The sequence below is a fragment of the Hylobates moloch genome, unplaced genomic scaffold (assembly GCF_009828535.3).
Source record: "Hylobates moloch isolate HMO894 unplaced genomic scaffold, HMol_V3 SCAFFOLD_10, whole genome shotgun sequence".
NCBI classification, from domain to species: domain Eukaryota; kingdom Metazoa; phylum Chordata; class Mammalia; order Primates; family Hylobatidae; genus Hylobates; species Hylobates moloch.
In genome coordinates, this window is record NW_026652285.1 from 106204913 (window position 1) to 106259209 (window position 54297).

General features: G+C 55.5%; 2 protein-coding genes and 1 long non-coding RNA gene across 8 annotated transcripts; 2 read left to right on the plus strand and 1 right to left on the minus strand.

Annotated features, from left to right (window-relative positions):
* The first annotated feature begins 12488 nt into the window (after positions 1-12488).
* On the plus strand, positions 12489-15175 carry BRD3OS (BRD3 opposite strand). The gene is made up of 2 exons (XM_032165584.2): positions 12489-13018; positions 13136-15175. Exon 2 carries the CDS (start codon positions 13694-13696, stop codon positions 13946-13948), a length of 255 nt encoding a protein of 84 aa, XP_032021475.1. The 5' UTR covers positions 12489-13018; positions 13136-13693; the 3' UTR covers positions 13949-15175.
* A 2308-nt stretch (positions 15176-17483) lies between these two features.
* Positions 17484-41037, minus strand: BRD3 (bromodomain containing 3). Of its 4 annotated transcripts, none has more exons than XM_032165582.2 (12): positions 41002-41037; positions 39783-40108; positions 38853-38990; positions 38049-38196; positions 36861-37075; positions 34556-34927; positions 31753-31881; positions 28259-28450; positions 26526-26761; positions 23079-23371; positions 21749-21877; positions 17484-20755 (listed from the first exon to the last, which is right to left on the minus strand). In XM_032165582.2, exons 2-12 carry the CDS (start codon positions 39993-39995, stop codon positions 20640-20642), a joined length of 2181 nt encoding a protein of 726 aa, XP_032021473.1. In that variant the 5' UTR covers positions 39996-40108; positions 41002-41037; the 3' UTR covers positions 17484-20639. The 4 variants fall into 4 exon arrangements, with proteins under 4 accessions (XP_032021473.1, XP_058301404.1, XP_032021474.1 ...); XM_058445421.1 differs by lacking the exon at positions 41002-41037 and adding an exon at positions 40482-40642; XM_032165583.2 differs by lacking the exon at positions 41002-41037 and adding an exon at positions 40233-40642 and having other exon boundaries at positions 21749-21874.
* A 91-nt stretch (positions 41038-41128) lies between these two features.
* Positions 41129-44341, plus strand: LOC131384413 (uncharacterized). 3 transcript variants are annotated; one of them, XR_009215239.1, is made up of 5 exons: positions 41129-41554; positions 41948-42070; positions 42878-43128; positions 43256-43320; positions 43567-44341. It is a non-coding gene; the product is annotated as an uncharacterized LOC131384413 (long non-coding RNA). The 3 variants fall into 3 exon arrangements; XR_009215238.1 differs by having other exon boundaries at positions 41129-42070; XR_009215240.1 differs by lacking the exon at positions 42878-43128 and having other exon boundaries at positions 41129-42070.
* The last annotated feature ends 9956 nt before the right edge of the window (positions 44342-54297 follow it).

Consider the following 54297-nt stretch of genomic DNA (forward strand, 5'->3'; position numbering starts at 1 on the left):
GGCCTCTGTGTGAAATGGGCACAGCAGGTACCCAGGGCCCTGAGATGGCTGCATGCCCAGCACTTGAGTACAGCTGACCCTCCCCTGGCTCAGGGCCCATGCAGTCCCCTCCACGGTCCTAGCTCAGAGCTCCATGCTCGCCTGTCGTGACGCTAGGAAGTCCCTCCCATAGCCATCTCCACTTCCCTGAATGGTCCAAGCTCCCACAGGCTTACTCGGCAGAGAGTGGACCCGCTTCTCTCAAACACCGGTGGGGCCATCCAGGGTCCCAGCGCCCTGCCACAAAGAAGGCAAGCAGTGGGGAGGTGGATGCTCAGCCCCCGCAGGTCACGTGCAGCCTGGACAGCTGCCCTCTGTGTCTGTCACCGGGAATCTTTGGCCCAGAGTGTGGCCCAGCTGGCCTGGCTCCTCCCAGGCCCTGGCTGCCTCAGATGTGAGCTTGCAGGTGGCCACTCTGAGGCCCCTGCTCACACCCTCGCCACTGCCACCTGGACATGGGGCTATCCCACGGTGACAGGCACACGCATCAACACAGGTGTGTCCTCCTGTGGAACATTTAACTTAAGCCACACCAGGCCCTGCGTTATTTCTCCTCCCCCAGCCCACGGCCTCCCTTCTCTGTCCCTCCAGGGCCAAAACGCAGATCACGGTCCTCATGATCTGTCCGCCTTGGCAGCCCGGGGTGTCATGAACCCGGCCAGCTCTGCACCCAGGTGCTGATCACTGATGTTCTTATTGCGCTTGCGACAGGCCTTTGTCAATGGCCGCCATCCCCACATATCCACGCCCAGCTGTGTCCCCGGCCCTCCTGCTACCACGGCCCGAGAGGGTCAAGCAGTGCTGCCAGCTGCGCCCCAGGAGGGACCTGCTGACTTCCTGGCCCCGCCGCCTCTTCTCCAGGTGAAATGGACCCTGCTATACCCCAACAGCCAGTGGCGTCCTGCCCCCGCCTCTCCCCTCCCCTCCCCTCCCACCACTTGGTGCCTGGAGGAGCCCAAGGATGCTGACCCCTGTGTGCTATTATGGGCTGGCTCACCTTAAGGAACCCCATTGCTGAGGGCAGGTGGGCACGGAGAGTTCCTAGCACAAGGGAGCAATCGCTAAAACCTTCCCCAGTGGTGAGCTGGGATGAGACGCCCATGGGAGGGAACACACTGGTGGGTGCAATGCCTCAGACTTTTGAGCAGCTGGGGGTTCATCGTTAGATGGGTGGCCATGGATGGCTGTTGCAGGGAACCCTGAATGCACTGAGGAAAGTCAGCGAGCAGCTGAGGGTCATTAATCACCCTTTCCAGTGAGGCAGGAAAGCCAGAGGACCTCTTTGGCAGCCTCTATAAAGAGGCTTTCAGCTCTGGTGGCTGCCAGGGAGAAAAAGCTGAGATCTGGCCCAGCCCAAGCTGAGGAGCTCCAGAGAAGGGCAGATTCACAAGCTTAGCAAGTCTTTTCGGGCAACAGCAGGACCCTGACTGGGACCCAGTGTGGCCACAGGCTCAGGTCAGGGACACCTAGGGCAACACACCCAAAAGTCATACTCCTTGTGACCCCTCTGAAACCTCTGGGCCTGGCCCGGTGTAGTGGCTCATGCCTGTAATCCCAGCACTTTAGGAAGCCAAGGTGGGTGGATCACCTGAGGTCAGGAGTCTGAGACCAGCCTGGCCAACATGGTGAAACCCCGTCTCTACTAAAAATGCAAAAAAATTGCCGGGCGTGGTGGTGCACGCCTGTAATCCCAGCTACTCGGGGAGCTGAGGCAGGAGAATCACTTGAACCTGGAGGCAGAAGTTGCATGAGCCAAGATCACACCACTGCACTCTAGCCTAGGCAACGGAGCGAGACTCTGTCTCAAAAAAAAGAAAAGAAAAAAGAAATCTCTGGGCCTGTAAGAGGCTGGCATGGGCCCCTTGCTGGAAGCTGCCCTGAGGCCCCTTCCTGGATGTGGTGCCAAAGGTCGGCTTCAGGCAGATGGCACCTTGGGCTATTGGTCTGTTCTCTGAACTAAAATTTAGGAATTTTAGGCCAGGCACGGTGGCTCACGCCTGTAATCCCAGCACTTTGGGAGGCCAAGGCGGGTGGGTCACGAGGTCAGGAGATCGAGACCATCCTGGCCAACACAGTGAAACCCCATCTCTACTAAAAATACAAAAAAAATTAGCCGGGCGTGGTGGCGGGCGTGGTGGCGGGCGACTGTAGTCCCAGCTACTCGGGAGGCTGAGGCAGGAGAATGGCCTGAACCCGGGAGGCGGAGCTTGCAGTGAGCCGCGATCTGGCCACTGCACTCCAGCCTGGGCGACTGAGCAAGACTCCGTCTCAAAAAAAAAACTTGGCCGGGCGCGGGGGCTCACGCCTGTAATCCCAGCACTTTGGGAGGCCGAGGCAGGCGGATCATGAGGTCAGGAGATCGAGACCATCCTGGCTAAGACGGTGAAACCCCGTTTCTACTAAAAGTACAAAAAATGAGCCGGGCGTGGTGGCGGGCGCCTGTAGTCCCAGCTACTCGGGAGGCTGAGGCAGGAGAATGGCCTGAACCCGGGAGGCGGAGCTTGCAGTGAGCCGAGATCACGTCACTGTACTCCAGCCTGGGCGACAGAGCGAGACTCCATCTCAAAAAAAAAAAAAAAAAAGGAATTTTAGCTTTCTCTCAAAAAAAAAAATAATAATAATAAAATAAAGTTTTTGTGAAGCCCTGAATATTCCTAGGTTATTTTTTAATTTTTAATTTGTGTGATACATAATAGATACATATACTTATGGGGTACATGAGACGTTTTGATGCAGGCAGGCAATGTAGAATAACCACACCACGGAGAATGGGGCATCCATCCCCATTTCTAGGTATTTGATATATTTTGAAATTATTGTAAATGGCATCTTTTTTTTTTTTTTGAGACAGAATTTTGCTCTTGTTGCCCAGGTTGGAGTGCAATGGTGCAATCTCAGCTCGCTGCAACCTCCACCGTCCAGGTTCAAGCGATTCTCCTGCCTCAGCCTCCCAAGTAGCTGCGATTACAGGCATGCACCACCATGCCCAGCTAACTTTTTATATTTAGTAGAAACGGGGTTTCATCATGTTGGTCAGGCTGGTCTCGAACTGCCCACCTCAGGTGATTTGCCTGTCTTGGCCTCCCAGAGTACTGGGATTCCAGGTGTGAGCCACCATGCCTGGCCTGTAAATGGTATCTTTTAAACATTTGTTTTCTGCTTTTTGCTGTCATTTAGAACAGTAGTTAATTCTGTAGATTAATTTTCCATCAAGCAACCTTGTGTCAACTTTGTTGGTGAAAAAAAAAAAAAAAGCTGTAAAATATTTAAAGAAGTTTATTCTGAGCCAATGAGTGACCATGGTCCAGAAAACAATCTCAAGAGGTCCAGAGAAAGTGCAATCGAGGTGGTTGGGTTACAGTTTGGTTTTATACATTTTAGAGAGACAGGATATATAGGTAAAATTATAAATCAATACATGGAAGGTTACATTGGTTCAGCCTAAACAGGTGGGAGGTCTTAAAGCTGAGGGGGGCTTACAGATCATAAGTAGATTCAAAGAATTTCTGATTGACAACTGGTTCAAAGAGCTAAGCTTTGTCTAAAGACTTGAAGTCAGTAGAAAGAAATGCTTGAGTTGGCTGGGTGTGGTGGCTCAAGTCTATAATCCCAGCACTTTGAGAGGTGGAGGTGGGCAATCACCTGAGGTCAGGAGTTTGAGACCAGCCTTGCCAACATGGTGAAATCCCATCTCTACTAAAAATACAAAAATATGCTGGGTGTGGTGGCACACGCCTGTAATCCCAGCTACTTGGGAGGCTGAGGCATGATAATAGCTTGAACCCGGGAGGCAGAGGTTGCAGTGAGCCAAAATCATGCTATTGAACTCTAGCTTAAGCAACAGAGTGAAACTCTATCTCAAAAAAAAAAAGAAAGAAATTCTTGAGTTAAGATAAGGGCGTTATGGACACCGAGGTTCTTATTATGTAGATGAAGCCTCCAAGTAGCAGCCTTAGAGATAATAGAGGGTGAATGTCTCTTCTCAGACCCTAAAGGTGTTAGACCAAGCTTGTCCAACCTGTGGTGCGTGGGTCACATGAGGCCCAGCACAGCTTTGAATGTGGCCCAACACAAATTCATAAATTTTCTTAAAATATTATGAGATATTTTTGTGATTTTTTAAAGCTCATCAGCTATCGTTAGTGTCAATGTATTTTATGCATGGCCCAAGATAATTTTCCTTCTTCCAATGTGGCCTAGGGATGCCACAAGATTGGACCCCCCTGGCTAGGTGCGGTGGCTTACGCACCTAAGAAGAACTTCCCCCACAGAAGACGGCTTTGCAGGGCCATTCCAAAATATGTCAAAGAAATGTATTTGGGGGCTGGGCACAGTGGCTCGTGTCTGTAATACCAGCACTTTGGGAGGCTGAAGCCGGTGGATCACCTGAGGTCAGGAGTTCGAGATCAGCCTGACCAATACAGTGAGAGTTCGAGATCAGCCTGACCAATACGGTGAAACCCCGTCTGTACTAAAAATACAAACATTAGCTGGGCATGGTGGCGGGCACCTGTAATCCCAGCTACTCAGGAGGCTGAGGCAGGGGAATTGCTTGAACCTGGGAGGTGGAGATTGCAGTGAGCCACGATCGTGGCACTGCACTCCAGCCTGGGCAACAGAGCAAGACTCCATCTCAAAAAAAAAAAAAAAAGAAAAAAAAAAAAAAAAAAAAAGAAATATATTTTGAGGTAAAATAGTTTCCTTTTCTTCAGGGTCTGCTATCTGTCATGTGGTGCTATACAAGGGTCTGGTTGGGCCGGGCGCGGTGGCTCATGCTTGTAATCCCAGCACTTTGGGAGGCCGAGGCGGGTGGATCACGAGGTCAGGAGATCGAGACCACGGTGAAATCCCGTCTCTACTAAAAATACAAAAAAATTAGCCGGGCGTGGTGGCAGGCGCCTGTAGTCCCAGCTACTCGGAGAGGCTGAGGCGGGAGAATGGCGTGAACCCGGGAGGCAGAGCTTGCAGTGAGCCGAGATTGCGCCACTGCACTCCAGCCTAAAAAAAAAAAAAAAAAAAAAAAAAAAGGGTCTGGTTGGAATTTGGTATCTTGTTGCCATAAAGAGTCTGTTTTGGCCGGGCATGGTGTCTCATGCCTGTAATCCCAGTACTTTGGGAGGCCAAGGCAGGTGGATCACGAGGTCAAGAGATCGAGACCATCCTGGCCAACATGTTGAAACCCTGTCTCTAGTAAAAATACAAAAATTAGCTGGGCATGGTGGTGCACGCCTGCAGTCCCAGCTACTCGGGAGGCTGAGGCAGGAGAATCGCTTGAACCCAGGAGGCAGAGGTTGCAGTGAGCTGAGATCACGCCACTGCACTCCAGCCTGGCGACAGAGCATGATTCTGTCTCAAAAAAAAAAAAAAAAAGTCTGTTTTGTCAGTCTCACGACCTCTATTTTAATGATGCTGGCCAGTGGTGCCTAAACTCCAAAAGGGAGAGGGGAGAACGAGGCATGTCCAGCCTCCCTTCTCGTCATGGCCAGGAATGCTGTTTTTCAGGGTTCTCTGGGGTCCCCTTAGCCAAGAGGGGGTCTGTTCAGTCCACTGGGGGGCTTAGGATTTTATTTATTATTATTTTTTATTTTTAAAGCTTTTTTTTTTTTTTTTGAGACGGAGTTTCACTCTTGTCTCCCAGGCTAGAGTGCAATGGTGTGATCTCGGCTCATTGCAACCTCCACCTCCTGGGTTCAAGAAATTCTCCTGTCCCAGCCTCCCGAGTAGCTGGGATTACAGGTGCCCGCCACCACGCCCAGCTAATTTTTGTATTTTTAGTAGAGACAGGGTTTTATCATATTGGTCAGGCTGGTCTCAAACTCCTGACCTCAGGTGACCTGCCCGCCTTGGCCTCCCAAAGTACTGAGATTACAGGCGTGAGCCACTGTCCCTGGCCCTTAAAACTTTTTTGAGATAGGGTCTCACTCTGTCGCCAAGGCTGGAGTACAGTGCTGCAACCACAGCTCACTGCAGCCTTGACCTCCCGGGCTCAAGCATTCCTCCCACTTCAGCCTCCCAAGTAACTGGGACTTCAGGTACGCACCATCATGCCTGGCTAATTCTTTGTATTTTTATTTAAAAAGGGGTTTTACCATGTTGCCCAGGCTGATCTTGAACTCCTGGGCTCAAGTGATCCACCCGCCTTGGCGTCCCAAAATGTTGGGATTACAGGCGTGAGCCAACATGGCTGGCCGGGATTTTACTTTTGGTTTGCAACCTGAAAGGAAGAAGCTGAGGAAAAATTAATGTAAGCAGAGAGTTTATTTGGGCCAAGCTTGAGGACTGCAACCTGGAGCATGCATTCAAGTTGCCCTGAATATCCACTCCAGTTAGTAGTGGTCACTAGAGGATTTTTAAAGGAAAAGAAGGGGAGTTCCTGAATTGTTTACCAAAAATTTACATTAAAATAACAAGCTATTGATTGGCTATCCATTGTTTTTTATACACATATTCCAGGAACATGAAGACAATGGGTGGGGCAGCTAGCCAGGAACAAAAAGACTTTTTTTTTTTTTCTTTCAGACGCAGTCTGTCTCTGTCGCCCAGGCTAGAGTGCAGTGGCGCAATCTCGGCTCACTGCAACCTCCGCCTCCCGGGTTCAAGCGATTCTCCTGCCTCAGCCTCCTGAGTAGCTGGGATTACAGGCACCCACCACTACGCCTGGTTAATTTTTTGTATTTTTAGTAGAGACAGGGTTCCACTATGTTGGCCAGGCTGGTCTCCAACTCCCGACCTCGTGATCCACCCGCCTCAGCCTCCCAAAGTGCTAGGATTACAGGTGTGAGCCACCATGCCCAGCCCTATCTTATTAATTTTAATAATTTGTCTGAGATTCTCCTGAATTTGTACTGTTAATTGAAAAAAAAACCCCACAATATCCAGAAATACTCTGTTGCCCAGGCTGGAGTACAGTGATGCAATCATGACTCGCTGCAACTGCTGCCTCCTGGGCTCAAGCAACCCTCCTGCCTCAGCCTCCTGGGTAGCTGGGTCTATAGGTGCCTTTCACCATGCCCAGGTACTTTTTGTAGAAACGGGGTTTCACCATGTTGGCCAGGCTGGTCTTGAACTCCTGAGTTCAAGTGATCTGTCCCCCTCGGCCTCCCAAATTGCTGGGACTACAGGTGTGAGCCACTGCGTCTGGGTGACTTTCTTTCCCATAAAGGGTAACAGCCAGCAAGGTGGCCATCCCATAGGCTGGAGAGTGTGCCTCTGAAGGAGGACGGGTTGGGGCAGGAGCTCCATGCTGAACAGGTTGGCTAAACATACACATTCAACAGGTTATAGGAGGAGCTATGAATATTCATGAAGGTCCTGACAACATGCATACTGAACAAACATGCACGTAACATACAACTCATGTTCACCTTGGGGTGGATGGAGACTTAGCATCAAAATGTATTAAAATTAGGACTTATACGCCGGGCGCGGTGGCTCAAGCCTGTAATCCCAGCACTTTGGGAGGCCGAGGTCTGGCCAATATGGTGAAACCCAGCCTCTACTAAAAATAAAAAAAATAAAAAAACTAGCTGGGCATCGTGGCACACACCTGTAGTCTTAGCTACTTGGGAGGCTGAGGCAGGAGAATCACTTGAACCGAGGAGGCGGAGGTTGCAGTGAGCCGAGATGGCGCCACGGCATTCCAGCCTGGGCAATAGTGGGAGACTCCATCTCAAATAAATAAATACATACATACATACACACATAAAATAAAATTAGGCCTTATAGTCAAAAGGTCTTTCCAGGACACAAAGGCACACAAGCATGCAGCCTCTCTAAACCAGCCAGAACCAATCCATAGTCAGCGGTCTTACCTGGAAAAAGTTGCTGAAATCAGTCTCTTGTTCAATGAAAGCTGTAGTTGGCTGGGCATAGTGGCTCACACCGGTAGTCCCAGCACTTTGGGAGGCCACGATGGGAGGACTGTTTGAGCCCAGGAATTTGAGATCAGCCTAGGCAACATGGCAAAACCCCATCTCTACCAAAAATACAAAAAGTAGCTGGGTGCAAACTCCACCTCCCGGGTGGACCTACTGGTACACCCTACTGGTGCACACCTGTAGGCCCAGCTACTTGGGAGGCTGAGGTGGGCGGATTGCTTGAGGCTGGGAGGTTGAAGCTGCAGTCAGCCAGGATTGCACCACTGCACTCTAGCCTGGAGCACAGAGTGAGACGCTGTTTCAAAAGAAGAGAAAGCTAGTTATGGTGGGTGGATGGGGTCAGTTAGCATCTGGAGCTGGATGAGCTGCAAATTGTTTTAACGTTGTTTATCTTGAGGTCAGTACTTACTTAGCTGCTAGAGAAAAGGAACAACCTCGTGGCAGTGAGAATAGAGTATATTCTTTAAGTGTAGAGGTGTAGGACTTAACCTGTGCCTGGCATGGCCCTAAATCTTATTCATTAATTAATTTATTTATTTTTGGAATTAGAGTCTCACTTTGTCACCTAGACTGGAGTGCAGTTGTGCAATCTTGGCTCACTGCAACCTCCACCTCCTGGGTTCAAGTGGTTTTCCTGCCTCAGCCTCCCAAGTAGCTGGGATTACAGGCATGCACCACTATGTCCAGCTAATTTTTGTATTTTTTGTAGAGATGGGGTTTCACCATGTTGGCCAGATTGGTCTCGAACTCTCAGCCTCAAGTGATCTGCCTGCCTTGGCCTCTCAAAGTGCTGGGATCACAGATGTGAGCCACCGTGCCCAGCCACAGGTCTTATTTATAATTTGGTATGTTATCGCCATAAAGAGTCTGTTTTTCAGTCTTATATTTTTTCAGTCTTACATATTTTAACACAAACGCTAGTGACTTGTATCTAAGTCACAAAAAGGAGGAGTTATAATGATGCGAGTCGGCTCTCCTATCCCATCGTGGCTGGGAACTCAGTTTTAAGTTTTTTCTGAGGTCCCCTTGGCCAAGAGGGGATCCACTCAGTCAGTGAGGAGTTTAGGATTTTATTTTTAGTTTATATTCCCTTCTTTTGGCCAAGATTTGCCAGAGATGGCATTGATGACCAAACTTTAATTTTGTCCTATATAGTTGCTGGGGCTGTGTGCTACCTGCACTGGGTCCATCTTGTCCGTTGGTGGGACACCATGGCCAAGAGACTTAGAGCCAAAAGACTGAAAGACAGCGAATTAAATGTTTTAGGACAGATAGGAAAGGAGATGGGCAGGCATTCATTCACCCTTAAAAACCTTTTGTGCAGCCAGGTGCAGTGGCTCACGCCTGTAATCCTAGCACTTTGGGAGTCCAAGGCAGGTGGATCACGAGGTCAGGAGTTTGAGACCAACCTGATCAACATAGTGAAACCCTGTCTCTACTAAAAATACAAAATGAGCCAGGCATGGTGGCACACACCTGTAACCCTAGCTACTCGGGAGGCTGAGGCAGGAGAATCACTTGAACCCGGGAGGCAGAGATTGCAGTGAGCCGAGATTGCACCATTGTACTCAGGCCTGGGCAACAGAGTGAGATTCCATCTCAAAAAAATCAAAACAAAACAAACCAAAACAAACAACAACAACAAAACCAACCTTTTGTGCAACATAAGAGCCAAAAACCAAAATCCAAAACGTGAGGTTACAAAATTGACTTATCTCTAAGTTTTATGTGTTGAGCTATCAGCTACTTAGGTATTTGTGAACCATCTTTGATTCAGAGGGTCTGAACAAATTTTATCCCTCGAAACCAGCCCTTACAATCTCATGCGTTTACCTCTTCTGCAATTGTCCCTGGGCCTAGAGGGAGGGTGCTTGATATCAAATCAGATTGGGGCCAATGGGATTTTAAATCATTTTCAGATTCTGGAGATATCAGGTAGAAAAAGAGAGGTAATCTTCATTTTTTACTTAATGGTTGTAGCTATAAAATAGCTCAAAAGGAAAAACAGTTTTTTGACTCTGGAAAACAAAACATAAGTAAATGTTTCGAACAGAAATATAAGTCCTATTTGGTTTTGACAACGACAGGAAAAGGAAGCTTACAGGTAACTAAATATTCAAATTATTTAGTTCAAGGCATAGAACAAATTATACTAGCTCAGAGGCTTTTTTTTTTTTTTTTTTTTGAGATGGGGTCTCACTCCGTTACCCAAGCTGGAGTGCAATGGTGCAATCTCATCTCACTGCAACCTCCGCCTCCTGGGTTCAAGAGATTCTCCTGCCTCAGCCTCCTGAGTAGCTGGGATTATGGGCACCTGCCACCACACTGGGCTAATTTTTTATATTTTTGGTAGAGACAGGGTTTCATCATGTTGGCTAGGCTGGTCTCGAACTCCTGACCTCAAGTGATCTGACCGCCTAGGCCTCCCAAAGTGCTGGGATTACAGGTGTGAAAACCGCACCCAACCAGATAGAGGCAAAAGTGTTAAATGGGTCTTTGAATACAGGCCTGTTCTTGTGTCTCTTGAAAGCAGTATAACTTCAGTTGCTGTCTTTTCCCAGCTCGGAAGACTGGGAGATCATGTAAGATTTAAACGCTTTCAAATTTGTTGAAACTGATTTATGGTCCGGCACGTGATCAGTTTTGCTAAACGTCCTGTGTAGGTACTTGCAAAGAAAGTGCGAGGCAGGTGGATCACAAGGTCAGGAGTTCAAGACCAGCCTGGCCAATACGGTGAAACCCTGTCTCTACTAAAAATACAAAAATTACCCGGGCGTGGTGGCAGGCGCCTGTAGTCCCAGCTACTCAGGAGGCTGAGGCAGGAGAATCGCTTGAACCTGGGGGGCGGAGGCTGCAGTGAGCTGAGATCATGCCACTGCACTCCAGCCTGGGTGACAGAGTGAGATTCCCTTTCAGAAAAAAAAAAGAATGTGCGTTCCACAGCTGTGGGCTTAGGGCTCACACTAAGCATCTTCTTTGGATGTCTGTTATGCTCGTTTTCTTTTTTTTTCTTTTTTTCAGAGATGAGGTCTTGCTCTTTCGTCCCAGCTGAAGTACAGTGGCATGATTTTGGCTCACTGCAGCCTCGAACTCCTGGCTCAAGGGATCCTCCTGCCTCAGCCTCCCAAGTAGGTGGGACTCAGAGGTGAGCCACCACACCAGGTTCCATTATGCTAGTTTTCTTAATTGGCATTGGAGAAAACCATAAAATTAGGGGAAAAGGGTAGATACTAAAAGAATGTTATTGGAGTATGATTAGAGGTAGAGTGTGAAAAGGAAATAGACCTCGCTTTCCTGGGGCTGTTGAGTCCAAATGAGCAGTATAGAGGCCTGGCTTGGTTGGGTGAGATGGAGAAAGTAAGAAAGAAAGTACTATTTTTGAGATAGTAAGCCCGGACATTTAATTAATTAAAAATAATTGTATCAATTATTGGGAGTAAGAACACTAATAAAAACAGTAACAGCAGTGGCAAAAGTAACCACACAAGCAGAAATACGAAAACCACCAAGATGATAAGACCATACAGTCCGGCAGTGTCTTACTAACAGGGTTGTAGGCGTCCCCACTCCTTCTCTTCCTCCTCCTCCAGCTCCTCCTCCACGTCTTCCTCCAGCTCCTTCTCCACGTCTTCCCTCCTGCTCCTCTTTCTCTTCCAGTACCTCCTCAGCCCCTTCTCCTCTTCCAGCCCCTCCTCCCACCTCCGCTCCCAGCCCCTCCTCCTCTCCCAGCCCCTCACCATCCAGCCCCTCCTCCTCCATCTCCTCCTCCTCTCCCAGCTCCTCCTCCTCCCCCAGCTCCTCCTCCTGCTCCTCATTCTCCTCCACTCCTCCTTCTGCTCCTCCTTCTCCTCCAGCTCCTCCTCTCCCAGCCCCTCCTCCTCTCTCAGCTCCTCCTCCTCTCCCAGCCCCTCCTCCTCTCCCAGCCCCTCCTCCTCTCCCAGCTCCTCCTCCTCTCCCAGCCCCTCCTCCTCTCCCAGCCCCTCCTCCTCTCCCCAGCTCCTCCTCCTCTCCCAGCCCCTCCTCCTCTCCCAGCCCCTCCTCCTCTCCCAGCCCCTCCTCCTCATCCAGCCCCTCCTCCTCATCCAGCCCTTTCTCCTCTCCCAGCCCCTCCTCTCCCAGCTCCTCCTCCTCCTCCAGCCCCTCCTCCTCTCCCAGCCCCTCCTCCCCCCAGCCCCTCCTCCTCCAGTGCCTCCTCCTCCAGCCCCTCCTCCTCCTCGCGCAGACCCTCACCATCCAGCCCCTCCTCCTGCAGCCCTTCTTCCTTCAGCCCCTCCTCCAGCCCCTCCTCCTCCTTCAGCCCCTCCTCCAGCCCCTCCTCCTCCAGCCCCTCTTCCTCCTCTTCCAGTTCCTATTCGGGGCGGGCCCAGCCCGGCCTCGCGGAGCGATCGATGGCTCGGGCTCGTCGCACACGCCTGCCCAGCCTCTGCGCTCGGCTCGCCAGGCCTGCGGCGCTGCCATGGAGACACGGCCCAGCGGCCCCAGGCCCCGCCCTGGGAGCCCCGCAGCGCGTCGCCCCGCTGCCCGCATCTCAGAGGCCCACGACGCGCGGTGACTGGGGCGGGCGACGTAGGGGACCCGGGGATGCGGGCAGACGATAGGGGGCTGGAGGATGGGGCGACCCAGAGCGCGCGGGGTCTGGGGTGCGGGGATGGGGGCCGCGGGCCATGCGACGGGGACCCCAGGATGCGCGCAGGTGGCGGGGACGCGCGATGGAGGCTCGGGACGCTGAGGCTGACTTACGGCGGGCATCCCAGGAGGGGAGGTCCCTGACGCTGCGCAGCTGGGAAGGCGTTCGGGAGTGGGTTGCGATGCTTCCCAGTTCGTTTTCTCCTGACATCGTTTTTGTTTGGGTCCAGGGGCCTCCCGGGAGCTGGATGCTCCGAGCAGAAAGGCGGCCCTGGGGGCCCATTCCGGTCCCGCGACTGACGCCTGGCGGCGTCTCCGGGAACCCGCGCCCTTTCAAGCGCCGCTGGCTCCTGTTTCACAGATGGAGACCCTGAAGCCCCAACAAGCAGCCACCCCAGCACTACCCAGTGACTGAAAAAGCTGGCACTGGGTGCCCGTCTCACTCTCCACCCAGCTCCCAGGTTGCCCCACGGGACGTAAGTAGCTCGATCTAGGCCGCTGACCCCCAGAGAGTTGATGCTACGCTGCAGACTGCTGCCGCTGCCGGGGCGCTTGACTTCCCCTCTCCTGACAGCGGTTTCGTTCCTTTGCAGCAGCACGTTTGGGGACAGACGAGACCTGAACAAACGCTGGGGCCGGATCCCCAGGGTGGGTCAGAACAGCCGTTGCCCTGAAAGCTGGCCTGGACAGATGCGTGCAGGGCGTGCCACCGGAGCTCCTTCCAGCTTGCGTCTGGGGCCACCATGTCCCTTCCTTAGGTCGCTGGATCCATCTCTTCAAGCTCAGTGGTCCAGACCGTGGTGGCAGAATCACCCCCCAGGGTGTGACGCCTCGTCCCTGTCAATTCCACACAGCTGCACCCGGAAGAGCTGTGGCCAGGCGCCGCTCTGACCTGTGTGCCGTCCCCTGGATGGGTCTCAGGTGTCTTCAGAATGGCGAGGCCGCCTCATTTCCTCACCCCACAACCCTCCTGAGGACGTTGCCTGCAAATGGGCTGAATTCCTAATTTCTACCAGTTAAACGAGGGATCCTGAAACCCCAAAGCTGGGAAAGCTGTCCGTTAATTTAGGGCGACACTTGTGGCAGCTGTCCACACGTGGGCCGTCTCAGAACAGCAGGGTTCCCAGGAGTCCAGCGGGACAGGGGAGGGGATGAGTGGCCGCGTCCCCCTGGCAGAGAAGGCCTTGTCTGAAGGCTACGCCCGCCTCCGGTACAGGGACACCTCTTTGCTCATCTGGCAGCAGCAACAGCAGAAGTTGGAGTCGGTGCCACCTGGGACGTACCTGAGCAGGAGCCGAAGCATGTGGTACTCACAGTATGGAAATGAGGCCATCCTGGTCCGAGACAAAAACAAGCTCGAGGTCTCTAGGGACACAGGGCAGTCCAAGTTTTGCACAATTATGTAATTCCGCTGTGAGCACCTGAACCCAGGACCACACTTTGAGAACAGACCTGGGTTTCATTCAGTTGTCTTGTTGATTTCCAGTCCTTGCTGGAAGATTTTGAATAATGAATGTGAAGATCAAACTGTGGTGTAAGAACCCAAGAAGCACAGAATCGGCCCCCAAGCCCCTCAGCACAGCTGCGGTGTGACTGGTGCACAGGACACTTCCCCTCTAGAGTCCCCTCCGTGGTCAGCTGTTGTGACATTCGAATTCTCCAGGTGCTGCTAGGGACAGCATAGGCCTGGGCACTGCTAGATGCTTGGTTTAAACCAGGCCAAGAGTAACCCTCCCATCCCCATTACAAACCACCTTTTCAAGTTTTTATAGGTTTTAGTTTTTTGTTTTTAGCATAAATGGTGGAGTAGCAGCAGCATCTCACCAGGAGCTTTGTCGCATTACATTTGTATTTTGCTTTTTTGAGACAGGGTCTCACTCTGTTACCCAGGCTGGAATACAGTGGCACGATCACAGCTCACTGTAGGCTCGATCTCCTGGGCTCAGGTGATCCTCCCAAACTCAGCCTCCCAGGTAGCTGTGGCTCCAGGTGAACTACTGTGTATAGAGACAGGGTTTCCCTATGTTGCCCAGGCTGGTCTTATACTTCTGGGCTCAAGCCTCCCAGAGTGCTGGGATTACAGGCATGGGTCACCGCACCAAGCCTGCATTTATATTTTGAGTTACCAAAATCATCGTCGTCTGAAGCATCATGGTAGCTTCCAAGCATTTGCGGCCCACCGGCCAGTGCATCCAAAACATTTTCAGGAAACCCGAGAGTTGTAAGTTGCACACGTGTGGCCTACAGTGACTTCCATGTAGAGAGTTGTAAGTTGCACACGTGTGGCCTACAGTGACTTCCATGTAGAGAGTTCTAAGTTGCACATGTGTGGCCTACAGTGACTTCCATGTAGAGAGTTGTAAGTTGCACATGTGTGGCCTACAGTGACTTCCATGTAGTAACAGGGCTGAGCAAGGCAGGCTCTCCGTCAGACTTAAAGCATTCAGCCTCTCTGCCCCCAGACCGACACTGACATGTGTTCACTGTTGCTGCCACAGCTGGCCACCTGTGCGTTCAGTCTCCATGAAGGATTCACCTTCTGCTCTCACTGACATCTCCTTGGCTACACAAATGTGCAGGTGTCTCTTTTCAAAGCTAATTTTTCTTTTCTAAATAAACATCCTTACACTCCTCCCCTTCCTCACATTCTTATTTTTATCCTTGTTCATAATATCCTGCTTGGCTTCCCATTTTTTATAGCAGTAATATCTGATTGCTAAAAACTGCAATACAGAAAGGCATAAAGCAAAGCAAAAGTGCTCTCCCTGGGGAGAACCTGGCGGGCAGCTGGGGATGTGTCCCATGGCTCCTCAGCGCGCACACACAGTCACGTGATTCTGACGGCCTCATCCTGCACCGTGCCTCTTGTATCTGCCATTTTCTTTCTTGCTCAACTGTACAGACTGGGCATTCACTTAATGCTTTTTTTTTTTTTTTTTTTTTTTTAGACAGAGTCTCACTCTGTTGCCCAGGCTGGAGTGCAGTGGCACAATCTCAGCTCACTGCCACCTCTGCCTCCTGGGTTCAGGCGATTCTCCTGCCTCAGCCTCCTGAGTAGCTGGAATTACAGGTGCCTGTCACCACGCCTGGCTAATTTTGGTATTTTTAGTAGAGACAGGGTTTCACCACGTTGGCCAGGCTGGTCTGGAACTCCCAATCTCAGGTGATCTGCCCGCCTCGGCCTCCCAAAGTACTGGGATTACAGGCGTGAGCCACCGCACCCGGCCCACTTCATGCTTTTAACCTCTGACTCGCAGCTCTCCCGTGAGCCCACAGATGGGCAGTGACAGCGTCAAGGTTGTCATCTGTGCAAACAGCATGTTCTGAATGTGCCTGTACTCTCTTCGTGCTTCTCTTTGCAGCTGTGCAAGTTCATTCGCAAATATCCTAGAAGTGGAACTGCTGGGTCAAAGTGCATTCCCCAAATGTCCTGCCAGAGGCCTGGTCAGCAGCAGCCTCCTGCACAGCCCAAGTCCTTTCTGCGAGATTCCTGGCTTGTTTGCAGCCTGCAGCTGGGAGATCTGAAGTCAGACTTCCAGGATTGCCACATGGAGCTGCAGAAGGAGTGAGCATGGGGCTGGAGGACCTGCCCCACCGGCTGGCACTCCCACAGCAAGGCAGGCCCGCCAAGGAAGCACTCCACATCTGCTAGGTAGGGTTTGTCTACATCTTTTCAGTTCTTCAGTTTAAGTCCTGCCTGGGAAGAAAGCAAACTCCAGAGGCAAATCTGGAATGCCTGTGTGCCACCTTCTTACCGCACCAGACTCCCCTGGGGACGGGTGGTGGTGGGGTTGGCCCCAAGCATGGGAGGCAGCGCTGACACACAGAATGGGGTCTGAGGTCACGTTGCAGCGCTGGCAGGATGTGTGCTCAAGGGCCAGTCTCTGCAGCGGTCAGGGCGTGTGGGCCATGCACAAGCCAGCTGGCACTAAGCCGCTTAGGCTGCAGGAAGACACCATCTGCCTGGGGCGGACAAGGCCCCATGTCCGTCCTCAAGGAGGCTGGTCTGGATAAGAAGGGTCACAGTCTGGCCAAGAGTGACACCGTGCCCCCTGACCCCATCTGGGGTCGGGTTGGACAGGTCCTCAGGCCTAGACGTGGGCCCAGCCAGAACCTCCTTCCCCGGCATGTCTCTTCCAGGCCTAGTTCCAGAGCTGTCGTTCTTCAGTGAGCCGCACTGCACGCCAGCCTCTGCAGTCTGGCAGTTAAACCTCACTATGAAAATCTGCTTTTGGGATTTTATTTGCATTTCCATTAGGACTGAGCGCATCACAGGAAGCCACTTCAGGATAGACTGAGGTGCAGAGGGAGGGGACAAGTGGCCAGGTCAACTAGAAGAGCACAGAACCTGGCCGTCTCGAAGAGGGCAGCTTGTTCCAGGGAACCAGTGAACTGTCAGTAAAGGGGATTGTAGCTTCTTAGTGAGGCAAGATATGATGCTCCCTTCATCCTGCCAGGGCTCAGGACAAGAGCTACTTAATGGTTTGGTTATTACTATTAAGAGATGCTGTCCAGGCTGGAGTGCAGTGATGCAATCATGGCTTACTGCAGCCTCAAACTCCGGGCCTCAGGCCATCCTCCTGCCTCGGCCTCCCAAAGTGCTGCGATCACAGGCACGAGCCACTGCATCCTGCCTTTAAATGGTTTTTTGGGGCCCCTTTTGGATGCTCCAGGTGTTTTTGCCAAGAGTTACAGGATGTCAAGTGTGGGGAGCTCAGCACCCTCGCTGTGGACCAGTGAAGGCTGTTCCAGACCAGGTGCTTCCAGACATCTCCAGGCTCTAGGAGAGAGGCTGGGAGCCCCCACAGAAAGCACAGGAGAATGCGAAAAAAAAAAAAAAAAAAAAGTCTTTTTGTTTTGTTTTGTTTTTTTGCTTTTTATTATGAAAACAAAACAAATGCCCCAGGAGAAGGGTCCATGATTACCAGAAACATCAAAGAGTACGTTCTACCATTTTTATTCTGTTGTGTTGAGGCCAGCATTGCAATAAACAAGCTAAACTACTTACATTGGACTCATTTTCAGTAACTGACATTTACAGGAATATACTAGAAACGGCACTAAAAAGTTTAAGAAAAGTTACGGTAAACTTGCATGCACATCATACAGAAAAGTAACATTTTAAATATAAAAAAGAAAAACTTCCTGGAAGCATTATGCCAGTATTAAGAAACAGCGCTACTCTGGATGTGACAAATTCTGTATGTGGGTGTTACTCTTTCCAAAGACTGTCAGAGGCATGAGTGCTGCAAAAGAACAACAACAAAAACAAACACAAAAGAAAATGTGTCTTACAGTTTGTAAGCAAGATGACACCGCCCAACACAAAGAGGGGTCTGGAGTTCAGTTCACGCCCGAAGCCTGCCCCCTCGGCCTCCAGGGGTCATTCAGAGCGTTCTCAAATCCAATTCCGACACACGACTTGTCACTGCTCCTCTCCCCTTGAAAAAAGCACGTTAGAAGCTGCCCTACAGGTCTCAGCAGTGGGACAATCTAATTGAATCACCGCAGCCTTCTAATAACAGAAGAAACGGACGTGACCGTCACCCTCAGCCCACCGGCGAGGGCGTTGAGGAAGTCATCAACCCTTCGAAACTCTGAAAAGAAACCAGTGTTGAAGTCTGGACAGAAAGCCTTAAAAAAGTGACAGCACCAATACAGCTGCTCAGTGTACCTGCGGTGGGCCGTCAGGGTCAGCGGCTTCTTTCTAGATGAAAGGAGCAGAGGCTAGCCAACGCCCACTACCGTCACAGAGAACCAGCCGAGAAGGAAAGGCCCCACGATGATCCTGCTGCGCTGCCCCCACAGCCGGCCGCTCCCGACGGCTCACACAGGCAGCACCTCACTGTCCTGTGGCTGGAGGGGCATTTCAAGGAGTGCCCCCCAGCCCCAGGCACCCCCGGCTTAGGGGGTGCGTATCACCCAGCCCTGTGCTGGCAGCACGTTACCAACCAGCCTGCGTGAAGACCTGTCAACTGTCGTGTGTGAATTCCTTAAATTCGGTTTAAATAGTCCATTAAAGATCTGTTTAGAAAATACCTTTGAAAAACAAGGGTAACTTTAAAAAATGGAAACTTTCAAATCCATTTATATTTTTATTATAAACAAAACTTAATTAAAAGCTTAACAAACTGGCTGAAAACTCACCAAGTGTCAGACCCTCCAGCAATTTAAAAAATGATAATTTACCAGCATTTCCTCATCAGAGTCCCCTCTCCGGTAAGGGTATACCTACATCTGTAAGGGTCAGTGGACTCTGAATCAATTTTATGGTTTGTTTGTTTTTTTTTTTAATCACCAGGTATTAGGATACTAATGATAGTCCCTATATCCATCCAGAAATGCTGGCAGAAAGCACTGGCCACCATACAGGACAGATCATACCACAGCTCCATACCCAGCGTCTGCCTGGATGCCCCCCGGCGCCGAGGTCCGGGAGAATGCCTGGTTTCAGTCATTTCCGGACTAAGTGTGACAACATGTGAGCAGGGAGCACCGTGCGAGTCTCCGGGAGGGAATCCTCCTGGGGCCCAGAGACTTCTCCACCCCTGGGGAGGGCAGACAGGCTGGGGAGGGCCTGGCCAGGCCCCTGGAGGCTAACCCTGGCATTCCTGGCCGGAGCCACCATGCTCACTGGTGGGCCAGTTTGGGGCATCCCCGTACTCAAAGGCCATATGGCAGCCTCTGGAAAAACAAAACCAAAACATCACCTTCTATTAAACTCTGTATATTATTATTTTTTACAATAGAAAGTTAAAAATCAAGACTTAGATTTACTATACATTTTTTCTCTCAGATTACAAAGTTTATATTATATAACTGGGGTTCCCTAAATTGATTTCTTTTAAAACAGTCTTAAAGAGACCAGAAGTGAATACAAAAGAACTAAACAAAATAAAAAATTAGAATGTGCTGTAGCTGAAAGCTGTCTATACCTGTAAGCCTCCAAGTTTCATACAAAAAAAAAAAAAAAAAACCCACAAAAAAACCAAAAAACCCAACAAACCCAGGGGCGAGCGCGCGAACAGACGTGGGTGAGCACCGCGCGGTGGCAGGAGTTAGCACCTGGAGACAACAGGCCGCCGCCAGACAGGATCCGGGCCGGGCACACCACTGACAAGGCCTGCATCTCTGCGATTGTGTGAATGCATTTCTTCTGCGGTTTTTTCTTTTTTTTAAAAAAATGACCAATGATGTTAATAAATAACTATTTATATACACATAAGCTCGGGAAGTGGTTCCCAAGGGCGGCGCAGCAGCAGCAGCAGCAGGGGCAGCGCTAGCCAGGCAGGGACTCACAGCGGGCTGGACTTCCGTAGAAAATTGCCGAACCTTACAAAAAAAGTCTCCTTTTTTTTTTTTAATCTTTTCTTCTTTTTTTTTTTAAAGTTGAGGTAAAAGCTTCAGTGTATGGAAACCTGCAGGCTGCACACACAGCCGCTCTGTTCCCTCCGAGGAGCTCGTGACATCACCACGAGCGGAGAACGCACATCCCACCCGACCACCCCCCAAAGGCTCCACGCTCCGGGCTGGGGCTGCGATGACCCTTCGCTTAGGCCCAGCCTGGTCCCCACAAGCAGGCACATCTGCCCTCAGCCCCCCCCGCCCCCCAGAAAGAGGTGCCCACATCAGACACGAGGGTCAGAACTCGGGGCCCAAATGACAAGGACGATGCGTGTTGACAGAGCTAACAGCTTTCAAATACAGTACCCATGTCCGAGACGTTTCCTTGGAAGAAATTCTTTCTCGAGCTATGGACCAGGCTGGGCCTAAGCAAAGGGATTCCACAAGGTTCTTCGGTACGAATCTCACACAGTTTTCTGGGGTCATCGGGTTAGCATTTGAAGTTGTCATCTCCAAGTGACTGAATTCAGTGACGAAGAAGAGACTTTCTGCAGAGTTCACACCTTCTCATCAAGTCTAACGCACACACAAGATAGATCTGTGACCTATGAAAGCAAAAACTGGAAGATATCATAACACTGAATTAAGAAGCAGACCTGCACACCATGGAACAAAGTAGTATATGAACCACAGAGGGGTACGGCAGTCTCGGCGTGTGCGACATCCATCTGTCCTGTTCTGTCCGAAGCCAGTTCATTCTGAGTCGCTGCTGTCAGAGCTGGACCCGCTGGAGCTGCTGCTCCCAGACTCGGAGGAACTGCTGCTGCTGAGCCTGGACGGGCCCCCTGAGGGTGCTGAGCCGGGCTTCTCTGTGGAGACACGGGCAGGGAGATACGCTCTGCACACCTGCTTCTTGACCCACTTGGCAGCATGTCGTCCATGCCAGTGTGACACCACCACACTGTGTGCCACGATCCACCCACTTCCTGACCCAGTCGTTTAATAAGTATTTATTGAAATTAATCAGGTCAACAAGACTATCTGAATATACTTGAGACAGAAAAAAATGAATGCAGACTACTAATAGGAAATGATGGATGCGAGAAAGGCTGCCCATCAAAAACATCCACCAGTCACATGGCCACCAGCAGCGACAGGAACACCAGCTGCTGGCGTTTCTGGAGCGCTTACTCTGCCTGGGGCATCCAAAGAGTGACTACAGGAGACAGACCCCTTCAGCGGGCAGGGTCATGGGCCCTGTCTCGACACCGGGCAAACCATGTCGCCAAGGCCATGGCCCCCAGCTAGAACATGCTCCAGTCCAGACAGGACCCTACTGTCCCCCCATATATGTGTCCCGGAAGCCAGGGAAAGAGATGTGTGCTCTAACAGGGTCCAGGAAAAGGAGGCAAGGGCTCCAATGCTGGCTCCCCTGAGCACAAGACCTGGCAAAGCGCAGGGCATGGAGCTGGGCCTCCCGCCTCTGCTACCTCAGCCTGCCGTGGAACTCATGCCACTGCCAGGCAACAGTCAGAAAGCTCACGGTGAGCCCAGCTAACCGGCTGGGTTGCCCGGTCCAGCCCCACAAGAGCCCCCTCCTGGGTCCTCTGTCTGTGGTGCCCTGGAATGGGCTGTGTTCACACACACCCCACGTGTGCACACCACCCTGCAGGGCTGGAGTATGACCCCCGGTGACAGACAAGGAAATCGAGGTTTCAGGAGCTCAAGAGCTCATCTAAGAACATGGAGCTCATGAGGAGGTGAGCCACACTCAGACGTGGGCCTGCTCGATGCTCAAACCCCTACTGCTGACACCCCTCACCCCCACCAAAGAGGGGTGGCACGGCAGCCGCCAGCGGTACCTTTCCGGGCGGGCTTCTTGCTGCTGCTCAGCTGCCCGCTGACGTCCTGCAGACGCTTTTCCAGCTCCTTCTTCTTTTCCTGAGCTAGCTCCTCTTTCGACTTGGCTGCCTGTTTCTTCCCGCTTGCTGCTGTCGGGGAACAAATGGGCACTCAGACTGCAGAGGGGACCGATGGGGCAGGAGCCAGGGCTGTATCCAGGTGGCCAAGGCCCCAGCCCTGCACACTGGCATCCATGCCAGCTGCCCAGCTTTCATGGGTCTGGGCGCTGACAGATGCAAAGCTGTCACCAGGGCTTCCAGTGGCAGAAATGACTGGGATGAGACAGACCCACCACCACCCACATCTGCTGAGCCCTCAGGGTGTGCAAAGCCTGGATCCTAAGGTGACAGAGGCCATTCCTATGGTGCCAACAGGTGCATGGACAGGATGTGGTTTGGCCAACGTCCCTCATGTGCAGGGCAGAGCCTCTGATTCATGGACCTGCCTCACCAGGGCCGCTGCTCTCCATCTGCCCGAGCAGGAGGCCCGGTCTCCACTGCCTGACACTCCGGAGTCGCTCCCTCCAAGTTGACCCGGTGACTCACCGTGGGTCAGACGCACTGTGACCACACAGACATTCCACCCAGGAAAAGGAGCGAGTGAGGCCCACGCACACCCGAGAGGCCACATGCAAGTTCGAGTGAGCCCTGCACTCACTTGACAGCCTACGGGGGCTGCCACAAGGGCTGCCTTGGGTCTGCCCTCCCTCCTACTCTCCCAGACCTGCAGACCCCAGCAGTGACTCGTTCCTGCCACTGACTTCAGGGAAGCCTGGGCTGGTGCCCCAGGGTCCATCCTGTGAGGCGTCTGGACTTGTGACCCCAGTCAAAGGGAGGGTGTCCTTGTTATAAGAGAAGCTGGTCTGCCCTGCAAGGGACCATGAGAGGTCATCTGCAGCCAAGGCCCCAAATGGAGGGGAGCCTCAGGAAGGCATGCAGTGAGGACCCCAACTGGGCCCTGAATGAATGGGGTTTGGGGCCGGAGCCCAGCCCCAGGGTCGCGCCTTCCCTGGACAAGGTTAAGGCCGAGGCACACAGTGCTGCCCATGTCCCCAAGAACAGGGAAAGAGGGCTCTGGCTGGGGGGGCTCAGGCCTGGGTTCAGCCCCAAGCCCACTGGCCCTGGCTGAGCACAGATATCCTCAGGGCATCTGTGGTGGGATGAAGGAGCCAAGACAGCGTGGCAGCCCTGTGCCCACGCTCGCTGCACAGGGTCTGTGAGGAGTGACAGGAGGGGCAGGCCAAGGAGGGGAGAGGAGCTTCGAGCACCACGCTCCACGCAGGCAACTTACAGAACGGTTTCCTTTGCTTTTTCTGTAAACAAGACTTGACGTATCTCTCCAGTTCCCTCAAAGTGGTGGGTTTCAGAGTCTCAAAGTCAATTTCTATCTCGTCGGGGTTGGAGTCCCTGAGCGAGGGCTCCCGAGATTGAATGATGTGCACCACCCGGCCCAGCTTCTCCCCGGGCAGCCGGTTGATGTCCAGGCTAAGCTGGCGCTTTTCATCGTAGCTCATGGGCAGGCCCTCCTCCTCTTCCTCCGAGTCGTAGGAGGCAGATGCCTGCTTGCCGCCTTTCTTCAGCTGTCTGGGGCAGAAGACAGAGCAACGTGGCGTTGAGTCTCTGTCCACCTGCCGTGGGGGCCCACTGCACACACCCCTTCCTCCCACCAGCAGGCTGCTCTCTGGGACCAAGCTTTCTTCCCAAAGTGGTGCCCCAAGGCAGAAAATCCAAGGTTAGAAAAGTTGCTCCCAGCTGCGGGGTTTCCAGACCTTGGCCAGGAAACAATTACAGAGGTCAGTTCCTCTCTACACCCTACAGGCGTCTCCAACTCCACAGGTCAAGAAATGATTTCTGTATTCAGGTAATCCAAAAAGCGGGAACAAAGGAACAAAAAACACAGAGGAAAAAGAAAATAATAAAATGATAGACCAAAATCCAATTATATCAATAATTATGTGAAATATAAACGATCTAGGGCCAGCCATGGTGGCTCACGCCTGTAATCCCAGCACTTTGGGAGGCTGAGGCAGGTGGATCACCTGAGGTCAGGAGTTCGAGACTAGTCTGGCCAACATGGTGAAACCCTGTCTCTACTAAAAATACGAAAATGAGCCAGGCATGGTGGCGGGCACCTGTAATACCAGCTACTCGGGATGCTGAGGCAGGAGGATCACTTGAACCCTGGAGGCGGAGGTTGCAGTGAGCCGAGATCGTGCTACTGCACTCCAGCCTAGGCAATAGAGTGAGACTCCTTCTCAAAAAAATCTAAAAAATAAAAAATAAAAAAAAGGTTTCAAGTCAGTAATCTAATCTTCTACCTTAAAAAGTAAAAAGAAGCCAAGTCTAAACTAAGCAAAGGCAACAGTAAAGATCAGAAATAAATAAAAGTAAAAATATTTTTAAAAAAAAATCAATGAAATCTAATTATGTTTCTTTGAAAGTTCAATAAAATTGGTATGTCTCTATCCAGATTCACCAAGAAAAAAGACACAAATTAGCAATATCAGGAATGAAAAAGACACGTCACTACAGGCCCTACAGACAATAAAAGGATAATAGAGAAATACTAACCAACAAACTTATGTCCATAAGTTTGACAATCTGAGTGGAATGGATTAATGCCTTAGGCATAAACCTCTAAAACTCACTCAAGAAGAAACTGATAATCTAATAAGCCTATACCTATTAAAATAATTGAATTCATGATTAAAAATCTTCCAACAATCAAAACTCCAGGCCCAGATGGTTCTGCTAGTGAATCCTACCAAACATTTAAGTATTAGTATCAATTCTATACATTCACTCCACAAAACAGAAGAGGGGCAACACTTTTCAAATCTTTTTTTTTTTTTTTTTTCCAAGGCCGAGTCTTGCTCTGTCGCCCAGGCTGGAGTGCAGTGGCGTGATCTCGGCTCACTGCAACCTCTGCCTCCCGGGTTCAAGAGATTCTCCTGTCTCAGCCTCCCGAGTAGCTAGGATTACAGGCACCCGTCACCAAGCCCGGCTAATTTTTCTGTTCTTAGTGGAGACGGGGTTTCACCATGTTGGCCCAAATTTCTGGGATTACACTGCACCTGGCCTCAAATCACTTTTTAATTGTCTCTAATCACTCAAATATTATATCCCAACCAACACTTTTTTTTTTTTAAAGAGATAGAATCCTACTGTGTTGCCCATGGTGATCTCAAACTCCTGAGCTCAAGTGATCCTCCTGCCTTGGCCTCCCAAAGTGCTGGGATTACAGGTGGGAGCCACCACACCTGGCTGCAACTCATTTTTGAGGCCAGCATTATACTGATACTAAAAACAGACAAAGATAGTACAGGCTGGGTATCCCAAATCGAAAAATCCAAAATGCTCCAAAATCTGAAACTGTCTGAGTCTCAACGTGACGCTCAAAGGAAAGCTCACTGAGGCATTTCAGATTTTCAGATTTGAGATGCTTCAGATTTGAGATGCTTCAGATTTGAGATGCTTCAGTTTTGAGATGCTTCAGTTTTGAGATGCTCAATGGGGAGTATAATGCAAATATTCCAAAATCTGAAAAAATCCAAAATCGGAAGCACCTTTTATTTTGGAAGCATCCTTATTTCAGATAAAGGATACTCAACCTGTATAAGAAAAATGGATTTTTGCATCCACCTCCAAAAATGAGAGAGGGAGGGAGGGAGAAAAGAAGGGAAGACCTACCCCGACCATTCCACTCGCTGTCTTCATTAACGGCTGACCCAGCTGTCTTAAGCCCAAACCCAGGACCCCCATGCTCCTCTCCTCCTCCCTCCAAGCACCAGGGCCTGGCCATGCCGCCTCCCAAATGAGTCTATCTCCAGAGCCACACCAATTTCTTTTGCCTGCACAACCACGATAACTGCCAAAGGGGTATCCTTTCTTCCATTCCTGATTCCCACTAAGCTATTCTCCATAGCGGCGAGGATCTGATCATGTTGAGCTTAAATCCCAACTCTCCTTCATTTGCTTGAAAAGGAAGCATGAACACCTCAAACAAAGCTGGCTGATCTCAGCAGCCTCAACTCACCTTTTTTCCCCAACTTGTTCTTTTTCAGTGGTGCCAACTTTGCCCTCATTCCCAAAAGGAACACGTCCTACTGGCCTCTGTGGCTTTGTACCCGCTGTTCCCTGTTCTTGGAACTCCCTCCCTGGCCCTCTGCTGCCAAGCTTGCCCCCACACAGCTGTTGCCTCCCCCTTGGGAAGCCTCCCTTCCACCTGGCCAGGAGAGCCCCCATCCTGGGCCTGAGCTCCTTCCCTACTAGCTCACATTGCTTTGTGGCTCCTGCGTGTCCCTAGCAGACACTCCTCAGGGTGGTGCCCAGCCACAGCACGGGCTCCCGAAGGAGGCTGAATGCAGCTGTGCACGATTCCACTATCCCTGCCTCCTGCCTATGGGCAAGTCCAAAATGGGGTGTTCAACTCCCCCTAGTCAAGATCCTTGGCCCAGACCAGAAGAACATCCCAAAAGCTTCATGATGTGGAAACCAGGCTGTGCCAGCGCTTCAATGCCCAGAATCCAGGCCAGCCCCGCAGAGAGCTGAGCAGCACCACCTGGGCCGCCGGACTTCCCAGCACAGGTCTCATCAGGCCCTCTGTCTCCCCGCCCCCATCACCCTGGTTTCCAGGTGGCCAAGGCACAAAGCCCCCAATCCCAGCACTGCTGCTACGTGAGCCCCCATGGCACGCTGAGTGCTGGGCTCTTGGAGCCCGAGCGGGTCTGGAGCCCACCTGCCGGCCGCAGTCGTGCTGTTGGCCTTCTTGGCAGGAGCCTTCTTCTGCTGGGCCTGCTTGGCAGGCGGAGCCACCTTGGCCTTCTTCTCTTCCTCAGCCTTCACTTTGTGCTTCTCCTTCTCCTTCTCCTTGTCCTTCTTCTTCTTCTCCTTCTCCTTCTTCTCCTTCTTCTTCTTTGGTTTGTTTACTGGGGCCTGAGACAGGGCGGCCAGCTGCTCGTGCACGGCCTTCAGCTGGAAAAGAGCGGGCGGCTGAGCAGGTGCTGGGCACGGCCCACACTACTGGGGCTGCGTGGGGCCCTGGGATTGGAGGGGGCTTGGGGCGATGTCGGAGCCGCCTCAGCTGGGCGAGGAGGTGAACCAGGAGCACCCGGGCCCTGCTCTGCCCCTCACTCCCGTGACCCCCAGTGAGTCATGAGCCCTCTCCGCCTCGGCTTCTTCACCTGCAGTGGGGAAGAGCTGCCTGGCCACAGGCTCAGCACTGCGCAGGTGGCACAACAGGGACTCGGTAAGGACAGCTAACTTTTTAAAAAAAATTTATTATACTTTAAGTTCTGGGATACATGTGTAGAACGTGCAGGTTTGTCACATAGGTATACATGTGCCACGGTGGTTTGCTGCACCCATCAACGTGTCATCTACATTAGGTGGGCAGCTAACAGTTTTATTATTACTATTGTTCAGATAAGGAAGGACTCTCTAGAAGTTTAAATGCCTGCACAAAGGAGATTTTCATCAGTGACTTCTGGGAAGCCATTTGATAACACGCAGGACTCCGGGGTTAAAACAATCCACTGCCAGCAACCAGCATTCATCCAGGGCTGCCCTGCAGCTGGCAGTGTGCCAAGCGCCTCGCCCTCCCCACTGCAGCCACCCCCATGGGAGAGGAGAGGCCCCTTGAGAGGCACTGCCCAGGTGAGGCCACGGCCTGTCCCTGCCTCTGGGTGGTCTGTGCAAGGAAGGCAGCGGGCAGGTGGAGGAGCTGCCACCTCACAGCCGTCTTCCCTGCTGTGTGTCCTTGCCACTTCAAAATCAAATGTCCAGCCCCACTCTGGGGACTGCAGGGCCATCGCTGTCCTTGCAGCCCTGAATCATGCTGTTCCCCTTCTGACTGGACAGCCCTGCTCTACTTTCTCCCAATCTGGGGTCCCAGAAATCATGCATCTGGCTGGCTGCCAGAGGTCTGGGGAAACAATTCACATCTTTCTCAATTTGACCTCAAGACAGCTCAGAGTGAGTGACATTTGTCCCATACTGCAAACGAGGAAAGCAGAGAAGGGGGAGGAAGCACAACCTGGCAGCGGGGCTGGGGCTGGGCAGCTACACGGCAGGGCCCTCAGGACCCTGGAGCCCGCACCCCACCCCACTGCGAGTGATTGCTTGGAGCCCAGGCACTACTGTGGCCTCTGCAAGTGCCTCACAGGCATTTCTGGAGCAGAGCAAGGCACACATTAACCACACATGACCACTGAGCTCCCACCTGAGGCCCGCCAGGTCTTCAGAAACATCCCAGCCATGTGTCCCCGCAGCCACCCATGTGTGCTGTGGTTTAGGCTCGCACCACCCCAGACCTGGGGAGGGCACTCTGAGTGTCTTTACGAGGAAGCACTACCGCGGCTGCTGAGGGACACAGGGCAGAGGAGGGTACCATGCAAAGGGACGGACCTTGGGCTGCTGTGCCAGCAATCCCGCCTCAGGCCCTGAACCCCACCCAAGCGTGCCAGTGCCCACCTGCTCCTGCAGCTCTGCCAGCCTGGTGGCCCGCTCCTCCTCCGAGTCCGAGCTGCCCGAGTCCGAAGAGCTCTCCTCACTGCTACGGCTGCTCTCAGCACCCTTGCTCACCATGGGGGCTGCGGGGGCAGGCAGTGCCGGTGCCTCCACGGGCTCATCCGGCATCTTGGCAAACCTCATCTCAAACACGTCCTGCGGCAGAACAGAGGCTGTCCTGAAGACGTGGATGCCCATGGGGCTGCCCCTTGGTGTGGGCCCTCAGGGTTTCTGAGGTGCCCCTGGGGCAGCACCCACAGCTGTTACAAAGGTCGGGCTAGGAGGAGACAGGGTCCCGCCTGCCTGGGGGGCTGTGGTTGTTTCCAACTTGCCCTCCCTCCCTCCCCAGGCAATTCCTGGGGACAGGCCTGGGAGGAGGGGATACAGGAGCTGGCCCACAGCTCCCTTCAGCAACTCCATGAGCACTCTCTAGAAGATGCACGCATCCTTGTAGCCTCCTGGCCCAAAGCTCCCCGGGGCTGCCCCTGCTGTGAAACGGGAAAGAGTGTCTTCCCTTGAGCTTAGACAGGGTCCTCCATAGCCACAGGAGTCCAAGAGTGTTGACCTCTTCCCATCTCTTCACCCCGGAACTGACTGCAGCATCACATCTCATGAATGGTTAACTCCAAAAGTTGGCCCAAAAGGCCAAAGTCTAGTCCTATTGATATTTTATTTACAAAAAAATATAAAAATTAGCCAGTCATGGCAGCACATGTCTGTGATCCTAGCTGCTCGGGAGGATGCGATGGGTGGATTGCTTGAACCCAGGAGGTCGAGGCTGCAGTGAGCCGAAATCATGCCATTGCACTCCAGCCTGGGTGACAGAGTGAGACCCTGTCTCAAATATATACATATATATATATATACACACACACACACACACACACACATATATACACACACATATATACACACATATACACACACACACACATATATACACACACACATATATATACACACACACACACACACATTTTTAAGTTTCTCTTTTACTAATTTTTTTTTTTCTCTCAAGACAGAGTCTTGCTCTTTTGCCCAGGCTGGAGTGCAATGGCGTGATCTCAGCTCACTGCATCCTCCACATCCTGGTTTCAAGTGATTCTCTTGCCTCAGCCTCCTGAGTAGCTGGGATCACAAGCACGCACCACCACTCCTGGCTAATTTTTTGTATTTTTAGTAGAGCCGAAGTTTCACCATGTTGGCCAGGCTATTCTCGAACTCCTGACCTCGTGATCTGCCTGCCTTGGCCTCCTAAAGTGCTGGGCTTACAGGTGTGAGCCACCACGCCCGGCCTACTTTATTTATTGTAGGGACAGGGTCCTGCCCTGTTGCCCAGGCTGCTCTTGAACCCCTGAGCTCAAGTGATCCTCCCACTCTGGCCTCCCAAAGTGCTGAGATTGCAGGCGTAAGCCACCACACCCGGACTTCCTATCAAATGACTTTGGAAAGCCTTTGGACCAGGACCTAGGCCCTCAGTCGCCCCTCTTAGCAAACGTCCCCCTCCCTGGGGCAGCCCAGGCTCACCGAAGACAGGGATGCACAGTGATGTGGAAATGAGGGAGATTTCTCTTTGCCAAGCTCAGAAACCTGAATCCACACTGTCTGCACACGTGACATGCCTCCACTGTTCAGGCTGGAGCCAGCTCTGGAGAAGCCCACCCCAGGCTCTCATATCCCAGGCTCTCCTCTCAGGAGATGTCCCCAGAGGCAACCCAACCCACAGAGCAGCGATCCAGGCCCCTGCTCGGCCGACAGCCTTGAAGGCCATTCAGGTCAGGTCGTTTTGCTGTTGGGCTCTAACCCCACAGCTCAATTGATAAAACTGCACAATTGCTAAATAGTGCTCAGTCATGGAAATCCATCAGCCTCAGGGTCTCACTGTGTTGCCCAGGCTGGAGTGCTGTGCAATCACAGCTCATTGCAGTCTCAAACGCCTGGGCTCAGGTGATCCTCCCATCTCACTTTCCTGAGTAGCTGGTACTACAGGGACACACCACCACACCTGGCTCATTTTAAAAATCTGTTGTAGAGACAGCTCGTCTCAAACTCTTGCCCTCAAGTGATCCTCCCACCTCCGCCTCCCAAAGTGCTGGGATTACAGGCATGAGCACCATGTCTATCCAACAGCACCTGTTGTAGGAGCAGGGGCAGAGCTGCTGGCTTCCCTGCTTGGTCTGCAAGCCTGGGTTTCCGTCCTCTATGCTCAGCTCCCTCGTTAAACTCAACCCAGTATTTACCAGGCTCCAGAGGACTGCGCTTTGCAAGGTCTTTTGGGTTCAAGACACAGTGAGCGAGGTCTCAGTATAAAACCAGGGTTCTGATGGCTTCCTCTGGATGTAATGGGACCTCCAGGACCACTCTGCCATCATCCCCCACAGGACCCAGTGCACAGAGAGGGTGGCAACGGCAGCAGTGCCTGGGAGAGGACCTTGGGCAGGCCCTGTGCACGGGAGAGTGGGAAAGGGAGCGGGACCCACAGGGGGAACGAGTTTCTCTCTCTGCCCCTTTTATGGGTCCTGTGTCATCCACAATAATACCATGGGCTGCTCGGGGATTTCAAAACAGTCTGTGCAAGGACTGAGAACATCTTAAGACGACATTCTGGGTCCCATGAAAAGGAAAAGCATGCTGGAAGAGAACACATACCCATAATTCTCCCCTTTCCTCCAAAAATCAAGTCCTTTGATTAAATAACATTTATAACAGTGGTGCTGTTACTTATAAAAGCAAACCACCTGCGATCACAATTAGAAAAGGTGAGAATAGATTCTGGCACATCCACCCACACCAAAATATGTGTGTGGGACCTGGACTTTGGCAGAAAAATGCACATGCAGGCAGGAGCACACACACACACACACACACACACACACTCTACACACATACAAATCTCTGTGAGGTTTGTGCATGTTCACAAAGTCCCTGTGCTGAGAGCCAGACCAAGACACTCCTGTTTTCCCTTAAGACATCTCACTGCTTCCTGCATTGTCTCCAATCCACCTTTTACTTCTGTTGTCAGAAAAGCAAAATGCTACATAAGCCACTGTCACCTAATTCATCCACTGGCTGCACTGACAGGCTAGTGTCCAAGCCTCTCCTTGCCACAGAGACTTGCTGGAAACTACAGTCGGGGAAGCCACAAGAGAAAGGGCATCTGCCGTCCCACCTGGTACACGCACCAGCCCCTGGAGGGAAAGGCTCACTGCTGCGACACCCCCACGGAGCCCCAGTGGTTCCACCAGCTCGCTGGCTGCCCTGCCCCAGTGGAAGCTCCTGGAACCCAGCTCAGAGCCTGGCAGGGACCTGGTTGGCACTAGGGAAAAACGTGTTGAGGGAATGAGGCTCTCTGAGGCCTTCCTCGGCTGGACATTCACCTGGGCGCCCACCCCACACCGAGGCCAGGATGCCCACAGTGCCGAGCTGAGCCGCCCCACGCGTGCCCAGCCTCGGGTTACCTGGAGCTTCCGGGCCATGGCCACCACCTCGTGGTCTGGGGGATTGTATTTGTAGCAATTCGAGAACATCAGCCGGACATCAGCAGCAAAGCCCTGTGCGTCTGGGTACTCTCGGCCATCCATCTTCCTCTGCAACACACAGTGACAGGGGCCAATGAGCATGGCCCGTGGCCTCAGGACTCTCTGCCACACCCCACGAGATGAACTCTGGTGCCTCAGGAGCCACCGCCAGCTCCAGGACAGTGCCTACTGGCCTGGCCGGCAGGACACCCCAGCTCTCCAGGACCTCGTACGAGGAAACCCAAAGTGAGGACATGAGAGGGTGACTCGATGGCTTGGCAGGGAGGGTCTGGGACTCCAGAGACAGATCTCCCGGTAGGAAGAAAAATGCACTCAACGAGAAATCCCAGGTTCCCGTAGGTGTCCCTTGGCCCCTTCCTTGTCCAGAGCTTCCCTTCACACAAAGTGGGTAAATCTTCACATGCTGACGTGCCATCAGCAGCCCCGGGGGGCGTGAGGCTGCAGCGAAGTCAGAGTCCACCAACAACAGGGGGCCTGCTCAGTCTACACAAGGAAATGTAATTTTTTCCCTCAAGGAAGCCAGTAGCTGTTAGCCAGCTTGCGTCCTACAGAAGCACCCCGGTATCCCAGGGGCCTAGCTGGACCTAAGGGACTCCACGCTGTGTCCAGCCGCAGCTCCTGAACCCCACAGGGGTGGAGGCAACGGGCACGTGTCGGCTGACACCCACCCACGTTTACTCGGCCACACAGAGACCCTACAGCAAAACCCACCGCAGGTCCCACCTGGTTTTGGCAAGCAGAGAACTGAGGCCAAGGCCTGGGCAGACAGTGCCAGGCGGCAGGGGTGAGGAGGGGCACACAACCAGTCCCCAGAGCTGGGAGGTGCAGGGGGCTCTGCCGGGGAGTGGCCAGAGGCAGGGTCGTCGAGGGACGCTTCAAGGTGACCACTGGGAACACACTAGTTGGGGCAAAAAGAGGTCACGCTGTGCCCGAGGGAGTGAGTTTCCTATCCCGGGATGGCTTCAAGGAGAGGGACCTTGTCGGGGACCTCGAGGGACGACACACGCAAGGGCAGGGTGAATCTACCCCGACCGCTCCGTGGGGTCCAGGCTGCATTCGTCCAGGTGCCAGTCAGATGGAGGGGCCGGGTCCTAACCTGCAGAGGGCGCCCCCAACTCAGGGCCCGCACCCTATGCACTCAGACATGAGACCCATCCAGAAGGAAGCGCTGGCAGAAAGAACCCGGGGGCACAGTGGGACCTGAAAGCCTCTGATGTTGGGAGAAAAGCTTGTTTTCCGTTTTAGCATGTGCCGGGACAAACCATCCCCAAAAGCTCCATCTGTAAAATCTATAGGTCCTGAGCCCTCTCTCCCTGATTCACCGCCCCTTTTCCGCAGTGTCCGCGCCACACTCGCGGGCAGCAAGTGCTGCCAACGCACCTGGCTTCTCCCCATGCCAGGACAGACAGAGGTGGGAAGCTCCGAACAAAGCAGATCATGACTTTAAAGTGAACTGATTTTCTAGAGCTTCTTTATTATGGTTTCAAGGGCAAATCAGACCCTTTGACCAAAACGGAATTAAGCTGAGCTTGAGTCCAGCCCAAACATTGGAACCCCCAGTGATGTTCCAGAAATCCCTGCTAACTGTGCTAACTGTGCTAACTGTGCTGTGGTAGAGACACACCAACCCCAGCCCTGGAGGCTGCAGCCGAGGCTCCTGGCAGCTCTGGGCTGCGTGGCTCCGGCTCTCAGCTTCCCCACCCACGGCAGTGGAGCCAGACGGCCCTGCTCGTCACTTTCACCTGACTGCACTGGGCTCTGGGGCCTGGGCCAGCCAGGTCTGTCCTGCCCCTGAGATCCAGTCAACCAAGGAAGAAAAGGCTTTCATCAGGAGATCCTGCCTCAAGTGGGCAGAACGACTGCGACTGGCTTCCCAGGATGAAAACAACTGCCCAACAGGGCTCCCAGCAGCTCTTCCCAGGGCCGCACAGCAGTTGGCGGAGGAGGCGGGCCACACCTCTGCCAACTGCCTGAACGTCCCTGGGAGCTGGCCTGGAGCTCTCCCAGAGGGAGGGCAGGTGCCAGCCAGAGGTCTGGAAAGGTGCTCAGGGAAGACTCAGTGGAGCTCACCCTGCCTTGGGGCGGTGCAGCTCAAATGACGCCCCCACCACCACCCACCATAGGGACCAGACTCACTCTGACCTGCTACGAGGCACATAAGAGCCCAGGCAGAGGCTGCCGCCTTGAGAAGACTGGCATGGGGGAGGTCAGGCCCTTGGTCTCAGCTCTGCCACCTGCCCAGGGCCCACTTCCGTCTGGTGAGGGGGTGGAGTTTGGAGGCACTTAAGGGACAGAAGCCAGGCCATCCCCACTGGCCGCCTCACTCCTGTCTGCTGTGAGGCGCCTGTATCCGGGGCTTGAGGGAAGCAAAGTGCAGCTTTAAAACTTGTGCCAACTGTGAGAGTGGCCCAGCTCTAGGGGCCCCCTGACCTGATGATACAGAATGGGAGGTGGGAAGGAAATCAATGAAATCACCAAACAGGTTCGATGGGAATAAACAACAACAGAGCCACAGACTCCGGGACCCACAGGCAGGGCACGCCTTCCTCGCTGAGCCCTGCCAGCCACAGCCGGGGATGCGGGGGCCAGCCCGGAGGGTGCGCTTCTCCGGCAGGCGAGACCCTGCTCCCCGAGAGCCCCCACTCAGCCGGCACAAGACATCAGCACCCACGGCAGAGCCGCAGGACGTGGGCAGAGCAGGGCCTGCCGCGCAGCCACGTACCTTCACGGTGCTGAGGTCCATCGGGTGCTTGATGATGTCGTGGTAGTCGTGCAGCTCCAGGGCCTCGGCGTCCACCGGCTTGTAGAAGGGCCAGGCGTAGGCCGCGTGCTTCTTGGATAGCATCTCCCTGAGGATGCTGTCACAGTAGCGCAGGTGCTCCGACAGCTTGCCCTTCTTGCCTGCGTGCTGGGGCACCTCGCCGTCCTCCAGGTCCTTCTTGGGAGGCTTGATGGGGCGGCCACCACTCTCCCGCCGGGCCACCACTTTGGCCTGCTTGGGGTCTGACAACGGCGGGGGTGACTCACTCCGGCTGGCAGTGATGGCCGACGTCGTGGGAGTGGTTGTGTCTGCTTTCCGCTTCACGCCCTTTTTCTGCGACAGTGAAATAACCAGTGAACCCTGGAAACCAGGCTGTGGCCCCAAAGACGCATGTCGCTGCAGCCGCGTTTCTGGGGCACTGTCTGCCTGCCTGGTGCTGGGCTAAGCGGCCACATGCACGGCCCCACAGGAGAGGACACCAAGGCTCAGGGGCCATGTCACTGGCCCAAGGTCACACAGCTGGCAGTGGTGAGGCTGGGACTCTCCCTCAGGCTCAACTCTGAAACCCGCCCTCACCTGGGTGTGGGGAGACACCTCTCTCCCTTAGCCCCGAGGGCTCAGGGGTCCCAGGTGGGCTCGCACCTCACACCCCAAGCCGTGTGAGGTGCTGCATGCAATTCGCCAGACACCTAACAAGCACCCAGACCAGGACCCGGGGACCTCGGTGCTGCAGAGACCTGGGAGGAACTCCCTGCTTTTAGAGACCAGCAGGAAAGTTCCAGGCAAGGGCCTGAGAGCGGGGGCTCCGCGGACAAACACAAGTTTTGCGGGACAAGAGGGAGGCAGGAGAGCATTCCGGACACAGGGCAGGGGGCAGCCCAACCAGGAGGCATGAAGCAGCCACAGCAGCTCTGGGAACAAGGGACTTCAGGGAGTGAGTGGGCAAGTCTGGACTCCATCCCAGCAGCAATGGGAGCCACCTAAGGCTATTTCAAGCAAGGAGAGGAGGGAAATGACCCACAGAGCCTTTTGTGGGTGTGTCCTGGGGACGGAGCCAGGCACCAGGCAGACGCACATGTTTAACGTCCAGGCCTTGTGGGGGTGTGCAGGCCTCTCTGGGCAGCCTGCAAGGGCCTCAGCACCCAGCACCCATGGGCATCACCTCAGCGTTCCAGGGCCAGGGCTCAGTGTGCACCCTGAGACCAGCTCAGCTGGCTTCTAATCTTAGCCCAGCGGGAGAAGAGCCAGGGGGAGCCACGGCTCCCAGCCCACGGCACCTGCCGTCTAGAGAGCCACCCACAGTCACTGCCCAGCCAAGCCACCGCCCTCAGACTGGCAGGGGCCAGAGCTGGCTATCCACAAACACTTGACAGGCACCAACGGGCTGCCAATCGCCAGGCGCGTGCCGCAGAGGGCGGGTAGCAGCAGGGAGAGACTCGTCTGGCCATGGCAAATGGGACATGCTCCAGAAACAGCCCCCACTGGGGGAGGCGGCTTGGCCAGAGGCCACCCATAAGTGCAGGCAGTGAAGGCCATGGGGAGGGGAAGCAACGGAGGTGGCGTTTTACCTTGGGCGAGCCATTTAACCCCTTTGAGCGCCCGCTTCCTCATCTGTAAGATGGGGGAAATACTGTCTGCCCCAGAGGGTCGCTGTGAGGATCAAATTGAAGAAGATAATACACATAAGTGCCTGGCACGGGCCCTGCTCAAAGCAGGAGACTCACCAGGCCTCACTAGCCCCAAATCTTGCAGGGAGCACCCACTCCCTGCCGAGACCGAAAGGGCCCGCTGTGAAAAGCTCCCAGCCAAGTGGGGAGCAGGACAGGCAGGTCCCCATGCTCCCATGTGGAGCCCACAGGCGGGGCCGGCTTGGGTGCTGGCACCTCACAATGCACCCAGGTGGGTACAGCTGGCACCACTCTCCTGAGTGTGAGCAGGGGAGGACCAGGACCCCTCCCACCCTGGCTTCTCTCCCACAACTTCCCCACCTTGACCAAGCCTTTGGCCAGGGCTTCTGGCCAGAGAAGCTGGGATTCAAGTTCAGCCAGGCCCTCCCTTACCAGCTGTGTGACCTTCAGCTCCCCAGGCCTAGGTCTCCTCATCTGCGTCAGTAACAACGGCCTGATCTCCCAGGGCGCAGAGAGAACCACTCCCAAGAGCCGGCACTCAGGGAAAGGTGGGAGCCCCCCGCCCGCTGCTCCTGCCCTGACCTCAGGAACCCTGGCTGGTCTCAGACGCCCCAGCCATCCAGACTCAGGGTACTCACCTTGACGACAGGCGGCGTAGGAGGGACCACGGGGACGATGGGTGTGGCAGGAGGAGGTGGGGCGGCAGCTGGGGGGACTGGGACCGACGTGACGTTTGCAGTGATGGTTGGTACAGGGGTGGCAGCGATGACGGGCGTCTGGGAGACAGTGGGGGGCACGCTCTGAAAGGGGGTCGCTGGGGAGACAGAGGACACGGCCGCCACTTGCTGCGTACCTTCAAGACAAGGAAGCGATGTTCAGCACGCCAGGCTCCGCTAGTATTTCCAGAAGCTTCCAGTGCCACCCCTCCAGCCAGAACACGGGGGCCAGCTCTGTGCTGCCAAGACCCCCGACCAGAAGAACCCTCTATGCTGAGATGCCCCCCATCCTGCATCTTGGGGGCAGGGATGGTCTGGCTCATCTTGGCTGAGGGCTCTCTGCATGAAGTGGAGGCCCCCCGCCACAGACCACAGGAGGCAGAACGAGGAAGCCAGGGCAGTCCCATGGCCTGGCAGTCAAGGGCCACCCTGGAGTCACGGAAAGCTGGTACTGAACTCGGTTCCCTCAGTAACAAGCTGAGTGACCAAGGACATGGCCATACTTAAGCCCCCAGCTTCTCCCATCTGCAACACGGGACAGCCCGTGGCACTGGCCATCCCGCTTGGTCAGCCTCTCCACCCGGACACGCCTGCATCCCGGGTTCCCAGGCCAGGTGGGATCCCGGGGCTCACGGCACTAATCACCACCGTGCTCCCTGACAGGGAGACGCGGTCTTACTTGACCAGGGAGCCAGGCAGGTGACAGTGACTCTCAGGTCCCAGAGAATCAAATGAGTGCTAAAGAGACAAAGCCCTAGGAGGGGCACAGGCCCCAGGCATCATGGAAGAAGTGACTTCAGGGCTGGAGCTGGAAGGGGGAGCAGGATTTGGGAGGTGGAGAGCAGGGACAGGTGACCCTCCTAGACTGTGAGCTCCTCCCCAGAGTGGGCTCAAAGGCAGCCGGCTACGGCGTTAACGTCTTCTGTATCCCCGGGCCAGCTGCCCCTCCAACATCACCCACAGGTCACACTCAGCCAAGACCCGGCACCCACAAGCTCTTCACGACAGATGGGAAACAGCTCAGATGGCTAAAGGACTCGAATCCCAGCCCATCCACCCGTAGGCCTCTGCAGAGAGGCCCGGCCCCTCGCCCACCCTGGCTCCCTTTACCTGTGCTCTGGGCTCCCGCAGCTGGCTTCCGGCCTTTGCCCTTTGGAGCAGGCGGTAATAATTCAACTTCCTCTTGGGGCATCTGGGCCACTTTTTGTAGAAAAATTTTCTCTAAGGCTTGGGCCATTAGCACTATGTCATCTGTGGGCTGAAGACACAGAGAGAGTTCAGGTCACGTGTCAGGAAAGGAGCTGTATGCTTGCAAAGAACATTATTAGTTGTAGCTCAAAAAAATATTTAAAATTTGTTAACAGATTTGGCAGTGCAGGAGAGAACAAAATGAATATATATACACACGTATATGTGTGTGTGTGTGTGTGTGTGTGTGTGTGTATATATATATATATATATACATATATAAAATTTTTTTTTTTTTGAGATGGAGTCTTGCTCTGTCGCCCAGGCTGGAGTGCAGTGGCACGATCTCGGCTCACTGCAACCTCCACCTCCCAGGTTTAAGCGATTCTCTTGCCTTAGCCTTCTGAGTAGCTGGGATTACAGGTGCCTGCTACCACACCTGGCTAATTTTTTTTGTATTTTTAGTAGAGACGGGGTTTCACCATGTTGCACAGGCTGGTCACCAACTCCTGAGCTCAAGTGATCCACCCACCTCGGCCTCTCAAAGTGCTGGGATTACAGGTGTGAGCCATGGCACCCGGCCAGGTGATGCGCTTTGGGCCTGCCCAAGAGCTGCTGCAAAGCGCCCAGGCTGACCTGGCACTGGCCAAGAACGGCTAGGGGATCCACGTCGCACAGCGCCCGAATCCTTACTGCATGCGGCGTGCTGGGCCCCCATCTTCTTACCTTGTTATAAATGTAACAATTTGTAAACATGGTGTTGAAGTCCTGCATACATTCGCTTGCACTCCAATAATAATTATTTTCTAGTCTCTTCTTAATAGTCCCCATATCCATTGGGTTTTTTATTATTTTATGATAATCCTAGGAAAGAGATTTTCAGAGGCATTACCAGAAGATTCTAAATAATTATTTTCACAATTCCCAAGTGGACACAGCCTGGCCTTCCCAAGTGGACTTAGGACTGGGGCTGGCCCAGAGGCACTTTCTGGTCTCTGAAGGCAGTGGGCTATGGTGAGGTGGGCACTTGGCCAGCTCCAAACTCCTGCCCAACCTCTCTCCGGACCCCAAGCATGTGCAGAGGGGAGCCCACGGAGCTAGGGCAGACCCCAGGACAGGTCTACATACTGGAGATGGGGCCAAACCTTCCAGGGTCCAAACCTGCAGGTGACCAGGGCCCAGCAGGGCCCAGAGCCCAGGCCACCAAGTGCCAGCCCAGGGCTTCCTCTGCAATGCTCAGGGTTTGTCTATGTGGGCCCTGGTCAAAAATGAGCATGCAGATGAGGGCACCATCACCTGAAAAGCAGGCCTCAACATACACTCGGCCTCAAACTCCAAGTGGGCTCACCAAGCTGGCAGATGGGCCATCCTGCAGGAGCCAGTGAGGCAGAAGGCGGCCCCAGTGAGCCTCGACTCCTAAGCCCCATCGCCGCTTTCCTCCTGGACATGCGTGGCTTCTCCCTATTTCCTGCACCTGGGGTAGCCGCCCTCCACTCTCCCACACCCATGTGGCCCCTGTGCGCCTTTGTGCTGTCCCCAGCTTAGCAGCAAATTCCCAAGGCCAGAGAGGCAGTCTTTCCAGGAGTGGGGGCAGCAGGAGGGGACAGAGGACGGCCGCAGCAGAGCATGGCTCTTGGGGAGGCAGCAGCTACGCACCGGCAGGTTCAATTTGATTGCGTCCACGGGCTGGTAGAAGGGCCAGGCGAACTGGTGTTTCCAGAGCGTCTTCACCACCACATTCTGCATGTACTGCAGCTGGTTGGTCTTGCGGCCAGGCTTGCTGGGGTTGGAGACCTCTGGGGGTGGTGGGTTCACAGGGCCCGGGGCCGCCGGGATCCCCGCAGGGGCGACTGTCGTGGTGGTGGACATCCTCCGGCAGCTCGCTCACTTTCTGTCACAGCAGCGGCTTGGAGAGGCCCTGGCTGCTTCTACGCTCCCTGAGGAGGCGCGACGTCCCATTTCCAGGCCCAACCAGGCGACAGCTGCAGAGGAGGAAGCACAACAGAGAGGCGGGCCAGTCACCCCAGGGACCCCCACCTCTCCCAGCCTCGGTGGGCTCCTGAGGGCACCTGTCGGGCCCCAGCAGGGCCTGCTCTACTCACTCACCCCCATTGCCCAGCCACCCAGGTGAGAGGCTGTCGGGAAAGCTGCTCAGGCCAAGCACCACCAGCTCAGAATGACTCTCCAACCACTGCTCTCAGGCACGGGAGGGAAGGCCTGGGCGGTGGAGGGAGCTCAGGCACATGCCACTTGCTCCCAGGTGGGGGCTTGGGGCACACACTGGGAGGCAGGTATGCCAAGGGACTCAGCCACTGGCAGCCTTCTGCCCACCAACCACCCACTCGTGGGACTGACTCGTTGCTACTGGGCTCTGACAGCTTGGCCACGACAATGTACTGACGAGTGACCCATGCGTGGACAGCACGGTGTGGGCCCAACACAGCCAGGGCAAGTGGGGCCGGCACAACACAGACGTTTGCAGACCCAAACACGGTGCGAGGAGGTGGCACCCTTGAGCAAGGCCAAGCAGTGAGGTTCTACCGTAGCCAGGAGAACGAGCCCAGGTTTGTGATGGCAGCGTGGCTGTGACCCGGCCCGGCTCTCGGCCAATCAGAGAGGCGGGAGCGGCGGCTCAGACCCTGCTGAACTCCGCACCCCAGCTGACCACAGGGAGCTCTGCACAGGTGAGATGCTGGGGCTTCCCTGGCCCCGAATGGCTGGCCACAGGCAGGGCTGGCAGGAGGAGGCCACCACCACCCTTCGTGTCCCAGGAGGGCATGGACAGTTGAGAGCGCCCATAGGAACACTGCACAGTGGAGAACGCATGCAGGCCTCCAACCATGGCCAGGGCCCTGTGGCGTGGCCCTGTGTCTACCTGTAAAGGTGTGGGGCAGACTTGAGGAGCTCTAACCCGGCGCCTGGGACTTCAACTTCAGCCTCGTGCCTTGCTGCCATGTGGGCCTTTCCTGCAGTCGTATAACTGACAGACAGGTCAGGGCTGGAGGCTCCCCTCGGAGCACAGGCAGCACCTCTGCCGTGGGAGGAGCTGGCTTCGGCCACAGAACCGGCCACTTATAGATGCTCGGAGCAGACAGTCAAGACTAGGGGAAGTTTGTGAGCTGGGTGACATCTGGTTGGTCCCCTGAAATCTGCCACAGTGGGCAGTTACACCACAGCCACGGGCAAATGCTGCAAACCAGGACCCCCTCCCCAAGCTGGATGCTCAATGTTGTCAGCACCCTGCGTGGCAACCTCACTTCCTCCCACCCCACCCCAGAGTGCAAAGGACTTCAAACTACACACAACACAGCTCACCCACCAAGCATGCCAGCATGAGAGAACATGCCTCAACTCCTGGGGTGCCCACCTGTGCCAGGGTCTCATCCAGGGAAGCTCCTCACACCCACCCTCTTCTACACCCTCCTGAGGTGAGCAGTTGCCTCCATGCCTCTCCATCTCACCGACCCAGTGCTCACAGCCCCAGGCTGCAACCCTGGTGGGGAGGGCAGCTGTGCCGGTTTCTGTGTCCTCACCCCAGACAGACAGCTGCTGTGCCGGGCACAAGCCTGGGGTCGCCCCGAACGCCTCTCCTCCTGCTGCCCCAGGCCAGAGCGTGGCAGCACTGCCGCTCACCACCACCACTTGCTAGGATTTCCATGAAGCCCTCCCAGCAGGGCTCCCTGCTCTGCCCCACAAGGACCGCCTAGTCCACACCGCAAGGTGATCCTGTTAAAACCAAGTCGGATCAAGTCACTGGTCCGCTCAAAACCTCCCGGGGGCTCTATGTGACTCAGAGTGAAAGCGAGTCCTGCCCCCCCCAGCTGGTGGGACCTGGGGTGACCCAGGGTGACCGAGTCCTGAGACCTGTGTCCTGTCTCCTGTGACTTGCGGCCCTCCCTCAAGGCCTGGACAGCAGCAGGCTCCTGCCCTTCCAAGGCCTCCAGGTACCTCCCAGAACACCCTTCCTGCTGGGCCCCCAGGCAGGACAGACGCTGGGGCCAGCCACACGACCTGGTCCTTCCACTTCCCCACGAGGCTCCCGAGGGTGGAGGAGTCAGGCACAAAGAGAGCTCACGCCAGTGACGGGCACCAAGCACCACACGCAGCTCCGCTGAGACTGCCGGGCAGCCCTCTGACAGAAGGCCCAGGCTGTGTTGCTGCCGCCTCCCAGGGCCCAGATGTCGGCTCCCAGGTGTCAGTCAGGTGGGGACATTCCCAGTATCCACTGCTGCTGCACAGGCCCAGGAGCCAGGAAATGGGGCTGAAACTGACCTTTGGGGATGTGGGGGTGGTCAGGGCACAAAGGAAGGCTCCCAGGCTGCAGGCCAGCTTCCTCCAAGCGTGAGGATGGACGGTCACAGCTCAACATCGGGGCCTGCTTATGCTGCCGTCGGGACCCCATGCCTGGCCAGATCAGGCCCTCTAAGCCACCCACTTCCAACCACCTGCCCACTGTTCCAAACTGGAGGCTGAGCAGGAGCCCAGCTCCGGCCATGGACACCGGAGTGCATGCCTCGTCCTGGGTGGGGAGGGCAGCCTCGCCCAGCCATGGACTGTGAGCTTGAACAAGGCAGAGGGAGGGGCGCCCTGGGCTCTGGTTGGCGCCAGCCCACCAGCCACGGCAGAGCCGCCTAAGGCCCAGCCCAGCAGCCCTCTTGCTGCTGCCAGGGAAATCCCGGCCAATGTGGTTAAAGCTCAGGGGCTGCACCTGGTGCCAGCATGCGCTCACTGAATGCCAGTGGTCACTACAGGCCCTGAGGGTGCAGCTTGCCTCCAGCTCCACTACCTGGCAGAAACACACCGACCCCAACAAGAACTGGAAGGCTGAGGGGTGCAGTGTAAAAAGCCCCTGGCACACACTGGCAGGCGACTGCCCCACCCTCAGTGGCGAGGCATGGTGACCTCACCTCTCCTCTCCTGGAACACAAACCCTGCCCTCTGAGACACCTACACCCCACACACTCAGATTTTTGCAAAAACTCGAGGACAACACGATACCATGGTAAGTGGCCCTTGGCACAGAAGCGGAGCCCCCAGGCAGCCTGGCACCAGCCAGTGGGAGGGGCAGGGAGGGAGGGCAGCCAGAGGGCAAAGGGGTGGCATCCCCCTCAAGCCCCCTCCGCTACCAGGTACCAGGACCCAACACCTGGCAAGGACCACGCCGGGCAGGACGAGACCAGGAGGTGACAGTCAGGTGAGGGCCCAGCGTGACCCCTCCCTGTGGGAGAATGTGCGGTTCCCAGAGTCCTGGGGAGAGGGAGGGCTGAGACGGGCTCAGTGCCTCAGGTCCCCGTCCACAGCATATTCACACCATGTCATCCCCTCTGGGGCCGAGGGCTGGTACCAACCACAGACACCTTCCCTCCAAGTGCAGTGGGTGGACAGGCGAGAACCACAGCCAGGGCCTGGCTCTGCCACCCTCAGTGTCTCAACTGTCCAGACAGAGAAGCTGAAGAAACCAGAAGGCGTCTGTGCAAGGGAGCCCCACACGGACACTGGAAAGAACCAGGGCGACCTGCAGACCAACTTGAAAGACCTCCCCCAGGGCGATGGAAATGAGATGAGGCAAATGGCTTCCCGACCAGAGCTCATGCACCTTCCACATCTGTGCAGGGAGCTCGGGGCCACATCCCGAGATGGGAAAGACAACTGAGGCTTCCACAAAGAAATTACAATGAAACAGACACTGGCCAGGCCAGCTGAAACTCAGTGATGGACTACGGTCCAAATCGACGTGGAGGTTCCAACAAGAGAAAGACAGTGGTGGGGTCACCCTACTCCAGCCTCCGAGTGCCCCAGAGGGCGCACAAGCAGGACAGCCACCTGTTGCAGAGTGTGGTGCTTTCACACCATGCTCACCCCACCTCCGCCCTCTGGCCCAGACGTCGGTGGCTCCTCTGTGGGGCGAGGCGAGGTGAGGTGGGAGCAGACAGTGGAGAAATACCACAAACAGCACAGGTGGTCGGCCAGGGCCACAAGCCCTTCAGCTCACCGATGCCGAGATCCCCGCAATCCCCACAACAAACCTGCAAGGTCAGAATGAATGTGCACATGTACAGACGACTAAGCTGAGGCCCTTCCTCCTTCACCTCCGGAGTGCCACCTGAGCGCAGAGGCTTTGGGACGCAAAGCACTCAGCAGTCGGTCATGGAGGCACAGCCTAAGATCAAGACCCTGGGCTTCCTGTCCCAGGCTCCTCAACCTGCAGGCGGCCACACAGCAAGAAGACCCTGGGCAGTTAAAGAACGAGGCGCTCCTGCTTCCCCCACCCCCAACGGCCAGCAAGGACACAAAGGCAGCCCAGGGCAGGGCCGGCCGCCAGCCACAAGGCCCCTCCAGAACCCAAGGTCCAGTGGAGACTCCAAAAGGGCTGATTGCAGGGCCCCCATGGGGTCTGCACACCAGACACAGAGGCCCTGCGAGAGGGAGGCATGGAGCACCCGGGGTGTCGGCACACCAGGATTCACAGCCCAGCTCTCCACCCCCGGCTGACCTCCCTGTGAAGTTAAGAGATGGTTTGTGCTGAGAGCTTAGCAAGGCCGTCTACCGAGTGCTTCCCACTATAGCCCATGGGTAGGCACGAGAGTATGCCTCCCACAGGCCACAGCTTCACTCATGCAAGGACATTCTGGGGGCTGGGACGTCCCAGCCAGCGGCTAGAACTGGGTGTGACCATGGGCCCCCTTGACTGTGGAGAAAAGGAGGTGCCCCTAGATCCCAAGTCCCCTGGGGCTGCAGCAAAGGGAGGAGGACCTTGCAACACTCCAGGGTGCCACGTGGACGAACAGAGGTAACATTGGGAGCGTGGCTGGCAGTGTTGGACATTCAGAACACGTCTGCCCAAAACAAACACGGCCTTCACTTCTCCCAGCTCCCAGAAACAAAGTAAACAGAAGGATCACGTCTGGACACCAGGGACCAGCCCCTCACTGTTACATCCCTGTCCCCCCTACCCAGGGACCAGCCCCTCACAGTTACATCCCTGCCCCCTCCCCCAGGCCAGAGCCTGACCACTCCGTGTCACCTGCCTCTACTCCTGTAGTGACTATCAACTTTCTGGATTTCAGAAAGCCAAACCCGCAAGGGGAGACTTTCCCCGGAGGGTGGAGGTGTCTCTCCTCCACAGACCCCTACCCCAGGGTCTGAGATGACATCCCAAATCAAACCTGGTATTCTGCAGAGACACACAAAGGTTCAAACTACAGACAGCCTTGTATCAGCTGTAAAGGGTCCAGATTTTGCTGCAGAAGAAAAAACCTGGTATCCCCTCGCTCAGGCCACTGTGTCACCAAGAGGGAGGGTGGGCAGGTAGCCGAAGAGGGCTCCGTTTTATTGTCCAGGAAGGGGTGGCCTGGGCCCCACAGCTGGTGGGGCAGTGGCACTGGATTTGAAGCAAAGCTGGGCACTGGAGGCTGTGCCTTGGGCCGGTGTGCTGGCAGCGCCTGCTGGAGGAGCCAAGGGGCACTGATTCAACACTGACTTTATTTCCGGAACCAGAGTTAATACCGGGGGTGTGGTGGCATTGTGGTTATAACCTTTCAAAAGTCCTCATCTTTCACAGATTTGGACTGAAAGTTCTATGAATGAAATGTGTCTGGAATTTGCTTCATGATAACATGGGGGCTGAAAATGAGTGGGGTCTGGAAGAAACCGGCCAGCCCAGAGCTGCCCCTGCCTGCGGAAGCTGCTCAGAGGGAAGAGGGTGTACCTCCCTTCTCCCCAGGCCCCCAGCACCCCGTTCCTCAACACACACTCTGCATCCTGGGTCCTCACAGCAACTGTGGAGTCCAGGGTTCTGCCTTGCACCCATTCTCCACCTTCATGGGATGGGGAAGAAGCCGAGGGGACTCCTGTGAGGAAGTGGGGCAGGGGTGGGGCAGATGGACTCAGGTGGAGTGACTCGGGCTGGAGGAAGGCAGCAGTGCCAGAGACCCCAGTGCCTTAAAGTCTAGACATGAGACACATGAAACCTTCGTGCCGCAATCCCTCCTCCACCCCTCGCACCTGCCCTGCGGGAATGTGCAGCAGAAGGGGGTGTGGTCTCCTGGGGGTAAACCCTTGCTCCTTTTCTCGGGGAGCAGGGGGGCCCCATGTCACAGGGACCCTGGACACTGGTGGGGCTGGAAGCCCATCTGCTAAAATGTGAACCTGAAGGGTCTGTGAGCATGTACAGTGCAGGAAGAACGAATTTCACCACTCAGCCTTCCTGTGGTGAAGGGGCTCCCACACAGCCTGCTAGCAGCCACTTCGCTCCGGGGGGCTCTTTGCTGTGCAGGCAAGGCCCCCTCAGGAAGGCAGCCCGGCCATCAGCTGCCTGTCGCAGCAGCAGCAGCCTCGTCCTCAGCAAACGCACTCCATCCCCGGGACCATGGCAGGGAAGCTGTGGGTCCCTGGGGGACAGGCCTGGGGAGCCAGGTGTGCCACTGCTGCTCTCCCCTGGGCACTGCAGGACAGGGATGGAGCTCTGTCTCCCAGAGGAGAAGGCGGAGGCTCAGAGACCCTCCCTGGGGCCCACCTCCCCAGGTCTCCCACTCAGCTGCCCACAAAGCCCATGCTAGAGAGCCCACAGGCACTGCCTGCCGGGCCCAGCAGAGACAGAGGCAGAGGCCACCCTTGCCAGTCAGGTAAAAGTCGGAGTGAGCAGGCAGCCTGCCTGAGACACGAGAGGATCCGAAACTGCCCAGAGAGGAAACTCAGACAAACCACAAAAGTCCTCGAACGCCAAGCGAAAACCCAGCAGTGAGTGGCTCTGGTGAAATCCTCAAGAAGGACCCAGGCCACGCGCAGTGGCTCAGGCCTGTGACCCCAGCACCTTGGGAGGGGCAGGAGGATCCCCTGAAGCCAGGAGTTCGAGACCAGCCTGGGCAACATAGTAACACTCTGATTCTACGAAAATTTAAAAAAATTAGCCAGGCCTGGTGGTGCACCTAGAATCCCAGCTATTCAGGGGGCTGAGGTGGGAGGATCACTTGAGCCTGGGAGTTTGAGGACGCAGTCAGCTGTGATCACGCTGCCGCACTCCAGCCTGGATGTCAGAGCAAGACCCTGACACACACACACACACACACACACACACACACACACACACACACACACACTCACGATGTGGAATGCCATGGAGATTTCCAAAGTAGCCAGTGGGGAGGGCAGTGGCCAGGCTCCCCTAACACTGACTAGCCCCTTTCTGGGTCCCACTCATGCCCTATCCAGGAGGGGCTCTGTACTGGACATGGAAGGAATGTTGGTGAGGTGGCCCGAATCCTACCTATCCTCACCCTTGCTGTGTGGCCCCAGGCAGGCCCACCTCTGGCCTTGAAGCTGTGGGTGGCCCCCTGAACCCTTCCCAAGGTCCCTTGGACTCTGCCTTCCTCTCCAGAGGGCACAGGAGGACCTCAATGAAAAGCAGAAATTCAGCTCCCTTTAGGCTGGCCCAGCCCAGAATTTATCAGAAAAGATGCTGAGTCCAGAGCTGTGGACAAACGGGGAGGGAATGGGAATCTGTCCAGTTGCCACCAAAGAAAACACCCAGAAAAGCCGGAAGCAGCCCCCCGACCCCTCTTCCTGGGGAACAGGGACCCAGAGGGGCAGAAGCAGGCACGCCACCTGGCCAGCACAGCAGCCCAGCCTTCAGGCACTCCACAGAGGGAGGACAGAAGGGTGCTGCCCCAACGCCACACCCTGGGGCAAACCAGCCAAGGGGCAGCGGCTGGACCATGGCGGCATCTCCAGCCTGGCCTGGCCCCCGAGCAAAAAGTCCTTATTTGGGGTCCAGGGATGGGGAGTCCTAGCTTTCAGCAAACACGCAGGGGTGGGAGGATGGCTTACCAAGGCCATTCCGGCTATAGCATGGGTCGGGAGGAGCGGTGGCAGGGAGGGGCAGGGCTACACAGCTCTGCAGGGGCTCAATCAGGCCTGCCAGCTAAAGGGTGGGAGACAGGAGCACTGGAACCAGGGGTGGGGGTGCCGGAGGAAGCGAGGGGAGGCCTTTCCCAGGGGCTCCCCATTCCCCACGGGTCTCCAGCCCTGGGATTTCCATAGCTCTGGGCCTCTGTACCCGGGTCCCTGTGTCCCTGACTGGGTGGCCCCCACTGGGGCAATCCAGCCCGTCTCCTGGACTCTGTCCTGTGTCAGTGGGGGTCAGATGAGCCCCATCTTCCGTAAGTGGAGGGGACGCTCAGATGTGAAGGGGCACAACGTCGCCCAGGCAGAGAAGGCCAGAGCCAGCTTGAACAAAGCTGGACATCCACGCCAGACTCACCGCCAGCACCCCACGGCCCCAGAATTCTCGGGATAATGCTGGGAGCAGTGCTGTGATCGGCTGTGGCAGGAGGGAGCTGAGTCTGTGAGAAGGGATCCCAGCCTACCGCCCCCACAGCCCCATCTAACCCGGCCAACCTAGCACCTGTCCCCAGGCGGCCAGAGGGGCCTCCCCGGCCCATGTGGTGACCAGCGGCCACCCTCCAGGACTCGGGAAACTGGATCTGTCAGGGCAGGGCTGCCTTCAGTGACAGACGGAGCCAACTGCTTCCTTCTATGGAGTCAGAGGAGAAGTTGGGGGTTGGGGGCCCCCTGTAGCCCTGGAGGAGCCCTGGGGAGGGCAGCTGGGCATCGTGGGCCCCACCCAAGCAGGCACGGCCAGCCCTGGCGCCTACTCCCCAGGGGGATCTGCCCCAGGGGCCGTGAGCCCCCCATGCACAGTGCACCTGCTCTCCCGCAGCTGTCTGGCTGCCTGGAGGGCCCGGCTCTATAGGCCCAGCCCTGTCCTGGGGCGCTTCAGCAGACTGGTGGGGCTGTCCTGGGGCACGGCCCCAGACACGCTGGGCAGGTGCAGCTGCCAGCACTGCCTCTCCCGTGACTGTCCCCTGCACCCCACGGTTCTCCCCACTCTGCACCCACCAGTGCCTTCTAGACCTAAAACCTCACATGCCTCCTGCTTTCTGAACCCAGGGCCTGTGCTTCTCCATGGCCCCACGGCCCCGGGAGAGCGGCCTCTCTGAAGGTTTCCCTTCCTGCCATGATGCCCCCACAGCCTTCTGGCCACACCCTGTCACCTCTTCCAAGCTCCGTCCCTACCCGCCTCTCTACCCACTCCTTGAATAGAGAGGACTCAAAGGATGCTCTACCCCCGTGGGACCCTCATGAGGGGAGTGAGGAGGCCCGACCCTCCACACACGCTGGGAACGAGGAAGCCGGCCCCACAGACTCCGGTCAGGCCCTCCCAACCCCAGGCCACCACCACGTAGTCAGGGTCTCCCACCGGCCTGGGAAGGGCAGGAGAGCCACGACTCAGGCAGGGGACTCTCTTCAGAGGAGCAGTGAGGACAGCACCTGGCCCTTTAGAGGGAAGGAGACACCGTGCTCTTAGAGGGACACAGCCTCAGGGTCAGGCCCTGGTGCTCCACACTTCCTAAAACAAAGCTGCAGCAGGCCCACCTAGCATCCATCTGTCTGCTCCATCTTCTCTCGGCCAGCCTGACAAGAACCAAACTCACAAAACACCCCGGCCCCAGGAGACAGGCCTGGCCTCACTGCTGTCCCACTCAGCCATGCTGAGCCAGGACAAGGGGCCAGCAGAGCCGCAGCTCTCAGACCACCCCCTTGGTTATCTCGTCTATGTTCTCTGCCCACCCCCAACCACAAACGCTGAGGACTGTAGGATATCCCCAGGCCTGTTGCCGGGACAGACCGGAGGCAGAGCTAAGAGCAGAGCGCGGGTGTGCGGCACATCTGTCTGTAAGTCCACAGCCCACGGAGCCACCATGCTTGACCCTTGCCTCCTACCCAGCCCCTGGCACCAGCGAGGGCCTGGTCAGCGTACCCAGGGCTCTGTCCTGTGGTGTGGGCAGATGGGGGCGGGTGGCACCCTGGACCCGCAGGCTCACACAGCTGCCGCTTTGCACACTTTGCTCCTTGTGGGATTGTCAGGCCACGGCTCCAGGGACGCATGGCACAGGGAGGGCATCCTCTCAGCCGCTTATAGGTAGATTCTTCCTTCCGCCACATGACAGGTTATAGCTACAACACTCAGCACTCCTGCAGGGGCCGGGCACCTCGCACAGATGCATCTGTGCCTCATCTCGGTCAGTGCTCACACGGAGGCTAAGGCAGTCCCGCCCCAGAGTCCCACAGCTCCCAGGTACTGACTCGGAGCCCCAGGTCCTCACAGGTGCACTGAGGGCGCTCCCTCTGCCCCAGACTCCAGGCCCGGCCAGCAGCTGCCTCTGCAGATCACACCTGAGTCCACTGGGCGCTTTGCAAAATGCTGCAGCTGGTTATCAAGCCACACTCAGAAAGATCCAGCCGTTGACTCCTGAACCTCACCGCACCCTCAGCGGGACACTTTTCCAAGTGGCTGGAGAAGTTGTCTCCCACAACACCATGTTAACTTCTGACAAACTCAGTACCTCGGGGGCCTGCGGCAAGTAGGGGGGCGGGGGCACATTCCACGCCCCATCTTCCCAACACCAGGCTCCGAAGGCCCCGCGAGGAGGCAGCCTGCGAACTGACTCGCAAGGAACAGCCACAGACTGCTGCGAGACGCAGATAGCCAACAGCACGGACACGACAGGGTCCGAGCTTCCAGCCACACGCACAGGTCCTGTCTCCACTGCGAGCTCAATCAGGAGTGGCCAGAAGACTGACAATTTAAACCACCAACAGGTGAATGGCCCAAAGTGACACTTTCCCTTTAAAAGAGCTCTCGGTCAGGCATGGTGGCTCACACCTGTAATCTCAGCATTTTGGGAGGCTGAGATGGGTGGATCACCTGAGGTCAGGAGTTCAAGACCAGTCTGGCCAACATGGCGAAACCCCATCTTTACTAAAAAATACAAAAAAAAAAAAAAATAGCCGGGTGTGGTGGCGGGCACCTGTAATCCCAGCTACTTGGGAGGCTGAGGCAGGTAGAACTGCTTGAACCCAGGAGGCAGGGGTTGCAGTGAGAGGAAATCACGCCATTACACACCAGCCTGGGCAACAGAGGGAGACTCTGTCTCAAAATAAATACATAAATAAATGAGCTCTCAAGCATCTTGGCCGAGCATGTGGGCTCACGCTCGTAATCCCAGCACTTCAGGAGGCTGAGACAGGTGGGTCACTTACGGCCAGGAGTTTGAGACCAGCCTGGCCAACACGGTAAAACGCCATCTCTACTAAAAATACAAACAAATAAGCAAGTCCTCAAGCCTCTCAGATGGCAGGAGCCCAGGAACCGGAGCAGGGAGGCCCGGGCACAGGGGCCCATGATTTCTGTGCCCACGAGTTCACAGAAAGGAGAATAGGCAAAGAAAGCCCTATGCTCCGCCACCAGCTGGGCACCTCTACAAGGTGACAGTACCAACAAAAACACAGGAGCAAGGCCATTCCTGGCAAACGCTGACCCAAATGCACCTGGCGCCCCATCATGCTTTGCCACCTGTGCATCTCTTCCGCTCCAACAAGGGGGCGGAGCCACAGGGGTCAGGAAGGCCCAAGGCAGACCCATAAGTTCCAAAACCTTTTACAGCAAGAAGCCTTGCATTCTACCTTGATTCATCCAGTTACCTTCTAGCTTCAACCAGGTACTGGCTTCGTGATATAAGGGACCTACCTGCTAGGCGCGGTGGCTCACGCCTGTAATCCCAGCACTTTGGGAGGCTGAGGCAGGTAGATCACGAGGTGAGGAGTTCAAGACCAGCCTGTCCAACACAGTGAAACCCCGTCTCTACTAAAAATACAAAAAGTTAGCCGGGCGTGGTGGTGGACGCCTGTAATCCCAGCTACCAGGGAGGCTGAAGCAGGAGAATTGCTAGAACCCGGGAGGTGGAGGTTGCAGTGAGCTGAGATCGTGCCACTGCACTCCAGCCTGGGCGACAACGCGAGACTCCATCTCAAGGAAAAAAAAAAAAAAAGGAACCTGCCTAGGACAGGAACCCCGTCAGGTCAGTTATACTTTGATGACCGGTAAAGGAAGCAAGAGGAGGATCCTCTGACCAACTGCATTAACTGCTTTGAAAACCAAGAGACCTGAAGCACGACTTCAGGCATGCCCCCATCTCCCAGGCAGCAACGCTGGGAACGGTAGGCCCCGGCTCCCCACACCCCGCCCCGGTACCGTGTGTATCCACAGCAAAACACGGCTCTTCCCATTGAGAACTGGGCATAGCTGTTGGTTTTGTGCCAATCACCCCACTTGGGAAACCCTGAGCCACCATGCCTCAGGGAAAGTGGTGGCACTTCCTGGTGGCACCAGGAATCAGAGAAGGCCATCACTGCCGCCTGGTGCACAGGGCTCCTGCGGCTGCCATCTCCAGAGCCTGGAGGAAGAGGGCAAAGGAAGGTACCACCGGCTGCAGCAGGCCTGGCTGCTTCGCTCTGCACACCCCCACTTTCACTTTCTGGGTATGACTACTTCGGAGTGTAGGGCAGGCAGTGTTTGCAAGTCCCGTCCTTCATTCATAGCTCACACTTCCGAAGCAGGCGCGAGCTATGTCAAAGGAAAGTAATTACTCTACTTTCTAAAAACAAAACAAAAATAAAAACGGAGTGACTGCCCACTCGGAGAAAGCTTTTGAAATCCCTCCTCCCCGGATGTCCCAGCGGCAGGGCTCAGGCTGGAGCTGCTCCCAGTCTTTCCAGGCACCCGGTGCCCCGCTGAGGCACTGGGCCTCTGAGGCTACCGGGAAGGTCAGAAAGAAACGCCCCTCGCTCGCCTGCAGCCCGTCCTGTCACAGCGTGTGCCTTATCTTTCATGATCACTAACCACCAGCACCCATCAAGGCCGCAACAGAGAAACCGGCAAACACAGATCTTTACTTGCAAATGAGTGGCTGCATCAGGGCTGCCAGGGAAGGACCCCGGAGGGAGGGCTCCCTAACCCCTGACGCCAGCCCCTTGCAGGGGTTCAGACCTTCCTTAGACCCCATTGGAAGCCAGTAACAAACCACTTTCCCCAGAAAAATGCCATACAACTTTGCATAGATTCCAGGATCTCCCCAGGGCTACTACGAGGACCCAGGAAAAAAAACCCTCCATTTTAAAGGAAAGAGTAAGGGGAAAAGCCTACAAAAGAGCAGGGTAAAAAGAAAACTCTTTTCTTCTTCTGTTCCTTCTCACAAGGGAGGGCGGGGGAGGACCGGACACACGAAGCTGCCTCTTGCAGTTCCAGCCCAATTACTCTGCCCACCAATGCACTACAGTCTCCCCTCCCGGTTAACTTTTGCAGACAATGACCAAGTTTAATGTAAGGGGGAGAAACCCCAGCTATGTATTTCTGAGCAGAAAGCTTTCAACCAAAATTAAGGATCGCAACCACTCAAGGACTGGGTCCAACGGAGGAACCCACACGATGGACGCCGGGTCCCTGCCCCCGGTGGGTCTCGGCCGGACGAGTTCTGGGACACCCGCCCTCGAGGGAAAGGAGGCTGCGCGAAGCCCCCATCCCGGCCCTGCCCCCGAACGAGCAACCGGTGGAATAAGACTTCCCGCACGCCCCAGCTTTATTCACAGGGAGCCCACCAGGGCCATGTGGGTGTACAAGGTTCGGGGTGCGCATTTCTCCCCGGATGGGCTTGTATCACGCTGTCACTCCGGCGCCCCCCAAAAGTGGGAAGGAGGGGAAGCACCCCCGTCCCTCCCGCTCCAACTCGCCCTCGCCCGGATTAAGCGATTTTCAGGCTGATTTCGAAACGGGAACTTGGTCTCCCCCTGATTTGGGTGCAATAATCCGGCAACTCAAGGGGGCTCAAAGTCAGCTCTGGGCCCGTAACTCTGGGAGGAGGCCGCGCAGAGCCCAGGCCCGAGCCCGGCCTTGCCCCCCGCCCCGGCCGCAGCGACGGTCCCCAGCAACGGCTCAGGAGCGAGGCCGGCGGGGCAGGCGCGGGGAAAGTGGCGCCGCGGAGCGCACGGCCGCAGGCCGGGGCCGCCGCGCGCACCTTCCCCCTCCGCGTCCTCCCTGGGTTCCCCCTTCGAAAGATGGCGGGCGGAGGAAAGGGGGAAAAAAATCCCTTCCGTGAGGGAGGGCGCGCGGAGGCCGGGCTGGCGCGGGGCGCGCGGGCCGCGCCAACTCCGGGCTGCGCGCCCCGGCCGCAGCGACGCCCCGAGTCCGGGACGGAGGCGGCCAGGCGGGAGCGGGAGGAGGGGAGCGGAGCGGAGCCCGCGCCGCCGCCGCCGCCGCCACCGCCGCCGCGACCCC

Coding starts and splice junctions, on each gene's coding strand:
- BRD3 (XM_032165582.2), bottom strand. CDS start 39,995: ATGTCCACCACCACGACAGTCGCCCCTGCGGGGATCCCGGCGGCCCCG. Junction 31,882..34,555: donor TGGACCTCAGCACCGTGAAG/GTACGTGGCTGC, acceptor TGTGTGTTGCAG/AGGAAGATGGATGGCCGAGA. Junction 26,762..28,258: donor TGGCAGAGCTGCAGGAGCAG/GTGGGCACTGGC, acceptor GCTCTTTTCCAG/CTGAAGGCCGTGCACGAGCA.
- BRD3OS (XM_032165584.2), top strand. CDS start 13,694: ATGAGTGGCCGCGTCCCCCTGGCAGAGAAGGCCTTGTCTGAAGGCTAC.